The sequence below is a fragment of the Salvelinus namaycush genome, chromosome 36 (assembly GCF_016432855.1).
Source record: "Salvelinus namaycush isolate Seneca chromosome 36, SaNama_1.0, whole genome shotgun sequence".
In the NCBI taxonomy this organism is placed as follows: domain Eukaryota; kingdom Metazoa; phylum Chordata; class Actinopteri; order Salmoniformes; family Salmonidae; genus Salvelinus; species Salvelinus namaycush.
The window spans coordinates 20,213,688-20,274,635 of record NC_052342.1 but is presented as its reverse complement, the minus strand read 5'-3'; the positions used below and the strand labels follow the sequence as shown (position 1 = coordinate 20,274,635).

The 60,948-nt window shown below is 42.6% G+C and overlaps 2 protein-coding genes across 3 annotated transcripts; one reads left to right on the top strand and one right to left on the bottom strand.

Annotated features, from left to right (window-relative positions):
* Positions 1-3,511: 3,511 nt before the first annotated feature.
* Positions 3,512-37,218, bottom strand: gba2 (glucosidase, beta (bile acid) 2). 2 transcript variants are annotated; one of them, XM_038975752.1, is made up of 18 exons: positions 36,440-37,218; positions 35,709-35,997; positions 29,838-29,929; positions 29,594-29,709; positions 28,999-29,217; positions 28,322-28,561; positions 28,036-28,138; positions 27,038-27,191; positions 19,102-19,227; positions 17,483-17,667; positions 12,910-13,014; positions 12,701-12,808; positions 9,183-9,334; positions 8,987-9,093; positions 8,496-8,638; positions 7,875-7,990; positions 7,298-7,489; positions 3,512-4,703 (listed from the first exon to the last, which is right to left on the bottom strand). In XM_038975752.1, the coding sequence occupies exons 2-18, from the start codon at positions 35,897-35,899 to the stop codon at positions 4,395-4,397; spliced, it is 2,658 nt and encodes an 885-aa protein (XP_038831680.1). In that variant the 5' UTR covers positions 35,900-35,997; positions 36,440-37,218; the 3' UTR covers positions 3,512-4,394. The 2 variants fall into 2 exon arrangements, with proteins under 2 accessions (XP_038831680.1, XP_038831681.1); XM_038975753.1 differs by lacking the exon at positions 12,701-12,808.
* Positions 37,219-37,487: 269 nt separating this feature from the next.
* On the top strand, positions 37,488-55,063 carry rgp1 (GP1 homolog, RAB6A GEF complex partner 1). The gene is made up of 9 exons (XM_038975734.1): positions 37,488-37,652; positions 38,075-38,190; positions 38,344-38,477; positions 40,738-40,821; positions 41,080-41,229; positions 52,995-53,138; positions 53,480-53,607; positions 53,689-53,866; positions 54,475-55,063. The coding sequence occupies exons 2-9, from the start codon at positions 38,075-38,077 to the stop codon at positions 54,696-54,698; spliced, it is 1,158 nt and encodes a 385-aa protein (XP_038831662.1). The 5' UTR covers positions 37,488-37,652; the 3' UTR covers positions 54,699-55,063.
* The last annotated feature ends 5,885 nt before the right edge of the window (positions 55,064-60,948 follow it).

The window sequence follows — 60,948 nt, the reverse complement described above, 5'->3', positions numbered from 1 at the left end:
TTCGACAGTTTTCCAGAATTTAGGCGGGATCACCAGCAGACTGTCATAGCATCAAGAAAATACCTAGATTTTGCCTTTTTTATTCCTCCGGTCCATTTATTTCTCAATTACCTAAAAAGCAGCCAATCAGCTGTTTCACCAGTTTTCCTCGCCAAGGCCCATGCTTGATTCTTTAGCAGAAAAGGGATTTTCAAATCCAGGAGAACCAAGGATTAGTTCGATTTTTTACCCTAAATCGCTTTAACGGGGCGTGTTTATCAGCCATGAAGGTAAAAATAGATGAAAAGAAAGAGAACCCTAAAACTGGGTCAATTATGCAGTTTACGGATAAAAGCTCTGAATAATAAAGGTCATGGATAAAGGCTTGCTCTGAGAAGTGTTTATAATTTCTCTTTAGAATTATACGTGGGTCAGGGTTTTTTAGCCTAGTATCTCTGATATATGCAATAGGGCACTGGTCACTGATGTCATTAGCAAATAACCCACTAGCTATATATTTGTGAGGTGTATTTGTTAAGATAAGGTCTATTAATGTAGATTTTTGGGGGTATTTTGGATTAGGACAGGTAGGTATAGTTGTTAGTTGAGTAAGATTTAGTTCGTTACAAATATCTTTTAATTTAAACGATGCTGGCATCAGCCAGTCCAGATTGAGATCTCCGATAATCAATAATTCAGAGTTTACATAATTAGACATTAACTCAAACAATTTGCTTAGTGCAGATACCGGAGCTGAGGGTGGGCGATAAACTCCCGCTAGCGTTAATAGTGCATTATGACCAAGGACCACATTTAGAACTAAGCATTCATACTGTTTCGGAACAGAAGTTGAAATGGACACAGTGACATCTAGGTTGCATTTAACATATATGACAATACCTCCTCCTTTACCCACTCTGTCTGCTCTGTAGATATTGTAACCAGCTAACAGAACATCTGAGTCTTGAACAGAGACACAGAGCCAGGATTCAGATATAATCATTATGTCAGCATGTGATTGTGAGACCAGTATTTCAATCAAATCTAGCTTTTGGATCAAGCTTCTAGCATTCAAATGAATAATTCCTAGGCCACTATTTCGAGAGCTCATATCAGATGGAGCATTCAAGGTAATATTAGGTAATATTATTCAGATGGGATAGGGCAGTGTGCAGTGCGATGGCGATTGCATCGTCTGTGGATCTATTGGGGCGGTAAGCAAATCAAAGTGGGTCCAGGGTGACTGGTAAGGTAGAGGTGATATGATCCTTGACTAGTCTCTCAAAGCACTTCATGATGACAGAAGTGAGTGCTATGGGGCGATAGGCATTTAGTTCAGTTACCTTTGCTTTTTTGGATATTTAATTTTTTATTTATTTCACCTTTATTTAACCAGGTAGGCTAGTTGAGAACAAGTTCTCATTTGCAACTGCGACCTGGCCAAGATAAAGCATAGCAGTGTGAACAGACAACAACACAGAGTTACACATGGAGTAAACAATAAACAAGTCAATAACATAGTAGGAAAAAAAAGAGAATCTATATACAATGTGTGAAAAAGGCATGAGGAGGTAGGCAATAAATAGGCCATAGGAGCGAATAATTACAATTTAGCAGATTAACACTGGGGTGATAAATCATCAGATGATCATGTGCAAGTAGAGATACTGGTGTGCAAAAGAGCAGAAAAGTAAATAAATAAAAACAGTATGGGGATGAGGTAGGTAAATTGGGTGGGCTATATACCGATGGACTATGTACAGCTGCAGCGATCGGTTAGCTGCTCAGATAGCAGATGTTTAAAGTTGTTGAGGGAGATAAAAGTCTCCAATTTCAGAGATTTTTGCAATTCGTTCCAGTCGCAGGCAGCAGAGAACTGGAAGGAAAGGCGGCCAAATGAGGTTTTGGCTTTAGGGATGATCAGTGAGATACACCTGCTGGAGCGCGTGCTACGGGTGGGTGTTGCCATCGTGACCAGTGAACTGAGATAAGGCGGCGCTTTACCTAGCATAGCCTTGTAGATGACCTGGAGCCAGTGGGTCTGACGACGAACATGTAGCGAGGGCCAGCCGACTAGAGCATACAGGTCGCAGTGGTGGGTGGTATAAGGTGCTTTAGTAACAAAACGGATGGCACTGTGATAAACTGCATCCAGTTTGCTGAGTAGAGTATTGGAAGCTATTTTGTGGATGACATCGCCGAAGTCGAGGATCGGTAGGATAGTCAGTTTTACTAGGGTAAGTTTGGCGGCGTGAGGGAAGGAGGCTTTGTTGCGAAATAGAAAGCCGACTCTAGATTTGATTTTGGATTGGAGATGTTTGATATGAGTCTGGAAGGAGAGTTTGCAGTCTAGCCAGACACCTAGGTACTTATAGATGTCCACATATTCTAGGTCGGAACCATCCAGGGTGGTGATGCTAGTCGGGCGTGCGGGTGCAGGCAGCGACCGGTTGAAAAGCATGCATTTGGTTTTACTAGCGTTTAAGAGCAGTTGGAGGCCACGGAAGGAGTGTTGTATGGCATTGAAGCTCGTTTGGAGGTTAGATAGCACAGTGTCCAAGGAAGGGCCAGAAGTATACAGAATGGTGTCGTCTGCGTAGAGGTGGATCAGGGAATCGCCCGCAGCAAGAGCAACATCATTGATATATACAGAGAATACAGGAACAATGGTAGCTTGAAGCATGTGGGGACCGCAGACTGGGATAGGGAGAGATTGAATATGTACGTAAACACTCCAGCCAGCTGGTCTGCGCATGCTCTGAGGACACGGCTAGGTATGCCGTCTGGGCCATCAGCCTTGTGAGGGTTAACACGCTTAAATGTCTTACTCACGTCGGCTACGGAGAAGGAGAGTCCACAGTCCTTGGTAGCGGGCCACATCAGTGGCACTCTGTTATCCTCAAAGCGGTTGAAGAAGCTGTTTAGTTTGACCGGAAGCAAGACACCAGTGTCCGCCACGTGACTGGTTTTCTTTTTGTAGTCCATGATTGTCTGTAGTCCCTGCCACATACGTCTCGTGGCTGAGCCGTTGAATTGCAACTCCACTTTGTCTCTATACTGACATTTTGCTTGTTTGATTGCCTTGCGGAGGGAATAACTACACTGTTTGTATTCAAACATAATCCCAGTCACCTTTCCATGGTTAAATGCTGTGGTTTGCGCTTTGTTTGCGCGAATGCCGTCAATAATTTCAATTGTCATGGTATATCCCTGTATGTAATGTCTCAATGATAATATAATTTAGAAAAAAACTTGAATAAACTCAAATAACCATGACAGTCCCTAGAGTGTTTACTTATATGGACAACCAGTGGAACGGGATGCTGTTGTGTGATTAACTGATGCACATTGGTAGAATTCCAGTACACGCTCAGTCCTCCTTAGTAGTGGGCAGTATCCCCTCCTTGAACTGTATGGATTTTCCCCCCATCACTACAAAACTCAGTAAAAAAGATTCAGACAACTTTTGCTTTTTTCAACACTTTATACAGCATTCAAACATATAGAAATAAAGAATAACAATCTTCAAATACCGATTTTTATCAAGTCTTTATTCTAAGTCTTCTAGACTTCTGGACTCAGTCTCCCATTGGTTAAACCTACCAGTAGAAGTCTGAAATAATAAACATATTCTCATTCAAATTCAGACTAATTTGATTATAGCTGCTACAGTGATATACAGAGTCATTGTCACACTTTGTATATGAGCTTGTTTTGTTCTGTAGATGCAAGCTTGAGTATTTATGGTTGTGTGTGTGTGTGTGTGTGTGTGTGTGTGTGTGTGTGTGTCTACAGAGACAACCAGTGGAACAGGAAGTTGCGTTGTAAACTCCATGTAGAATGAGATGACAGACAGCCAGACGGAAAGTTTCAGTCATTAGATTCTGGAACTTGAAATCTTTAGAGAATCAAATGTTGTAGTTCTTCAGTTCGACTGCCTCAGTTCTGGGACAACCCCTTTTTTTCGGTCTCTCCTCATCCACACCAGTCTGGTCCAGGGACGTGTTCAGCAGGGCACAACGTTGTGGCATTTTCTGATAAAAATATGTTACGTAGAACTAACACCCCTCTCTGACAGAATAATTCATCTCGGGTCCATTCATAACAGTTCTATATGCATCTTTCAACAACATTTAGGCTTCTGAACATGGTCCTAGTCCAGACTCTCCTCCTCTCATTGGGAAGATCTCAATTGTATACTCATGTCCTCCCATCCCCTCCTTCTCAAAACCCATTGGGAGAAGGTAAGAGGGAAGGGACCTCTGGCTTTCTCATCCAATGGGTTTTGAGAAAAAGACAATTGTATACTCCTCATGTCCTCTCTCGCCTTGAGATCTTCCTTTGGTATCCCCTCTGTCCCTGTCCCAGCAACTCAGTCTCTGTGGTGCAATCAGCTACCTTCGATAACGTTTAGATTACTGAATGTGACCCTGGTCCTGACTCTCCTTCTGTCCTGGTTCTCCCTCAGTCTCAGTTGGTATAGTGGTGGTGGTCTGGGGGGCCTGGTCAGTAGGTGTGGTGGTGGTCTGGGGGGCCTGGTCTCGTGGTTGTGAGGTATCCAGGGCTAGCTGCATGGCCCAGATGCTGAGAGGCCTCATGTAGGCCAGGGAGCGGTAGATGCCCTTCTCACAGTAGGCCTCCGGGGTCTGAAAGGCCATGCCCAGACGCTCCCACACCGTCCGGTAGCAGCCCTCTGCTGTACGTAGACCCTCCTCCAACATACCCTGACACAGAGAGAGAGGGGTTCAGAGGTGAGATATTGGTTTTCCATGATTGGTAAATTGATAAATCGATTGGATTGACATAGTACATAGAGGTGGGTTTAGAGGTAAGATATTTTGGTTTGAAAATGTGGAAGATGGGAGAGGATTGGATGTCATATCTGAAAATGTTACATTGAATTATTTGTTGAATTTCCTGAAATGACAGACTGACCGAAAAAAAAAAGTTTGTAGTAACATGAACTAAATCACTTTTGTATATCGCGCTGGTCCGTACAATTGACATTATTTTAGCACCCAAAAAACATAATACTTCCAGATCAACTGTAATATCAATACCATTGTAAAGAACAATTTCTCCCCTTTCCAACAAAATCAATGACGAGACCTCCATGGAGGTCGACCGATTAATCGGAAATGGACGATTAATGAGGGCCGATTTCAAGTTTTCATAACAATCGGTAATCGGCATTTTTAGACACCGATTATAGCCGATTACATTGCACTCCACGAGGAGACTGCGTGGCAGGCTGACCACCTGTTATGCGAGTGCAGCAAGGAGCCAAGGTAAGGTGCTAGCTAGCATTAAACGTATCTTATAAAAAACAATCAATCTTAACATAATCACTAGTTAACTACACATGGTTGATGATATTACTAGTTATCTAGCTTGTCCTGCGTTGCATATAATCAATGCGGTGCCCGTTAATTTATCATTGAATCACAGCCTACCTCGCCAAACGGGTGATGATTTAACAAGCGCAGTTGTGAAAAAAAAGCACTGTCGTTGCACCAATGTGTACCTAACCATAAACATCAATGCCTTTCTTAAAATCAATACACAAGTATATATTTTTAAACCTGCATATTTAGTTAATATTGCCTGCTAACATGAATTTCTTTTAACAAGGGAAATTCCGTCACTTCTCTTGCGTTCTGTGCAACAGAGTCAGGGTATATGCAGCAGTTTGGGCCGCCTGGCTCGTTGCGAACTGTGTGAAGACCATTTCTTCCTAACAAAGATCGTAATTAATTTGCCAGAATTGTACATATTTATGACATAACATTGATGGTTGTGCAATGTAACAGCAATATTTAGACTTAGGGATGCCACCCGTTAGATAAAATACGGAACAGTTCCGTATTTTACTGAAAGAATAAACGTTTTGTTTTCGAAATGATAGTTTCCGGATTTGACCATATTAATGACCTAAGGCTCGTATTTCTGTGTGTTATTATGTTATAACTAAGTCTATGATTTGATAGAGCAGTCTGACTGAGCGGTGGTAGTCAGCAGCAGACTCGCAAGCATTCATTCAAACAGCACTTTTCTGCATTTGCCAGGAGCTCTTCCCTGTGCTTCAAGCATTGCGCTGTTTATGACTTCAAACCTATCAACTCCCGAGATTAGGCTGGCAATACTAAAGTACCTATTAGAACATCCAATAGTCAAAGGTATATGAAATACAAATGTTAGAGAGAAATAGTCCTATAATAACTACAACCTAAAACTTCTTACCTGGGAATATTGAAGACTCATGTTAAAAGGAACCACCAGCTTTCATATGTTCTGAGCAAGGAACTTAAACGTAAATTTTTTTACATGGCACATATTGCACTTTTACTTTCTTCTCCAACACTTTGTTTTTGCATTATTTAAACCAAATTGAACACGTTTCATTATTTGAGACTAAATTGATTTTATTGATGTATTATATTAAGTTAAAATAAAAGTGTTCATCATTCATTATTGTTGTAATTGTCATTATTAGAAATATATATATACAAATCAGCATCAGCTTTTTTTGGTCCTCCAATAATCGGTATCGGCGTTGAAAAATCATAAAATCGGTCGACCTCTACTCCATGATGCCCATCTCTGCATGATTCAAGAAGACAATGAGCTCCGTCGGGTCTTTTTAAACATGGCGGGTAGGGAAGCAAAACTATTGCGTGATAGTGAGAAGGAGAGATGTCGTGTGGGGAAACGGCTTTTTTCACTCGATCTGTCCAACTTATCACCTTATAGCCTCTAAAATGTAAATACAACATTATAAAGAGTTTATAGAATTTGTCATTACATACCTATTTGAAGGTTTGTGTCGAATTGGGTTTTTAGGGTGGTGCTAAAGTGATCTTCAGAAACTAACAGCGGCTTTTGAGAGTCATGATAGCTTGCAGTGATGATGCAAAAATTACTAGGTATCCCCCCTTACCCTGTCCCCTTCTTGTTTTTAAACGGTGAGAGAAGTGCTACACCTAGTGGAGAGAGGCTGTAAGACAGAATTAGTTGCTTTTATGTGTGCTGTACGTTACGCCATGACACGTCACAATGTAACGTACAGCATCGGAGGGGTCAGTTTTTTCAACTTTTCTGCAATACTATAGAGCCATTACTATGTCAATCAACGCTTGAATAGTTCACACACCAGATTTTAATGTCAACACAGTCGCTACAGTCCCATTAGTTTTCATTTCAGCCTCGTTTGAATGTCGCGGTTGCCATGGAATGGGGTTAGTCACCGTTACTTAAAAAAGGTTTGTTCAAAAGGTCAGGAGGCTTCCCGCCCCTCATACTGACTTTCTCACTCACTCACCTCATGGATCATAATAGCAGCCAGTCCGTACACCACCCCGATCCACACCTCGTCTGACTGGACACTGGAGTGGTCAGGTACCCCCTCCGGCCTCATACCGTTGACCGCACCCATCTGACCCCCAGCGAAACTCATCACGTTCAGGTCAAACACAGACTTCAGTGCACTGCAAATCTTCTCCTTAGGAAAGGCCTGGGGGAGGGGTAGTGCTTTGTTTGTGTAGTTAGATTCAATCAGTGTGGTCAGAATGCTATGTTGAGTCAGGATGTCATTAACAGTAATAACATTACAAGTCATTTTAAGCACTTAAGGCCTTGTCACTTTACATAGTCAGCAAGATAAAAAAGGAATACACGAGAATATAAGCAACAAAGTCACATTCCAATCAGTAAGAAATAAGATAAAAATCATAGTACAATCATTACTAGACCAGTGGAGGTTGAAACATCAGTCTGATCAGGATCAAAATGTTCCTCTGTTTGCCCAGTTTGTGGCGCGTGTTTGGTCAATCGTTTTTTATTAGGGTTTTAGTAGTCAACAATAGTATTACTATTTATGTCTTGGCTTTGTGTCTGACCTGAAACTGGCCATCTCCCAATCCAGATGCCCGTAGGAACCACTGGCCGGCACACTGGTCTGACATCACACTGTTGGAGAACTCCTGCCCACTACTGTCGTAGTTGTAGTACTGGCCTGAAGAGACAGAGATATAGTCAGCTTTTAGTCTTAATTATACAGCTAAATTAAAGCCAGGCTCTGAATGGGGTTTTTACTATGAGGCTTATCTCAAAGACAGAAACAAAAACAAAAAATCCAACCCGTCAGGGAATTGAAGCCCGGTCTCCCTGGCTCGCATGACCACTATACTAAACGAGGACTGAAGTCATTTATTAAGAATACTAACTATAACATATCTGACACAGATCCCACACCATCACTAGCATATGAAACTCTGGTATAATGACAATAAATGTATGCTTGTCTATGATTCATGTACAATAGAATTAATTAGTTTTCCAGAAGTTTAGTTGCTAGTTGTTTACTACAGAATTGTGGCTTAAATTCAAACTCTAAAAACACATAACATCACAAGAAATGTGTGACATTGCTGAAGAATGTGTAACAAAACAATAATTGCAGCATTACTCCCTATTCATTACTGAACGTGCGCCCTCTACAGGCTCTATAAGGTACTGACCATTCCACAGCAGCTTGTCGAAGGCGGCGCTCCCCCGGTCTAGTATGTCTCTGAAGCGCTGGAAGACAGCCTCATTGTTCACCAGCCTGGCCATCTTACACATCACACACACAGAGGCCAGCCACAGACCCCCACAGTACGCACTGGGAGAGGGAGAGAGCAGATTATAATTCCTATAAACTAACACTAAAAAAGTAACACATGGAAATCTTTAAATTACAACTGGAACTCAGGTGTGACCTCGCCTCATACATTAAAACATGCATGCAGTATAATTCCTGGTCGAAAACAGGAAGTTGAATTCTTTGATGTGACCTTAGAACACAGTCTCACCTCCCTGGGGTGGGGCAGGGAAGCAGCTAAAAATACAACTCCGTCAACGGACTTAGTCTTTTCCTGTTCGCCATTAGTGGGAACCTCTACTACAATGAGTCTTGTTACAAGTTATGTCACGCCATTTACCAGCTCCCTCCCTTTTCCTCAGCTCTCACCTAGGTCCTGTTGCGGTCCATCCGTCGTAGGTCTGGTCGGCGTAGCCTGAGTTCTCTATCAGACCGTCTCCGTCCGTATCAAACTTCATCTCTGACTCCATCACGGCCTGAAGGGGATATAATAACATTTATTAAATAACACAATCCTTAATGTAACTGATCCTATCAGCACTCATCCTCTGAGACTCCTTCCTACCTGGCAGATGGGCCACATGTCCTGGAGGTACTGTGTGTCCTGGGTCAGGTGGAAGTCTCTGTAGACCTGCAGGACAAACTTCAGGTTCAGGTCCTTCCAGTCGGCCGTGTCGTGGATCAGGTAGGCGTTGACACGCTGCCACGGCTCGTCATCTAGATCAAATCAAACTTTATTTATATAGCACATTTCTGATAAAATAATTGTTTGAATAACCTTATTTACTATTATGTATTGATTTTTATTCTCTATGCGATGTGCACTGCAGAGAACACAGGAAGAAAACTTATCAGTGAATTATTGTAATGTTTGTTTATGTGTCAATTAATCCCATAAGGGATGGGTTGTCAACTGGCGATTTGACACAAATTCATTCATGCAGTTCAAAGTGCTTCACATACATATACAATAAGTGAGAAAGAAAAACAATATTATATAAATATAAAATAAAGGTTAGATAAATAGACAAGATACATAAATCTCCCTAGATAACACAACTGATGCACTCATTCTTATCTGATGGCTACCTCTGTACAGAACGCAGACATGTTATTTAACGTAAGACAATGCAGATTCACTAAGACACAAATCACAAAAGCAGAAAGGGTCCAATTCTTAAATAACATGAAATCTGAACTCATAACTCGCTGTGGTCATAACTCAATGCATGTCTCAAAATCCAAGTTAGATGCACATATCTGAATTCAGTGCCAGTATTAAACCCAATGTCTAATTGAACAAACAAATTCAACATGTAAAGTGTTGGTCCCATGTTTCATGAGCTGAAATAAAATATCCCAGAAAAGCTTATTTCTCTCAAGTTTTGCAAACAAATTTCATTACAACCCTGTTAGTGAGCTCCTTAGCCAAGATAATCCATCTACCTGTCAGGTGTGGCATATCAAGAAGCTGATTTAACAGCATGATCATTACACAGGTGCACCTTGTGATGGTGAAAATAAAAGGCCACTCTAAAATGTGCAGTTTTGTCACAACACAAAGCCACAGATGTCTCATGTTTTGAGGGGGCGTGGAATTGGCCTGCTGACTGCAGGAATGTCCAAGAGCTGCTGCCAGAGAATGTAATGTTAATTTCTCTACCATAAGCTGCCTCCAATGTTCTTTTAAAGAATTTGGCACTACGTCCAACCAGCCTCACGGTGGTGGTGGGGTTATGGTATGGGCAGGCATAAGCTATGGACAACAAACACAATTGCATTTTATGGATGGCAATTGAATGCACAGATATACCGTGACGAGATCCTTAGGCACATTGTTGTGCCATTCATCCTCCGCCATCATGTTTCAGCATGATGATACATGGCCCCATGTCGCAAGGATCTCTACCCAATTCCTGAAAGCTGAAAATGTCCCCGTTCTTCCATGGCCTGCAAACTCAGACAAATCACCCATTGAGCATGTGTGGGATGCTCTGCAAGGTTTTACCCGTGGTCGTGGAGCAGGGTGGAAGTGCAACTAAAATGTAGTTTAAATAACCATCTGCATTTTTAATGTCTTTCAAAAAAAGAAAAATTAACAAAAGCATAAAGAAAAACTATACCACTGTTTTGAGTTATAAATGTAACACTTCAGAGTACTTAAGCATCGAATACATTGCAGGTAGGGGGATGTTCACACCTACAGTAGCCGGGCTATAAAGAGTCGATTGTCCTGATAATCAGGCTACAAGTGTTTGAAAACCTGTTTTCAAACTGTCACCAGGTGTCCGTCACTAATGTAAATAAAAACACAGTATCTTGTTTACATTCTTTATTGTAACCACAATGTCACAAATTTGTATCTACCTTTCCAATTACTTTTAGAGAGTTTGGGATTAATTTGATCAATATTATGGTGTTTATATTCCAAGAAAAAAAAAACTCTGGGTTTCCATTAGGATGGAACAGAAAATATGGCGCTGTACAACATGACGGTCGGGAGTAGGCTCCACAGTACTGGGCTATTTAGCTAAAGAATCCCTGTGTCGTGCGCAGACACGCAGGAGACCGGGGCTCAATTCCTCAACTGGGAGGAAGGAGTTGGCTATGCTTGTAAATAAGAATTTGTTCTTAACTGACTTGCCTAGTTAAATAAAAGGTTACACACTAAGAGGATAACATTTCTACGCCATAATTTTAGTCTAACCAATACCCAAACAGAGACTGAGTCAAAATAAAAATCTAATTGATTTATCAAGACCAGTCCACATGCTTGTCTCTGAGCAGTGCGAAACGGTGGTAAAATAGTTGTTGGCTAATGCTTCAAATCCTATTGCTTCTAACTTCAATATGCTCTTTAAATAAGACCTACACCACTTAACAGCACATTACTCAACACTAGTGAGACTCATACTGTAGGCGATATATCGGAAAAATATGACCTGACTCTCCACCAATAATTACATATAGAGGATTGGAGGATTCTAAATTAAAACCAAAAGCCGCTTCATGAGTCTCCCGGTGGAGGCCGGCACGGGTATCTGTAGCAAACCATTTTGCATTGCAGTGACTTAGACAGCTTATATGAATCTGTCTGGAGAGGCCCCATCCACAAAGTATCAAAATACAGAGAGGTGTTGGTAAAGGTATATTGTCCTGCAAACAGCCCATAATGGGCTATTATAATACAGTACATGGTGTCCAGGTAAGGATAACCAAAACATTTATTTATTAAAGACTATCAGAAAGAATGTTGGTACTTATTTATTTTGATGAATGAATGAGTGAGTCACTCAGCTTTATGTAGGTGCCAGCTATATGACTGTGCCATCAACTTGATAATATATATATAACAATATTTGGGAGGTTATTTAGTTTTCAAATAAACAAAAAGCGATTGTAATCTGAAAGGCCAAAATAATATTTGTAAAGTCCAAAACATTTATTTCTGTTTTTATTTGTTTTTAGAGGGAGAGAGATACCTGCTAGAACAGCGGGAATGTTTCCCTAGTCAGAGCCATTATTAGTGCAATGCCCCTTAAAGTATTGCTCTGTGCTACCCAGTGAACCAGCATCTGTAGCAACACAGCTTGCACTGCAATGCAGAGTCTTAGACCGTTGCGCCACTCAGGCACTGTACAACATGACCGGTCGGGAGTGGCCTACAGTACTACAGTAAGAGCAAAATAAAAATAAACAAAAACCTTAGTGTAACAACAGTTTTAGTAAGTAATACTGAAGTCGTGCACAATTATCAGTTTCTATTTAGGTTTATGTCCCCCATTCATTTTCAGTTAGAGATACAGTAGGACCCAAAAGCATAATCAGTGCTTTAAGTCCCCCCTGCGCTGGTCTGGAGCAATGAAGTGGTGACACAGTACCGTACTAAACCACAAATTACCTCTAAGTACCGCAGCATAAATCGCAAAAAATTGAGTGGAGCAACCACTGTATGGGATAATATAACTTATATGAATCTGTCTTGAAGGATCACAATTTATGAATATGAATCCGGTTCGAAGGACCATATCTTTATGAATTGTTGGTAAATATTGGTACAGTACGTGTGTGTTTCCCCTATACCTGGGTCTCCTATGTCGTGAGGGACTACGTTCTTAACCTTCACAGGAGAATTTCTGCCACTCATCAGATGGAGTCTTTCAGTCGGGTCACACGAAACAACACTGCCAGCTGAAAAAGAATACATAAATAGTGAACACGCACAAACACATATGCTCCAGGACAGGAGCGATCTACCACACACAATAACATTCAGACCCTGCTTTACTCACCAATGTCATATTGCAAGCTGAGGGCTAGTTTGGGCCATAGCATGATAAGTGCAAAGGAAGCGTAGAAGTGCACGTCGTACGTGTTATACATCCTGTACTCCTGACCTACGAGAAGAAAAGAGAACATTCAAAATTATTGAACTCACACACTTCAGAGAGGAGTAAAGACAAGTGTACTTTACAATGAGCCTTCTAACAGACAAGTGTTTCCTTCCAGTCAGGGAATTGAACCCCGGTCTCATAGCCCCCTGTCATAGGCGGGGGATATTGACCACTATACTAAACAAGGACAGTGTCATTTTGGAATCTACCTATTTTTAAAGACCTCCATCCAGCCACCAGGCCACCTCATTGATTACATGATTTGCCTAACAAAAAAAAAAGTCCAATTAAATAGGCGGTGCAGTCATCTACATTACATGGCACAAGTGTGTGTGTGTGTGTGTGTGTGTGTTTTTGTTGGGCTGTTCTCTATTGTCTACCACAGTATGAGTCATAATACCCATAAAACCTAGCGGTCAAACACGGAAATGGTTCCAATCATTTTTTCACCATTCATTTTATCCATTGTGGATTTTAAAAACACTTCAAATAAGAGCTGTGTTTCATGTGGGCTTACCCTGGTGTGACGTTTCGATAACTGTATCTGACAAGGTGACAATTCAATATATCCGCCTGTATTTATCCCCCAAAAAATAAATGCTAATTAGCAATAATACAGAACTACAAATGCCTGTCTTAAGCTTTACATCACTCACCAGGGCCATGATTATCTGGATGAGACTGCTTAAAATTGAGGCAAAGGTAAGAATCTCTGGATTAACTATATTGACTAATTAATAAATTGGCTAAAGTTATTTAAATGAACAATTTAGTGAACGGTCTTGGGAATGTTTAATTGAAAATGCCTGTTATCTAGCAACATTAGGAATTTGTCTAGCCATTTAAATACTTGAGAAAATCCTAAAAACTAGTTTAGCTTTAATAAGTTTAATAGCTTTAACTAGCTAGCTAACTTATATGGTGAAGCCAGGGCTAGGCGTTCTTGATAGTTTGTTTGCGTCTGTGGGTGAGGTGTGGGTAGCCTACTTCAAGTACTACTTAACTTGTAGCTACCCTCGCTAACTGTATTATTTTAGTATGGCTTTTTGAGAGGTCTCAGATGGACTGATTAGCATCCTCGAGTCACTGTACTTACTTTATATACTGATACTATACTGTATAAAACACATGCTCCACTCAAGTTGAAGTTGTTGACTGATGCCATGGCGGCGGCTGCTAAGGCGAGAGTAGCTGCGAACTAAGACTGCAGCCAAGGCAGCACTGGTCCACACCAGCCCGTCGGGTGAGTATTATTGGTTGGTACTGGATGTGCCTTCAGGTTCCTCTCCATGTGGTCTGTACCACACAGGCCAGTGCAATAGTCTTTCATATGTGTCAGGACCCGGTTACGAACTCGGGTCTCCGGTGTGAGAAACAGTCACTTAGCAAACTGAGCCACTAATAGTCGGCAGAACCCAGAAGATGAGGCAGACACAGCAGTACTTGAGACGGTGTTTTAATAAAGGAAAAAGGAAAGTTCTTCAGGCAAAAATATAAATCCACAACGTCAAAAGTAATTCCAAGAGAAAAAAAGGTAATCCTCCAAGTCAAAAGGTAAATCCACAAGGTGGTACGTACAGCAGGAAAAAGCCTCAAAAGATAATCAAAAATAAATAAACGAGAACAAAAACAGAGTACCACAAGAGAGTCCAACTGGAGCAACAAATGTTCACAGCATCGCTAGGGCTGGGTGCTAACATTCAAACACAGAGCAAAGAACTGAGGAAAACTAAGGGTTTAAATACATTCAAGGGAAACGAGGCACAGGTGCAAATAATAACTGGAACAAGGGAAAACAAAAGGGTCCAAAAAGCACAATGGGGGCATCTAGTGGCCAAAACCAGAACAATCCTGTCCAAATCCTGACAATATGTGTAGTAGTGTGTTGCATCATATTGCTTAGTTTATCATTTGTGTCAACTTTGAATTCAATCTAAGCCACAGATTGTTAACTCCGCCATTTTGTACTTGACCTTTATCGATGCAGACTCAAGACTCAAAGACATTCAAGCAGCACTTTGAGAGCAAGCATCCCAAGTCTCCACTGGTCCCAGTACTGGTAGATGTGCAGGCCTAAGTGACCCCACACACTCAAATGGACCTACAGCCTAGGTAAGATTCTTCTATCATTCGCACCCAGTAGACATGGGGTAAACCACCCAGTCAACCAAATGCTATCCTCAATGCTTAAGTTGTATTGCTCATGGTCAATGTGATCACTCAGTCTCTAATGTTGTGATTCACAGACACGATGACCACGATTTGAATGCTGCAACTGACAAAATGATGTTGGGGGACCCACACTGAGAACCCAGGCCATGACTGGACATGGGCCAGATGTGACAATTACCTAAAAAAAGGGGTGAATAAGCACACCATTTTATGTTTATTCCATGGCCAACCATCCCTCTAGCTACCGCTTATTCCACACTGTCTTTTATGCCCCCATGGTCCCTCAACTTCAGACACTTTGGAACTCCCCATCTTATCTCGTCTATAACCCCACTTACCCTATGCTGCTTCCTTCACTTGTTTTTCTCCTGATTTGATAACATCTAGAGACTCAGAAACACGTTCAAGTGTTTTACTGTTTTTGCTACCTTTTTTCCCCACCGGTGTAATGCTCTCCTCCTGCTTATTCTGGGGTTCAAACTGAATGCAGTAGTAAATGTGCTGCTCACAATTGACAGCAGCAACACGGACCAGAAGAGTGTTGATATAGCTGTGTTTAGGCATGGCTTCCTTGTTTAGTGTCTGTTTATCATTCTGCTCACCTAGTATTTTTATATAAAACCTACCTTACACAACCAGTTTTTCCATTTGTAACTCACCCACCAAAATTACAATATGATGTTAACATTTAGTTTTATTTCTGCTGGTCTAATTCCTAAAGTGGAAAAGCAGAAGATCTGTGTGCTCTCTGATAATAACAGTGAATGTAGTGCTCATCAATGTCCCAGATTTGTGGCATTGATTAATAAATCATTTAAATCTTTACTTCAAAGTCAGATGTTTACATGTTATGTATAAAAAGGTATATGTATGCATTGTTACCTATTTTGACTTTTTCATAACAATGTAATTATTGGAGTTCAGGTGTTTGACATGATTGATGGGTGACTAGGCGCATTCTTGTCAAATAAATATGCTTACTCATTCATGATAGATACATTCTGCAATGAATTTATCTGGTCTCTGAATCTGCAACAGAACATGTCAACAAGTTCGCTCTGAATTGCTTTAATACAGCAGTGCATTCGGACATTATGTATTGAAGTAGATTTCACCTTGTTCATATATACTGAACGAAAATATAAACGCAACATGTAGTGTTGGTCCCATGTTTCATGAGCTGAAATAAAAGATCACAGAAAAGTTCCATATGCACAAAAAGCTTATTTCTCAAAAATGTGCAAAAAAACTCCTACTTTAAAAATAAATGTAGGTATCTGTGACCAACAAATACACCTATGTATGCCCAGTCATGTGAAATCCATAGTTTAGTGTCAAATGTATTTATTTCAATTGACTGATTTCCTTATATGAACTGTAACCCAGTAAAAACTTTGAAATTGTTGCATGTTGCATTTATATTTTTGTTCAGTGTAGTTGGCAGAAATAAGGGATTAAATAGACTACCGGTTGATGGAGAAGATGATCTGCTAAAATAAGTATATGTTGGTAATTTCATCTAGGTAGGTAGCTAGCAATATGACTTCTTTGCAAAATACTAGCCTAGTATTCATGGCACATTATAAATATCTGACTGCTACTGGGATAGTATTCTGTACATGACAAGACCAAATGCATAAATAATACAACAAATATTAGTTAAATAAAATACAAATTTTTCAATATATCTTTAGTTTTGGATCAAGGTAGCTAGCTAGCTGATGGCAAAAGTGTCAGCTAAAGATGTGCAGGAACTTGCAGCGATTTGTAGTCTTTCACTCTGTCTACTTTTATGTTAATTAGGATTTTTAGAATCAGAGTAAATAGAGATGAATATTTTGATAAGTCTCCTAGTCTAAGAGAGATCTTCACGGTTATCAAAATGTCACGCCAGGGTAAGCCTACAGGAAACACAGCCCCCATTTCTAAAAATCCACAATTGATAAAATGAATGGTGTAAAAAAAACAATTGGAACCATTTCCATGTTTGACCGTTAGGTTTTATGGGTATTATGACGCGTCCACTGTGGGGCTCAATTATTCTCACAAACATGCAGGGGGATGCAGAGTGCCAACTGCTTGAACTTCAGTTCAAAAAAAGCACTTTTGCTCAAATGCCTTAAGTGGGTGTGTGTGTGTGTGTGTACACAATACTGTATTTATTCCTTTGTGTATCATTTCTCAACAGGAAAAGTTAACAAAATAGCTGGAGGGGGACTTTAAAATTTGTCCCAAAACCCACAACTTCACCAGCAGTAACACACACACTATTACTGTCAGTTAAAGTATTACCCCTTACCCTCTAAGTAGGCAAAGCGACCGTACTCCTTGATGATGGCAGGCTGGGCGGGTAGCCCCCCGTCCTCACTCCGCAGCCCCCCACTGACATCGCTGTCCTCAGGCAGCTCCGTCCACACCGTCCCCCCATCCACCACGAAGTATAGCTCGTTGAACAGAGCCGATTTGTACCAGGATGGGAGAGAGCTACCACACAGACAGAAAGTTGACTACCATTGCAGATGTTGCGACTTTTCACATGAACAATGAATGTGTGTTTTTACAAGTTGAACATGTGAAGAAAGCCATATGTTTGTTATTGAACATGTATTACAAGGTCTTCAGAAAATGTACAGTTCCTTCAGAAAGTATTCATACACCCTGGACTTAATCCACATTTTGTTAAGTTACAGCCTGAATTCAAATTGGATAAAAAAATTAAAAAAATCTCACCATATATACAATGACAAAGTGAAAACATGAAATATTTGCTAATTTACTGCAAATGAAATACAAAAATCTCTCATTTACATAAGTTCTCACACCCCGAGGCAAAACATATTAGAATCCCCTTTGGCAGCGATTAAAGCTGCGAGTCTTTCTGGGTAAGTCTCTACGTGCTTTGCACACCTGGATTATACAATTTTGCACATTATTATTTTTTTAATTCTTCAAGCTCTATCAAGTTGGTTCTTAATCATTGCTAGACAGCCATTTTCAAGCCGATTTAAGTCCAAACTGTAACTAGGCCACTCGAACATTCAATGTCGTCTTGGTAAGCAACTCCAATTTATGGTTGGCCTTGTGTTTTAGGTTATTGTCCTGCTGAAAGGTGAATTTGTCTCCCAGTGAAAGCAGACAACCAGGTTTTCCTCTAGGATTTTGCGTGTGCTTAGCTCTATTTGTCCCCCAAAAACTCCATTGTCCTTGCCAATGACAAGCATAACATGATGCAGCCACCACAATGCTTGAAAATATGAAGAGCGGTACTCAGGGATGTGTTGGATTTGCCCCAAACATAATGCTTTGTGTTCAGGACAAAGTTAAATCTGGCAAAGACATTTTTGCTGTTTTAACTGAATGCATGTTTTGGAATATTTTTAATTCTGTACAGGCTTCCTTCTATTCACTTGTCATTAAGGTTAGTATTGTGGAGTAACTACAATGTTTCTTCCATCCTCAGTGTTCTCCTATCACAGCCATTAAACTAAATGTTTTAAAGTCACCATTGGCCTGCCTCATGTTCAAATCCCTGAGCGGTTTCCTTCCTCTCCAGCAACTGAGTTTGGAAGGACACCTGTAACTTTGAAGTCACTGGGTGTATTAATACACCATCCAAAGTGTAATTAATAACTTCCTCATGCTCAAAGAGATATTCAATGTCTGCTTTTTTTTTTACCCATCTACCAATAGGTTCCCTTCTTTGCAAGGCACTGGAAATCCTCTCTGGTCTTTGTGGTTGAATCTGTTTGAAATTCACTACTCAAAAACATTTTCTAAACATAATTACAGTTCGACATTATGGGGTATTGTATGTAGGCAGTTGACACAAAATCTCAACTTAATACATTTTAAATTCAGGCTGTAACAACAAAATGTGGAAACAGTCAAGAGGTGTGAATACTTTCTGAAGGTAGGTACCTGTCCTGCAGTATGGGTCTCTGCCACTCCTCGATACTCCTCTCCCACAGTCTGTAGTGTGTCAGTGCGTAGTGGCTGAGAGAGGGAGCCGCGTCCGCCTTGGTACCAAAGAAACGCGTGTACCTCCTAGAACACATACACAAAAGACATTGGCTGCGTGAAAAATGGTCCCCTATTCTCTCTATTATAGTGCACTACTTTTAACCAGGACCCATGGGCAGCGATCAAATATATTACATTACTTATCCAGAGCAGACTTAAAATAACTGCATTCAAATAAGGAATGTGAGACAACCTTCCATGACCACTCATTCAAAAATAGCTGTTACCAAGTAGCAGGCGAATACAGTAGTCTACAAGGCCCGTGATAACACATTGTCAACAAACTGGTTCATGATTAAGTGCACGCAGAAGTAGTCTTCGTAGGGAGTAACAGTAAGAGGTAGTGAACATAAGATATGCATGTATCCTCATGATGTTCTCTTATTCTTTAAAGACCCCAGGTTCAAATGTACCTAGACTGACGTACACAAGACCCAGTATATATAGTTGAAGTGGGAAGTTTACATACACTTAGGTTGGAGTCATTAAAACTTGTTTTTCAACCACTCCATACATTTCTTGTTAACAAACTATAGTTCTGGCAAGTCTACTTTGTGCATGACAACTTTTCCAACAATTGTTTACAGAGATTATTTCACTGTATCACAATTCCAGTGGGTCAGAAGTTTATATACAATAAGTTGACTGTGCCTTTAAACAGCTTGGAAAATTCCAGAAAATGATGTCATGGCTTTAGAAGCTTCTGATAAATGATGTCAATTATAGTGAGTCAATTGTGGATGCATTTCAAGGCCTACCTTCAAACTCAGTGCCTCTGCTTGACATCATGGGAAAATCAAAAGAAATCAGCCAAGACATCCACAAGTCTGGTTCATCCTTGGGAGCAATTGCCAAACACCTGAAGGTACCACGTTCAGCTGTACAAACAATAGTACGCAAGTATAAACACCATGGGACCACGCAGCCGTCATACCGCTCAGGAAGGAGATGCTTTCCTAGAGATGAACATACTTTGGTGCGAAAAGTGCTAATCAATCCCAGAACAACAGCAAAGGACCTTGTGAAGATGCTGGAGGAAACAGGTACGAATGTATCTTTATCCACAGTAAAACGAGTCCTATATCGACATAACCTGAAAGGCCGCTCAGCAACGAAGAAGCCACTGCTCCAAAACCACCATAAAAAAGCCAGACTATGGTTTGCAACTGCACATGGGGACAAAGATCGTACTTTTTGGAGAAATGTCCTCTGGTCTGATGAAACAAAAATAGAACCGTTTGACCATAATGACCATCGTTATGTTCGGAGGAAAAAGGGGGATGCTTGCAAGCCGAAGAACACATCCCAACCGTGAAGCACGGGGGTGGCAGCATCAGGTTGTGGGGGTGCTTTGCGGCAGGAGGGACTGGTGCACTTCACAAAATAGATGGCAGCATGAGGAAGGAAAATTATGTGGATATATTAAAACAACATCTCAAGACATCAGTCAGGAAGTTAAAGCTTGGTCGCAAATGGGTCTTCCAAATGGACAATGACCCCAAGAATACTTCCAAAGTTGTGGCAAAATGGCTTAAGGACAACAAATTCATGGTATTGGAGTGGCCATCACAAAGCCCTGACCTCAATCCTACAGAAAATTTGTGGGCAGAACTGAAAAAGTGTGTGCGAGCAAGGAGGCCTACAAAAAAAGAAAAACTGAGTTTAAATGTATTTGGCTAAGGTGTATGTAAACTTCTGACTTTATCTGTAATTATACCCCACAGCAAGAGCTGAAGAGCAGGTAGAACAACTTCCAGTGAATGTCTTCATCCATTAAATATCTTGGCGTAAATCTACTGAAAGACACACCCAAACTTTAAATACTTTCCCATCAAAATATGATGACCTGGACAGGTGGAATTCATAGTAGTAGAATTGAAACAATCAAAATATATATGCTGCCGAGGTTAATGTATTTGTTCCAATCACTGCCCATAGAAATCCCACCTAAACAGTTGGGGCGGGGGGGGGGTGTATGGCCTTACCAAGCCTAAAATATTAATTTTGTGTCAGCCCAATTGAGACCTTTGGTGTGTTGGATTCGTATTCTGAATTGCACCAAGTGGAAAGCCATCGAGACTACTTTGACAGAGATGCCTATACAGTCAGTTTTGGGTAATAGAAATATACAATATACAAAGTCAGTGGATACATTTGTTTTAAGATATGGTTTAGGATAGTAAAACAACTTCATTTAGACAGAGGTCAAAACTGCTGAGTTGGTTCGCATACGACCCCTGCAACTCAGGATAACAGATTTAAACAGTGGACGCAGAGGGGGATCACATCATTTAGGACAATTATAAGGAATGGGGATCTAGAGCTTCCATGACCTAAGTAAAAAAAATATGGCTTGGATACACTAGATTTTTTACAGGTACCTGCAGGTTCAACACCTTTGCTTTTTTTTCCCTTCCCAATTTCGTGATATCCAATTATAATCTTGTCTCATCGCTACAACTCCGACAGGCTCGGGAGAGGTGACGGTCAAGTCATGCGTCCTCTTAACACCCGCTCGTTTAACCCGGAAGCCAGCCGCATCAATGTGTTGGAGGAAACACCGTTGGAGGAAACACGCGATGAGCCAAGTAAAGCCCCTGTGGCCAAACCCTCCCCTAACCCGGACGACGCTGGGCCAATTGTGCGCCGCCCTATGGGACTCGCAGTCACAGCCGGTTGTGACACAGCCTGGCTGTAGTGACGCCGCAAGACTACGATCCAGTGCCTTAGACCGCTGTGCCACTCGGGAGGCACCTTCGACTACTTTTTTAAATAAATAGTGATTGCCACTTGGGCACCTCAGAAATGTATCTAAGTATTAACTAACGCATAACTTGGGGAGTATATTTTTTTTTTAAATTTTTTATAAAAAATAATCTAATCTTTACCTGGGTATTCTATCCTCAAAGAAACACTCTAGAAACTATATTAAACAGAAATGGAAGCAGGAACGTAACACTGAAATAACTGGGCAGATCAGTCTCATATCTTTTGGTCTTGCCCCGCAATTGAAACTTACTATAATAATGGGTTTTGACATTAATTTCTTTCTATTTGGATGAAATACCTGATAACTTACACAATAGACAAGTACCTGTTGAAGGTCCTACTGGCAGCCCCCCCCCTGTGACGCAATGGGTAGATATTGATAAAACAAATACACTATCTGGAGCATATGCCCTTTACTTTAAGAACATATGAGGAGAGAGGCCAGGAATACTTGGGGAAATGGGTTTCATACTCAAAGATAATCTAATTCAAAGATGTTACTGTAACTAATCTGATATACACTGTACCTGCCAGACCGTTTTTATTGGTTTGTGTGTTCAATAATAATATACACTGCTCAAAAAAATGAAGGGAACACTTAAACAACACAATGTAACTCCAAGTCAATCACACTTCTGTGAAATCAAACTGTCCACTTAGGAAGCAACACTGATTGACAATAAATTTCACATGCTGTTGTGCAAATGGAATAGACAAAAGGTGGAAATTATAGGCAATTAGTAAGACACCCCCAAAAAAGGAATGGTTCTGCAGGTGGTGACCACACACCACTTCTCAGTTCCTATGCTTCCTGGCTGATGTTTTGGTCACTTTTGAATGCTGGCGGTGCTCTCACTCTAGTGGTAGCATGAGACGGAGTCTACAACCCACACAAGTGGCTCAGGTAGTGCAGTTCATCCAGGATGGCACATCAATGCGAGCTGTGGCAAAAAGGTTTGTTGTGTCTGTCAGCGTAGTGTCCAGAGCATGGAGGCGCTACCAGGAGACAGGCCAGTACATCAGGAGACGTGGAGGAGGCCGTAGGAGGGCAACAACCCAGCAGCAGGACCGCTACCTCCGCCTTTGTGCAAGGAGGTGCACTGCCAGAGCCCTGCAAAATGACCTCCAGCAGGCCACAAATGTGCATGTGTCAGCATATGGTCTCACAAGGGGTCTGAGGATCTCATCTCGGTACCTAATGGCAGTCAGGCTACCTCTGGCGAGCACATGGAGGGCTGTGCGGCCCCACAAAGAAATGCCACCCCACACCATGACTGACCCACCGCCAAACCGGTCATGCTGGAGGATGTTGCAGGCAGTAGAACGTTCTCCACGGCGTCTCCAGACTCTGTCACGTCTGTCACATGTGCTCATGTGCTCAGTGTGAACCTGCTTTCATCTGTGAAGAGCACAGGGCGCCAGTGGCGAATTTGCCAATCTTGGTGTTCTCTGGAAAATGCCAAACGTCCTACACGGTGCTGGGCTGTAAGCACAACCCCCACCTGTGGACGTCGGGCCCTCATACCACCCTCATGGAGTCTGTTTCTGACCGTTTGAGCAGACACATGCACATTTGTGGCCTGCTGGAGGTCATTTTGCAGGGCTCTGGCAGTGCACCTCCTTGCACAAAGGCGGAGGTAGCGGTCCTGCTGCTGGGTTGTTGCCCTCCTACGGCCTCCTCCACGTCTCCTGATGTACTGGCCTGTCTCCTGGTAGCGCCTCCATGCTCTGGACACTACGCTGACAGACACAACAAACCTTTTTGCCACAGCTCGCATTGATGTGCCATCCTGGATGAACTGCACTACCTGAGCCACTTGTGTGGGTTGTAGACTCCGTCTCATGCTACCACTAGAGTGAAAGCACCGCCAGCATTCAAAAGTGACCAAAACATCAGCCAGGAAGCATAGGAACTGAGAAGTGGTGTGTGGTCACCACCTGCAGAACCATTCCTTTTTTGGGGGTGTCTTACTAATTGCCTATAATTTCCACCTTTTGTCTATTCCATTTGCACAACAGCATGTGAAATTTATTGTCAATCAGTGTTGCTTCCTAAGTGGACAGTTTGATTTCACAGAAGTGTGATTGACTTGGAGTTACATTGTGTTGTTTAAGTGTTCCCTTTATTTTTTTGAGCAGTGTATATACAAAAAAAGTATTGATTTACCCAGTCTGCCCTATGGTTACATGTCACTGAAAATGCTGTGCTCCAGTGGGTAGCAGTTACAAGGTTTACAGTAACAGACAGGAGTGCGTGTACACCTGAGGCAGTGTAACTGGAGCCTGTGATTGTGTGTTGCACATGTCATTGTCAGTTTGATCTATCCTCGTCATGACTCTCTCCTTGGTGAGGATGAAAAGGTGCCAGAAAGCCAGACTAATGATGAATAAGGGACTTATTGATGTAAGAGATATCTGTATATCTTTATAGTTTAAGTCGGGAGATGGTAACTCGTTAAACAACTTCTCGTTGTTCCCCAAATTCCTAATGAGTTAATTGTTACATGATTCATTTAAAATCAAGTAACAATTAAACATAGTTGATAAAATAAATGACAGTCATCAGATTAATGATAGTCACGACACTCTCTAGGACAGGTATTTCAAACTGGGGTAAAAAATTAAAATAATTCACATTTCCAAACATTCCATGTATATTTTACAAATGGGGATATACATTTGGGTGAGTTTCCCCCCCCCCCATTCGCCTGAGTAACCTCGTTTCATTGCCAAAAATAAAATTAAACCATCTAGTGTTCAGCGAAATAACAACAATGTCAAATAATTAACATCCAATCACATTAACCGTTACTCTCGCAGGAATTCCACTAACTGTCTGTATGTAGCCAAACATAGCTGCTGCTCATTCCGTTTGCTCGATTTAAAAAAAAACAATTGTATAAATTAAGGCCCGCGTCCATAGAGACACATATCAGCTCTACTGGTAGTACTGCTACTACCAGCAGAAGTACACCTGCACCTGTCGACAAGTTGTTCTGCTTTAACAAGCACATATAATGCTAGCATCAGTAATTCTACATTTGTTGTTAGCCCAGCTAGCATGGACACTGACAGTTGTGAATCTGATGCAGCCGAAGAGCTACTGCCCCCTTACCCGGGAAAGCACCGAACAGACAGGGACGTTGGACCATCGAAGAGGCGCAGATATGATAACTACATTGATTTGGGGTTCACTGATATTGGGAGTAGTGCCTTTCCTCAGCCACAGTGTGTTATATGTGCAAAAGTTCTATCTCACAACTCGATGAAACCTTCACTCTTGCGCAGACATTTAGAAAAAAAAACATGCCAATTTGAAAAATAAGTCACGGGAGTTTGAGTGAAATTTAAGATGACTTTCGAGTAGTAAGACATGTATAAAAGCAACAGATACCATTAATAAGAAGCGGCTAGAAGCATCTTATATGGGGAGCTTCCGAGTGGCTAGGACAGGCAAGCCCCATACTATTATGGAGGACTTCATTCTTCCTGCTGCCGCGGATATGGCTGGGACAATGCTGGGGGAAAAGGCCAAAAATACTATACAGACAATGTCTCCATCAAACAACACTGTTTCATGACGCATCAGTGACATGGCAGGAGATGTTTTTAAACAATTACTTCTTTGCATACAAACCAGCGAATTCTATGCGTTACAGCTGGATGAGTCAACGGACGTGGCGGGCCTGGCACAGCTCCTGGCATTTGTCCGTTACATTTATGGGGGGGGTCAATTAAGGAAGACATCCTCTTTTGCAAACCACTGGAAACCAGGACAACACGAGGACATTTTTAAAGTACTGGACAGCTTTGTGACATCAAATGGACTTTGGTGGTCAAGATGTGTTGGCGCAAAAGCCATGACAGGGAGACATAGTGGAGTGGTAATGCGCTTGCAAGCAGTTGCTCCCTACGCCACTTGGGAGACTAACAAAGTTAACCATTTTCACTGTAAAGCAATTCCCCTGAACTCTCGTGTATTTTCTGCACTGTGCAATATGGGCAGCGACCATGTAATGCTTTTACAACATACAGAAGTGTGCGCTGGTTATCAAGAAGCAAAGTATTGACATGTTTTTTTTTTTTTTAAATTGAGAGACGGGCTTAAAGTTCTCTTTACTGAGCATAATTTCTCACTTGTCTGACCGCTTGCATGATGACGAGTTTCACACAACTGGCCTATCTGGGTGATGTTTTTTTCCTCGCCTGAATGATCTGAATCTAGGATTAGTGACTCTCTGCAGTAGTAGCTGTGCCACTAGAGATTCTGGGTTCAAGTCCAGGCTGTAACAGCCGGCCACGACCGGGAGAGTCATGGGACGGCGCACAATTGGCCCAGCGTCGTCCGGGTTAGGGGAGGGTTTGGCCGGCAGGGATGTCCTTGTCCCATTGCACACTAGCGACTCCTGTGGCGGGCCGGGTGGCGGGCTGACACTGTCGCCAGGTGTACTGTGTTTCCTCCGTCACATTGGTGCGGCTGGCTTCTGGGTTAAGTGGGCATTGTGCTAAGAAGCAGTGCGGCTTGGTTGGGTCGTGTTTCGGAGGATGCACGGCTCTCGACCTTCTCCCGAGTCTGTACGGGAGTTGCAGCGATGAGACAAGACTAACTACCAATTGGATACCACAAAATTGGGGAGAAAAAGGGGTAAAAAAAAAGAAAAAAAAGACCTGACTAACTTGAGGTGTAGCATGCAGAGTACATTGTTGAAAACTGAGCTGAGACAGAGGAAAGTAGAACAGATTGAGAGAAATGGGGGAAAGCAACAGATGAGGAAATAAATTCAGTCCATTAGTCCAATTTACAATAAGGCTTATCTCATAGACACGTAATAAAAATAAAAGTTGTTCCTCCCCGTCGGTGAATTGAAACCCGGTCTCTGTCGTGACAGCTTTTAGTCATATTGCATAGAAAAAGAGAGAGCGGTAAATTCAAGATTAGAATATATGAAGCTTATTGAGAAAGTTTTTTTAAATTAAGTTGTTCTTCCCAGTCTGGAGATACTGACCACTATACTAAACGAGGACAGATTCTCAATTTGAATTCTACCTATTTTTAAAATGTTACCTGACGTGTTCCCTCTCCCTGGAGCCAAATGTGATGTTAGGCATGTCCCACGCCAAGCTAAACTCCAGATCGTTGTGGCCCTGAGCCGGCACTGAACAGCCCACTGCCAGGGCTGCTGCCACCTTCTCTCCCTTCTCGGTGGGAGGACTGGAACCTGGGGGGGACGAGGCAGAGGGGTGGGGAAGAAGGAGGAGAGTGAATGTCAAGGAAAATCCTTTACTATCCCACTTCACTCTTTCACCAATTACTAATTATATGGCGCTGTTAGGTTCTTATTTTTCAGAGTAAATAACCCACGGACACTAGAGAAGCTTTAACCAAGTGTACAGCTGAAAATCAGACAGCTAAAGATTTCAGACATCAGTTTAAATACATCCTACTTAAACTGTAAGGAAGAGGAGTGTCTTATGGCTCCACAGGAAAGAAGGTAACCAGATAGCAACCTGGATTACTCCCTTAAGGGGAACTGACCTCAACCCCCTCACCCACAGATACCCATCTGGCTTGCCTAGATCAACACATCGCTCTACTCTCCTCCATTAAACACATTCCAAAGGTTTCTGGCTTTTTACAAACTCTTTCTATTCAAGGCTTTGTCTCTCATTTATTTAATATCTCAATGTTCAAAGTTTAGCGATCCCAACAGTGTTCATAAAAGACTTGACTATGACCTGGAAAAGGAATCATGTGGGTGCTGTCATTCAAACCCTACGACCCTTAGAGGGTTGTCCAACAATTACTAATATATCCCTTCCTGTACCCAAGGATGTTACATTATATGACAATCTATAAGAATATTTGAACTGCGTACGTTTAGTAAAAAGTGCCTCATTTCTAGATTTCGCTGACTACAGCTCGTTGGTTCAACGCTCAGTCGGCTCCAGCTAGCCGTTTCAACAACAGAGCTGGGGGGGGATCCAATAAAAATATTTGTGGGGGGGGGGGGAATAATAAAAAAATAGTGATGTAATCAGTGATCGCCGGTTGATACCACTGACCAGTGGGGGAGTCCAGCCGTCCATCAGTGATGAGGTCACCCCACAGCGCCCCACAGGTTCCCTTTGGACTGAACGCTGTCTGGTGACTGATCTCCCTGTCAGACTTCTCACACACACACATTTCACACAGTTAACAAGGTGATAATGGTTATGCCATCTTCAAATGGCCAGTGTTTTTTTAATTGAAAGGAAAGTGTCAAGAGTAATGAAAACAAATGATAAATCGTAAACAGAAACATTAACAGTGCACAACTGTAAAACCATATTGTGAATTTATGACGTCTACCTGTTCTCGCGCTGCCACGCACAGAGTGTAGGGGTTCACTGTGGTGCAGTGATGAAGCAAAACTCCAGACACTGACTCCCCCTCCTTCTCCAGGTGGAATGGTTCGTTCCAGTGGCCCCCGCTCTTGTCGTCCTTGTGGCCTGACCCATTGACCATGGTGAGCATGATTGAGACGTCCAGCGGGTAGTCATTCTTGTTCTCTATGTCCCACACAAACACCGCCACTGGGAGACTGGAATCCTGGGGGATGGAGGGATGACAGAGAGGGAGGAGAGTCAGAGACCAAGACACATAAAACTCTTAGGTTATCAAATTTAATTTGTCACATGCGCCGAATACAACAGGTGTAGACCTTATAGTGAAATGCTTACTTACGAGCCCCTAACCAACAATGCAGTTTAAAAAAAATAAAGATAAGAATAAGAGATAGGTTAGGGTTAAAAGGTAAGTTTATGACAAGGCTGGAAGACTGTCTGGCGTAGGCATCATGCACCCTATTCCCTATATAGTGCACTACTTTTGGCCAGAGCCCTAGTCAAAAGTAGTGCACTACATTGAAAATAGGGTGCCATTTGGGGGGGACACCGTCTCTCACATTCAGCCACATTACATTTAGTGGAAACAATATGACTGAAACCCAATGCTAAGTCATGTCATTGGGGGACATTCCCAGTTACCTGGTAGTCGTGGGGGATGACGGGTGACACCTGTCTACAGGTGAGGGTGACATTCTGCCCAGGGAGGGGGTAGACTGTCCAGGCCCGGGGGTACAAGGCGTGGTAGAAGGCGTACTCTCCGCAGTAGCCCCAGTTCCAGCCCTGCAGCGTGGGGGGGCGCTCCACTGACAACACCTGCTGGTACACCGTCTGACCGCCCCGACGCAGGCACACCGTGAACTAGGAGACAGAGAGGAGGGATATGGGAAGACAAAAGGACTGGAAGAGATCTGAATATATAGTATAATACATGTGCCACAAAGTGAACTTCATACACACCATACTCCTACTAGACTAAATAGAGTGGCCTTTAAATATGAACTAGGAGCGGTAGAGGTGGAGTCCTCAACAGGTCCTGTCGACGCAGTGGATTGTGAAGGAGGCCGGTTATTGACCAACAGTTAAGAACTGGAGCTAAGAGGCTTTAAGCCTATTTGAAAATAGTATTTGGTAAAGGCATAACCCATTTAGAAAACTAAGATAATTAGTAGTCCATGTGTACAGGACTTATAAACTGGACTTCTGACAGTTAACTTATTACTTTTCCCAAGCATACCTGGTTAGCGATTACAGTTTTGTAGTGGTACATCCCAGGGTTGAGTTGCCACCTGCAGAACTCCCCCCGCCAGCCTCGCGTGATGGTACCTCCTCCAATACCGCCAAGAGGAGCACCTGCAAAGGAGGGTGTTTCAATACAGCAAATGTGTTTTCAAATGTTTCAATACTCATGAGTTTTAGTGATATTCATTAATATAGGCATTGATACTAGTTCATTGGAACATTATGGTGTGTCCACCTACCATAGATCTGTCTCAGGGGAATGGCTCGGAACATATCAATGAAAGGTGCCTTCTTCTCTATTTGAGTCTTCTTATACCACCACTTGAGATACCTGCACGGACACACACTCATGTTAATAATAAGCTAACATTGTTTGAGAATCCACATGAAAATGGGGACATTAACATGCACAAGCAGGTAGAGTAGGTCTAATCAGTGAACACAAACATTTTTAAAAAATACCTCATTCCAAAGAATCTTTCACAATCACTGAATTACATCCTGAGTGGGAGAGGGAGGGGGGTACATAGCAGAGAGGACATTCCATGAACGGTGTGTTCAAACACAAGTTCAAACCCTACATCAATTAACAGTGAGCACCTGGCTGTATTGTGTTTTATGGGACTGTTCAGGAACAGTCCTACAGTATGTAGAGGGTATGATTAAGAATGGTTCTGATTCTTATTGGTTAGGCCGAGATGAAGCGGGTCACTGTGCAGAGCGAGTGTCACTTCATTAATAAATACACAGCAACAGCAGACTGAGGAAAAATAACATTTCTCCTCGTCTCGATTTCGCTCCTTCTTACTCCCTCAGTGTACTTCTCTCACTCTCTTACTCACTCTCTCCCTCTGTCCATTTCCCTATTGATCTTTGTCCATATTCCTCCCTCTGTCTATTTCTCTCGTTCATGACCTGTTTTGAATACAGGCCCAGCTGTTTACAAGCATTCAGCACTCTGAACAAAGGCTGGGTCAAAACAGAACACACCCCACACACGGAATTGTGGGGGATTGGCCGGATAAATGGAGGAATTGTCTGTCGTGGGCTCAGACACTGGCAGGACTGAGAGTGGTGGGGTGTCAGATATTGTTGATGTTGGGGGGAGGCCGGATGGGGGTGCTCAATTCGGAAATGGGTTGCTCTTTTGACTCATACATGGAGCAGGCCTTTGCTCACAAGTTGCTGAAATACCAGCCCTTTGTGTCACACCTGAACAGCCTTGGTTATCAGTGAAAACTTGTAATGCTGGAGTCTCTACCGTGTATATAGGCTGACAGTAGGTGGCCTTCAGATTGCAGGCCTGCATAGGACAAAGGCAAAGCAGCTAGCGAGGTACTGCTCTGTGTCAGCTGTCATAGGCAGGCAGCCTTGCTGTATGGAGAATGTGCTTTCTGTATCCACATATCCATGACCTATGAAATGTTTGAATCTTTGCCGATAATGTAATTTGTTAATTTGTGGATTCAAATTCACACAGAGGCACGGTGTTGGTAATTGATTAGACTATCGACCTAAGCCCATTAAAAACCATGGGGCCCTAAGCCTAAACAAGCAATTAACGCTAAAGATGACAGGGTGCGCATGCTAGATTAGAACACACAGACTGCCACATAAATCAAATACAGAATAGCCTATTAGCTCAACATTATCTTAAAATCAGGGGTCAAAGAAAATAAGTTACCACCATAACGGCCTGGTTCAGAAATACTGACAACTTTACTGTAGACATTAGACAATGGCATTTGGCCTGCTGAATTTAGTCACAAAATGGATACAAATGGGCAGAGTTACAGAAGATCTGCTCGACTTCAAATAGGAACTGAATAGGACTTGTTGTAGTTGTGGAAAAATGTTGGCCACAGCCACAGGTAAACAAAGAGGAGACCCTCTTCAATGGATCCTTGTGAAAAATGTCAGTCAGTCCTGCTTTAACTCTATTGAGCGACAGACAGCCAGACCTCTGAATCAGGGCTGGGGTCAAATCGAATTGAAGGCAGTCAACTCAGGAAGTGATTTTAATTTTAGAATTCTAAAATGTAAAAACTTCTGAAATAACTTCTACTCCTCAATTTATTGAGAAGTCATTGAAAATAGATGGTGTTTTTTCAAATTTGGAATAGTTACTTCAGTTTACATCCTGAATACCTATCCTCAACTTGAATTGACCCCAGCTCTGCTCTGAATATAGGGCAGGTTTTTAGACTACCTGGTAGTAGCATTCTTCTTACTTGTGAACTGTATAAAAAAAAAAAAAAAAAAATTGGGCAAGAGTCAATTATTAACTGACGTTGTCATGGTGACCGACTGTGGGGGGACAATGTCAAATAGACTGGCGGCCCACACCTTTACGGATAACGCCCTCATTTTACTGTTGTTAGGCCTATAGGCTACGCAATCTTGTTTTGTTAAGACAGCTCAAGGAAGAGGCAAAGTCCATGAATGTGAGGTTGAGTAGAATTAATTTACCATTTCTTCACTGTTTGCCTAGCTCATTCTCTTTAGGCACCAGAAGACTGTTAAATGTGAAAGAGAGCTCAACAGCATTCAAACACACACCACACCAGTCAATGGCCAGCCTCCACCCAGTACCCTGACCCTTAGAGACTGCTGCCCTATGTACATTGTCATTAAACACTGGTCACTTTAATAATGTAATAAGGTACTGTAAGTAAACACAAGCATTTCACTGCACCTGCAGCAACATATGCAAATACACTACCGTTCAAAAGTTTGGGGTCACTTAGAAATGTCCTTGTTATTGAAAGAAAATCGCATTTTTTGTCCATTAAAATAACATAAAATTGATCAGAAATAGAGTGTAGACATTGTTAATGTTGTAAATGACTATTGTAGCTGGAAACTTCTGATTTTTAATGGAATATCTACATAGGCGTACAGAGGCCCATTATCAGCAACCATCACTCCTGTGTTCCAATGGCACATTGTGTTAGCTAATCCAAGTTGATCATTAGAAAACCCTTTTGCATTTATGTTAGCACAGCTGACAACTGTTGTTCTGGTTAAAGAAGCAATAAAACTGTCCTTCTTTAGACTAGTTGAGACTGGTGTTTTGCGGGTACTATCTAATGAAGCTGCCAGTTGAGTACTTGTGAGGCTTCTGTTTCTCAAACTAGACACCAATGTACTTGTCCTCTTGCTCAGTTGTGCACTGGGGCCTCCCACTCTTTCTATTATGGTTAAAGCCAGTTTGCGCTGTTCTGTGAAGGGAGTAGTACACAGCGATGTACGAGATCTTCAGTTTCTTGGCAATTTCTCACATGGAATAGCCTTCATTTCTCAGAACAATAATAGGCTGATGAGTTTCTGAAGAAAGGTCTTTATTTCTACTCATTTTGAGCCTGTAATCGAACACCCAAATGCTGATGCTCCAGATACTCAACTAGTCTAAAGAAGGACAGTTTTATTGCTTCTTTAACTAACACAACGTGCCATTGGAACACAGGAGTGATGGTTGCTGATAATGGGCCTCTGTACGCTTATGTAGATATTCCATTAAAAATCAGCAGTTTCCAGCTACAAGAGTCATTTACAACATTAACAATGTCTACAATGTATTTCTGATCAATTTGATGTTATTTTAAAAATGGACAACATTTTTTGATTTTCTTTCAAAAACAAGGAAATTTCTATGTGACCCCAAACTTTTGAACGGTAGTGTATATGTGTACGCGACCAATAAAATTTGATTGAATTTGACAAACACACTAATAACTACTAGGTCATAGTGTGTAGTGTCAAGCTGGTGGGTTGAATGATGAGCAGGCAAGATGTATGGAGGTGGTCACATTTACATATACAGTTGAAGTGGGAAGTTTACATACACTTAGGTTGGAGTCATTAAAACTCATTTTTCAACCACTCCACAAATTTCTTGTTAACAAACTATAGTTTTGGCAAGTCGGTTAGGAAATCTACTTTGTGCATGACAAGTCATTTTTCCAACAATTGTTTGCTGATTATTTCACTTCCAACTCACTGTGTCACAATTCCAGTGCCTCAGAAGTTTATATACACTAAGTTGACTGTGCCTTTAAACAGCTTGGAAAAATCCAGAAAATTATGTCATGGCTTTAGAAGCTTCTGATAGGCTAATTGACATCATTTGAGTCAATTGGAGGTGTCCCTGTCGATGTATGTCAAGGCCTACCTTCAAACGCAGTGCCTCTGCTTGACATCATGGGAAAATCAAAAGAAATCAGCCATGACCTCAGAAAATAAATTGTAGACCTCCACAAGTCTGGTTCATCCTTGGGAGCAATTTCCAAACGCCTGAAGGTACCACGTTCATCTGTACAAACAATAGTACGCAAGTATAAACACCATGGGAACACGCAGCCGTCATACCGCTCAGGAAGGAGACTCAGAGATGAACGTACTTTGGTGCGAAAAGTGCTAATCAATCCCAGAACAACAGCAAAGGGCCTTGTGAAGATGCTGGAGGAAACAGGTACAAAAGTATCTATATCCACAGTAAAACGAGTCCTATATCGACATAACCTGAAAGGCGGCTCAGCAAGGAAGAAGCCACTGCTCCAAAACCACCATATAAAAGCCGGATCACGGTTTGCAACTGCACATGGGGACAAAGATCATACTTATTGGAAAAATGTCCTCTGCTCTGATAAAACAACAATAGAAATGTTTGGCCATAATGACCATCGTTATGTTTGGAGGCAAAAGGGGGATGCTTGCAAGCCTGACTCAGTTACACCAGCTCTGTCAGGAGGAATGGGCCAAAATTCTCCCAACTTATTGTGGGAAGCTTGTGGAAGGCTACTCGGAACATTTGACCCAAGTTAAACAATTTAAAGGCAATGCTACCAAATACTAATTGAGTGCATGTAAACTTCTGACCCACTGGGAATGTGATGAAGAAATAAATGCTGAAATAAATCATTTTCTCTACTATTATTCTGACATTTCACATTCTTAAAATAAAGTGGTGATCCTAACTGACCTAAAACAGGGAATATTTACTAGGATTAAATGTCAGGAATTGTGAAAAACTGAGTTTAAAATGTATTTGGCTAAGGTGTATATAAACTTCCGAATTCAACTGTAGTGCCGTTGGCATATTATTTAAAGCATTATTGTATTACTTTGTTATTTAAAGCTAACAGTTCATTTACCTGTTGATCTAGTTGCAGTCGGTCTGCAGTAGTTGTCATGTTAATACACCCACCAGCCAGGTCAAACAGTGACATCACCTCTCTGTACCACCCTGAGGATATCTTCTCACACGTGATCCATCTAAAACACTCGTGTGTGTGTGTGTGTGTGTGTGTGTGTGTGTTCTCTCCGCATGATTCCCAACTCCAATAGCACAGCTGAAAACAACCCAGGTCCAACAGGCTGTTTTTATCTTCTGCTGGTAATCCTTACTTTCATTGTTTTGTTACCAGAAGCACTGCAGGCCTACAGTAGATCAATATCAGCTTTGTATCAAGCAAGCCACCCACACCTGATTAGCCTACTCTCAGGAATGCAGGATTCTGGGCTGGCAGCAGTACAAGGTCTAAGCTGGCATGACCTGAATGTAATATTATGAGTCTCAAATGGTTTCAGAGGGGGAGCAACAACAACCACCAATCAGTCCACAGATGTTAGAGAACCATGCTGGATAGAATTAGGCCTAGGTGTTAAACACAGACTGAGGCAAGTCATTGCCACAACAAAGCTAGCTTTTGTGTTTCTATGTCAAGTTAATGAAGGATTGAGGTGTGAGAGACCAGTGTGGAGAAGAAGCTGGGTTGTGTGTTTCTTTACCCACTACCAGTCACAGCACCTGCATATGTACATGTCTCACACACACCTTCCCTTTTGGACAAGCAAAGAAACATGAGACTACACCTGGCACCCAGGCTGCTCTGCAGCACCATAGGGACCCATGCCAGAGAAAAGTGATAGGCTACATACCCTTGCACTGAAAAATGCCTCTCCTTGCCACTATGTAGAATAAAGATAGGTTGTGCTCAACCATATAACACAAATCTCTCTCCTTTAACTGTAAATACTATGAATAACACAGTTTGGCTATATTAACTGGCTGGCTTGACACGATGAGAGGTGGTGTTCAGGGGGCTCACCTGACTCCAAGGCCAATGTGTTCAACGATGTTGGAGAGGGACACATCTTTGGCTTGAAATGGCTTCCTTTTCTCCTTGAACTCATGCGCCAAGCAGATCCGCCAGCCGTCCTTCGGTACCCCATAGCCGAGTTCCGAAGACACATACCGACTCATGAGCTCGGCTGTTGAGCTGTTGTCACCTGACTCCATGTTCAGCCGGTAGTCGGATAGAAACGAAAGGGAGCTCTTCTTGTGAACGGGAACCTGCCCGGTGTCTATTCCGCTGAGTTGGAACACCCCTGTTAAACCTGTTGGAAACAAGATAATTGTCTGGGTTGTGCAAGAAGAATCAATTTGTCAAGTGCCCTAGAGGCATTTGAGTGACAGTAAAACAAATACATTTCTCAACTGAACTTATTTTCATACAAGTGTGATGATTCCTAAATGACAACTTTAGATACCTGGGCAACAGGTCCATCAGGTGAGGACAGGTATGTAGTTCTCAGATAATTATTCCTCCATCTTCATCAAGTGGAGGACAACTTGCCATAATAATAATAATGAGATTAAATTTACCACACCTATGATCTGTTGAATACTGTATATGCCTTCAAGAGCGATAATTTATCAATTTATCTGAGATGGCATAAGGTCTCAAGCCAGCTCTCTAACTAAAAGTAATGTTTGGAAATGTCAAAGACAGGAGAGGAAATCTTACAGTAAGGAAGGTAAACTTCAACTTGTTCTCACCGTTGTTGACCCACGTATCTATCCGAGACCCTGATAGTCCAGTGTGGTAGAAGGGACACTGGCACCTACCGAGGCGTGTGTGCGCAGGTGGTTTAGCCAGTGGTGTCTGCTGTCGCCAGTTAATGTGTCCAAGTAAACAACAACGAGCTATTGAAATACCTGCATTATGCAGAGCATGCACAGGTAGCTAGCTACGCATGCAATTAATGAGAATGGATACCGGTCGTCTGGTTAGCTAGCTAGATGTTTTCAACGAATATTGAAGCTAACTAACGTTAGCATCTCAACAGACGTGGGTTTGTCGTCAGACAGTTAGCTTCTGCAGATCCGTAGACACCCGGTTTTGATTTCGGAGTCAGATTCTTGGTCACGTAGGCTGTATCATTCTGTTCAAAATACAGCAGCAATGTCAGATTAAAGCTTTCGCACGGCTACGCTATCTGGTAGATGTCCAAATGCAATTCTAAACGGACAGCCGACCTGAGTGACAAGTTGAAGTAGTGTTAGGAGAGCGCCCAATATGCAAAGTCTTACAGTAGGCTATACTATTGAAGTTCATTTTGTGAGACTGGGCCAACTCACCAGGAAAAGGGGGGGGGGGATTATTTATGCCCGTTCCTCCAATTTGTGCAAAACGAACTATATTTTTCCTCTATATGCAGTAAGGTTGATTGCATAAAGTATGTAAGTATCATATTATGGCTGTTATTAAATATATTAGCACTATGTTATGTCCAATAAATGTTCCCGAACACACTACAAACCCACACTGGCTACTTACAATATAAATAGCTCCTCCCATATGCCACGGAGCTTCTTTTGATGGCCAACAAAATGTTATTCCTGAAAAATGCACATTTGAGATAATGCTTGTAAAATTGGAATTGAACTGATCATTTGTAAAATTGGAATTGTACTGATCATTTGTAAGTATAACACACATTTTTTTATTCATTGGGTTCAATAATTGTGTCCAATACCGGGAAAATAGTACGTTGAATTCCTTTTCAATTTTACCCCGCGATACGGTATGTTCGTGCAGCTGCGAGATGGAACGCTTTATTAATGCTATGTTATTGTGTTGCTGAATTTGTCTCAAAGAATTTACAAATACTTACAGTGGGTATTTCATATCGATTTGACAGTTTGATTTGGCTGACCTGGGGCTTGAGTCGTAACTCATTGGCTAGCTGGTGCCACATCTGAGGCCAAGGTATGGTTTTCGAGACATTATTCCACTTCAATGGTTAGCCTAGCTTGGTAACTAGCTAATTGACTGATTTGGAGACAGCAGTCAGTAGATAACCCTAGCTAGTTAACATTCTTATCTCGCTGCAATTTAATTTAGCAAGGTCTCGGTCAAAATAACCAAACTACTGAGTTAACACAACACGTTTTTTTAAACGTAGCTAGCTGGCGTTCCAAATAACGTGTGTTATAACGTTACTGTTTACGTTTTTTCTACTGTATTATTGACTGTATGTTTGTTTATTCCATGTGTAACTGTGTTGTATGTGTCGAACTGCTTTGCTTTATCTTGGCCAGGTCGCAGTTGTAAATGAGAACTTTTTCTCAACTAGCCTACCTGGTTAAATAAAGGTTATATATATTTTTTTATGTGTTCCTCGAGGACAGATGATCGAGGTGGTGGCCTCAATGGCCCGAGGCCCGGTGTTCCTGGCCGGGGAGGTGATGGAGTGTCTCATCACCTTCACCAACCCCATATCCCATCTCTCCACCTCCGCCAGCAGGTATGCTATCTTTCTCTCACTCACACATCACCCATTCTTCAGTAGTGCTCAATTGTGATTTATATGCATGTACATTTTAGTTAGCTATACTGTATGTAAGGTTACATGGGGTGAAAAGTCTCAAACCATGACTAAAAAGTGTGTGTGTGTCAGTGAGATGCTGGCGTGGGCCAGTGCCCAGATCCACTGCCAGTTCCATGCCAGTGAGAGCAGAGTGGCGCTGCCAGCTCAGGGCACCAAGCAGGATGTCCAGGCAGAGAGCGACACTGTCCTCATCCCCAGCAGAGGTGAGTGGCTAGACATAATAAAGAATGCACACACACATGTTGAGGGAGGTGGAAAGTGTCAAAATGCAACTATAATATTTTTCTTTTAGATACAGTACCAGTCAAGTTTGGACACACATACTCATTCCAGGGTCTTACTTTATTTTTACTATTTTCTACATTGTATAATAGTGAAGACATCAAAACTATAAAATAACACATGGAATCATGTAGTAACCAAAAAAGTGTTAAAAAAAACTAAATATATTTGAGATTCTTCAAAGTAGCCACCCTTTGCCTTGATGACAGCTTTGCACACGCTTGGCATTCAGCTTTACCTGGAATGCTTTTCCAACATTCTTGAAGGAGTTCCCACATGCTGAGCACTTATTGGCTGCTTTTCTGTCACTCTGTGGTCCGACTCATCCCAAACCCTCTCAATTTGGTTGAGGTCAGGGGATTGTGGAGGCCAGGTCATCTGACGCAGCACTCCAACACTCTTCTTCTTGGTCAAATAGCCCTTACACAGCCTGGAGGTGTGTTGGGTCATTGTCCTGCTGAAAAACAAATGATACTCCCACTAAGTGCAAACCAGATGGGATGGCATATCGCTGCAGAATGCTGTGGAAGCCATGCTGGTTAAGTGTGCCTTTGCATTCTGAATAAATCACTGACCGTGTCACCAGCAAAGCACCATCATACCATCTCCTCCATGCTTCACGGTGGGAACTACACATGCGGTGATCATCCGTTCACCTACTTTGCGTCTCACAAAGACACAGCGGTTGGAACCAAAAACCTCAAATTTGGCCCCATCAGACCAAAGGACAGATTTCCACCAGTCTAATATCCATTGCTTGTGTTTCTTGGCCCAAGCAAGTCTCTTCTTCTTATTGGTGTCCTTTAGTAGTGGTTCCTTTGAAGCAATTTGACCATGAAAGCCTGATTCATAGTCTCTACTGAAGAGTTGATGTTGAGATGTGTCAGTTTAAGTAACAATGTGAAGCATTTATTTGGGCTGCAATGTCATGTGCATTTAACTGTAATGAACTTATCCTCTGCAGCATGGGTAACTCTGGGTCTTCCTTTCCTGTGGCGGTCCTCATGAGAGCCAGTTTCATCATAGCCCTTGATGGTTTTTGCGACTGCACTTGAAGAAACTTTCAAAGTTCTTGAAATGTTTCGTATTGACTGACCTTCATGTCTTAAAGTAATGATGGACTGTAGTTTCTCTTTACTTATTCGAGCTGTTCTTGCCATTAATATGGTCTTATACCAAATAGGGCTGTATTCTGTATACCACCCCTACCTTGTCACAACAACTGATTAGCTCAAACAAACAAATGAAGGAAAGAAATTCCACAAATGTACTTTTAACAAGACACCTGTCAATTTAAATGCATTCCAGGTGACTACTTCATGAAGCTGGTTGAGAGAATGCCAAGTGTGCAAAGCTGTCATCAAGGCAAAGGGTGGCTACTTTGAAGAATCTCAAATATAAATATGTTTTGATTTGTTAATACTTCATTTTGGTTACTAAATGACTCCATGTGTTTCATAGTTTTGATGTCTTCACTAAATAGTAAAAATAAAGAAAGCCTTGAATGAGTAGGTAGGTCCAAACTTTTGATTGGTATTGTATGTACTTACTGCCCCCCCACCTCAAATCTTACCCATCTGCTCCGTGTGAAGGGCCTCCCCTATGCCCTCCCCTTGTCTCTGTACAAATCCAATCTATCCCAAATGGCACCCTATTCCCTACATACTTTTGACCTGAGCCCTATCGCCCCTGATGAACTACATAGGGAACAGGGTGCCATTTTTACCCCCATTCTGTCTGAGCCACCATGACTGTAAATTACACTTTGTGATGGAGATTAGAGGACTAACCCTGGGACTGCTAGTATACTGTGAGGGTTTGGGTCTGTCAATTTAGGAAGTGATTTTAATTAAAAATTCCCCCTAAAAAGTGTAATGACTTTTGACATCAATAGCTTCTCATTTTCAGCTTACTGGGAAGTCATTGAAAATAGTTGCCCTTTTTCAATTATTGAATTGGAATTTCAGTTTACTGACTGAATTGACTGCCTTCGATTGATCCAAATTAACAATGCTGTATGTGTATGCTGGCTTGACACCCTTAAACCACTGCTGCCTGCTCAGTCAAATCGGCTTACTTTTCACTTTAAGTGCATGAAGTAGATTAGTTGTATATTTTGGGTGGGAAAAGTCTGATACAAAATGACCTCTATTCTTCCACTCTACCTGCTGTCTTCACCAGGAGAAGGAGGGCAGTGCATGTTGGACACGCCTCCCAAGATACTATTCTGTGACCTGCGCCTGGACCCCGGAGAGAGCAGAACTTGTAAGAGCACCACAACCGGACTCGGAGCATAGAAATAATCAGTTCAGAGGGGATTCACTCAATCTTTTTTTATATATGTGCTATTTAGCAGACGCATTTATCCACAGCAACTTAGTCAAGCATGCATGCATTTTATTCTATTTTTTTAATAATGGGTGGTCCCAGGAATGTAACCCACTTTCCTGGCTTTACAAGAGCCATGCTTTACCGTTTGAACTACAGTCTCTCTTGCTCTCTCACTTCTTCTTCCTCCCTCAGACTCGTACAGTGAGGTGGTTCCCAATGACGGGCCTCCAAGTTTTCGAGGCCAGTCAGTGAAGTATGTTTATAAGCTGACCATCGGCTGCCAGAGGGTCAGCTCTCCAATCAAACTACTGAGGGTCCCCTTCAGAGTCCTCGTCCTGCATGGTGAGCTGTCCTCCTGACCCTCTTACTCAGTCTAATCTAACAGAAGTACATCTCACATCAGAGTTGTGTTCAGAAAGGATATAAATATACATACACACCTTAGTCAAATGCATTTAAACTCAGTTTTTCACAATTCCTGACGTTTAATCCTAGTAAAAATTCCCTGTCTTAGGTCAGTTAGGATCATCACTTTATTTTAAGAATATGAAATGTCAGAATAATAGTAGAGAAAATGATTTATTTCAGCTTTTATTTCTTCCATCACATTCCCAGTGGGTCAGAAGTTTACATACACTCAATTAGTATTTGGTAGCATTGACTTTAAATTGTTTAACTTGGGTCAAATGTTTCAGATAGCCTTCCACAAGCTTACCACAATAAGTTGGGTGAATTTTGGCCCATTCCTCCTGACAGAGCTGATGTAACTGAGTCAGGTTTCTAGGCCTCCTTGCTCGCACATGCTTTTTCAGTTCTGCCCACAAATTTTCTATAGGATTGAGGTCAGGACTTTGTGATGGCGACTCCAATACCTCGACTTTGTTGTCCTTAAGCCATTTTGCCACAACTTTGGAAGTATGCTTGGGGTCATTGTCCATTTGGAAGACCCATTTACAACCAAGCTTTAACTTCCTGACTGATGTCTTGAGATGTTGCTTCAATATATCCACATAATTTTCCTTCCTCGTGATGCCATCTATTTCGTGAAGTGCACCAGTCCCTCCTGCAGCAAAGCACCCCCACAACATGATGCTGCCACCCCCGTGCTTCACGGTTGGGATGTTGTTCTTCGGCTTGCAAGCCCCCCCATTTTTCCTCCAAACATAACGATGGTCATTATGGCAAAACAGTTCTATTTTTGTTTCATCAGACCAGAGGACATTTTTCCAAAAAGTACGATCTTTGTCCCCATGTGCAGTTGCCAAACCATAGTCTGGCTTTTTTTATGGTGGTTTTGGAGCAGTGGCTTCTTCCTTGCTGAGCGGCCTTTCAGGTTATGTCGATATAGGGCTCGTTTTACTGTGGATATAGTTACTTTTGTACCTGCTTCCTCCAGCATCTTCACAAGGTCCTTTGCTGTTGTTCTGGGATTGATTAGCACTTTTTGCACCAAAGTATGTTCTGTCTCCTAGAGATGAATGTGTCTCCTTCCTGAGCGGTATGACAGCTGCGTAGTCCCATGATGTTTATACTAGCGTACTATTGTTTGTACAGATGAACGTGGTACCTTCAGGCGTTTAGAAATTGCTCCCAAGAATGAACCAGACTTGTGGTTTTCAACTTTTTTTTTTCTTCTGATGTCTTGGCTGATATTTATTTTGCTTTTCCCATGATGTCAAGCAAAGAGGCACTGAGTTTGAAGGTAGGCCTTGAAATTAGAGGTCGACCGATTATGATTTTTCAACGCCGATACTGAATGAACAATGAACACTTATTTTAACTTAATACAATACATCAATAAAATCAATTTGGTCTCAAATAAATAATGAAACATGTTCAATTTGGTTTAAATAATGCAAAAACAAAGTGTTGGAGAAGAAAGTAAAAGTGCAAGATGTGCCATGTAAAAAAGCTAACGTTTAAGTTCCTTGCTCAGAACATGAGAACATATGAAAGCTGGTGGTTCCTTTTAACACGAGTCTTCAATATTCCCAGGTAAGAAGTTTTCGGTTGTAGTTATTATAGGACTATTTCTCTCTATACCATTTGCATTTCATATACCTTTGACTATTGGATGTCCTAATAGGTACTTTAGTATTGCCAGCCTAATCTCGGGAGTTGATAGGCTTGAAGTCATTAGAAGAGCTGCTGGTAAACGCAGTAAGGTGCTGTTTAAATGAATGCTTGCGAGCATGCTGCTGACTACCACTGCTCAGTCAGACTGCTCTATCAAATCATAGACTTGATTATAACATAATAACACACAGAAATACGAGCCTTAAGTCAATAATATGGTCAAATCCAGAAACTATCATTTCGAAAACAAAATGTTTATTCTTTCAGTGAAATACGGAACCGTTCTCTATTTTATCTAACGGGTGGCATCCATAAGTCTAAATATTGCTGTTACATTGCACAACCTTCAATGTTACAATTACGTAAAATTCTGGCAAATTAGTTCGCAACGAGCCAGGCGGACCAAACTGTTGCATATACCCTGACTGCGTGCAATGAACGCAAGGGAAGTGACACAATTTCCCTACTTTAATATTGCCTGCTTGCTAACATGAATTTCTTCTAACTAAATATGCAGGTTTAAAAATATATACTTCTGTTTATTGATTTTAAGAAAGGCATTGATGTTTATGGTTTAGTACATTCGTGCAACGATTGTGCTTTTTTCGCAAATGCGCTTTTGTTACATCATCCCCGTTTGGCGAAGTTGGCTGTCTTCTTTCGGAAGAAATGGTCTTCACACAGTTCGCAACGAGCCAGGCGGCCCAAACTGCTGCATATTTATTTCACCTTTATTTAACCAGGTAGGCAAATTGAGAACACGTTCTCATTTACAATTGCGACCTGGCCAAGATAAAGCAAAGCAGTTCGACACATACAACAACACATAGTTACACATGGAGTAAAACAAACATACAGTCAATAATACAGTGAAAAATAAGTCTATATACAATGTGAGCAAGTGAGGTGAGATAAGGGAGGTGAAGGCAAATAAAATATATATATAAATAAAAATATAAAAAAAGGCCATGGTGGCGAAGTAAATACAATATAGCAAGTAAAAAAACACTGGAATGGTTGGTTTGCAGTGGAAGAAGGTGCAAAGTAGAGATAGAAATAAAGGGGTGATATGCATATACCCTGACTCTGTTGCACAGAACGCAAGAAGTGACACAATTTCCCTAGTTAAAAGAAATTCATGTTAGCAGGCAATATTAACTAAATATGCAGGTTCGAAAATATATACTTGTGTATTGATTTTAAGAAAGGCGTTGCTGTTTATTGGTGCAACGACAGTGCTTTTTTTCGTGAATGCGCTTGTTAAATCATCCGTTTGGCGTAGTAGGCTGTGATTCAATGATAAATTAACAGGCACTGCATCGATTATATGCAACGCAGGACAAGCTAGATAAACTAGTAATATCATCAACCATGTGTAATTAACTACTGATTATGTTAATGACATCATCATTATTATTACATTTTCTGGAATTTTCCAAGTTGTTTAAAGGCACAGTCAACTTAGTGTATGTAAACTTCTGACCCACTGGAATTGTGAGAAAGTGAAATAATCTCTGTAAACAATTGTTGGAAAAATGACTTGTGTCATGCACAAAGTAAATGTCCTAACAGACTTGCCAAAACTATAGTTTGTTAACAAGAAATGTGGAGTGGTTGAAAAACAAGTTTTAGTGACTCCAACCTAAGTGTATGTAAACTTCCGACTTCAACTGTATGTATATATTTACGGACAGATACTACCTGAATTTGTGAAATAAGAACACTTCTGTTGCAAAATGTTTTGGTCATATAGTGCATACGGAACACAAACGACAGTGCCTTGAGAAAGTATTCAAATCAAGTTTATTTTATATAGCCCTTCGTACATCAGCTAATATCTCGAAGTGCTGTACAGAAACCCAGCCTAAAACCCCAAACAGCAAGCAATGCAGGTGTAGAAGCACGGTGGCTAGGAAAAACTCCCTAGAAAGGCCAAAACCTAGGAAGAAACCTAGAGAGGAACCAGGCTATGAGGGGTGGCCAGTCCTCTTCTGGCTGTGCCGGGTGGAGATTATAACAGAACATGGCCAAGATGTTCAAAATGTTCATAAGTGACAAGCATGGTCAAATAATAATCAGGAATAAATGTCAGTTGGCTTTTCATAGCCGATCATTAAGAGTTGAAAACAGCAGGTCTGGGACAGGTAGGGGTTCCATAACCGCAGGCAGAACAGTTGAAACTGGAATAGCAGCACGGCCAGGTGGACTGGGGACAGCAAGGAGTCATCATGCCCGGTAGTCCTGACGTATGGTCCTAGGGCTCAGGTCCTCAGAGAGAGAAAGAAAGAGAGAAGGAGAGAATTAGAGAGAGCATACTTAAATTCACACAGGACACTGGATAAGACAGGAGAAGTACTCCAGATATAACCAACTGACCCTAGCCCCCCGACACATAAACTACTGCAGCATAAATACTGGAGGCTGAGACAGGAGGGGTCAGGAGACACTGTGGCCCCATCCGATGATACCCCCGGACAGGGCAAAACAGGAAGGATATAACCCCACCCACTTTGCCAAAGCACAGCCCCCGCACCACTAGAGGGATATCTTCAACCACCAACTTACAATCCTGAGACAAGGCCGAGTATAGCCCACAAAGATCTCCACCACAGCACAAACCAAGGGGGGCGCCAACCCAGACAGGAAGATCACGTCAGTAACTCAACCCACTCAAGTGACGCACCCCTCCTAGGGACGGCATGAAAGAGCACCAGTAAGCCAGTGACTCAGCCCCTGTAATAGGGTTAGAGGCAGAGAATCCCAGTGGAGAGAGGGGAACCGGCCAGGCAGAGACAGCAAGTGCGGTTCGTTGCTCCAGAGCCTTTCCGTTCACCTTCACACTCCTGGGCCAGACTACACTCAATCATATGACCTACTGAAGAGATAAGTCTTCAGTAAAGACTTAAAGGTTGAGACAGAGTCTGCGTCTCTCACATGGGTAGGCAGACCGTTCCATAAAAATGGAGATCCATAGGAGAAAGCCCTGCCTCCCGCTGTTTGCTTAGAAATTCTAGGGACAATTAGGAGGCCTGCGTCTTGTGACCGTAGCGTACGTATAGGTATGTACGGCAGGACCAACTCGGAAAGATAAGTAGGAGCAAGCCCATGTAACGCTTTATAGGTTAACAGTAAAACCTTGAAATCAGCCCTTGCCTTAACAGGAAGCCAGTGTAGGGAAGCTAGCACTGGAGTAATATGATCAAATTTCTTGGTTCTAGTCAGGATTCTAGCAGCCGTATTTAGCACTAACTGAAGTTTATTTAGTGCTTTATCCGGGTAGCCGGAAAGTAGAGCATTGCAGTAGTCTAACCTAGAAGTAACAAATGCATGGATTAATTTTTCTGCATCATTTTTGGACAGAAAATTTATAATTTTTGCAATGTTACGTAGATGGAAAAAAGCTGTCCTTGAAACAGTCTTGATATGTTCGTCAAAAGAGAGATCAGGGTCCAGAGTAACGCCGAGGTCCTTCACAGTTTTATTTGAGACGACTTTACAACCATCAAGATTAATTGTCAGATTTAACAGAAGATCTCTTTGTTTCTTGGGACCTAGAACAAGCATCTCTGTTTTGTCCGAGTTTAAAAGTAGAAAGTTTTCAGCCATCCACTTCCTTATGTCTGAAACACAGGCTTCTAGCGAGGGCAATTTTGGGGCTTCACCATGTTTCATTGAAATGTACAGCTGTGTGTCATCCGCATAGCAGTGAAAGTTAACATTATGTTTTCGAATAACATCCCCAAGAGGTAAAATATATAGTGAAAACAATAGTGGTCCTAAAACGGAACCTTGAGGAACACCGAAATGTACAGTTGATTTGTCAGAGGACAAACCATTCACAGAGACAAACTGATATCTTTCCGACAGATAAGATCTAAACCAGGCCAGAACTTGTCCGTGTAGACCAATTTGGGTTTCCAGTCTCTCCAAAAGAATGTGTTGATCGATGGTGTCAAAGGCAGCACTAAGGTCTAGTAGCACGAGGACAGATGCAGAGCCTCGGTCTGACGCCATTAAAAGGTAATTTACCACCTTCACAAGTGTAGTCTCAGTGCTATGATGGGGTCTAAAACCAGACTGAAGCATTTCGTTTACATTGTTTGTCTTCAGGAAGGCAGTGAGTTGCTGCGCAACAGCTTTTTCAAAAATTTTTGAGAGGAATGGAAGATTCGATATAGGCCGATAGTTTTTTATATTTTCCGGGTCAAGGTTTGGCTTTTTCAAGAGAGGCTTTATTACTGCCACTTTTAGTGAGTTTGGTACACATCCGGTGGATAGAGAGCCGTTTATTATGTTCAACATAGGAGGGCCAAGCACTTGAAGCAGCTCTTTAAGTAGTTTAGTTGGAATAGGATCCAGTATGCAGCTTGAAGGTTTAGAGGCCATGATTATTTTCATCATTGTGTCAAGAGATATAGTACTAAAACACTTAAGTGTCTCTCTTGATCCTAGGTCCTGGCAGAGTTGTGCAGACTCAGGACAGCTAAGCCCTGGAGGAATACGCAGATTTAAAGAGGAGTCCGTAATTTGCTTTCTAATGATCATGATCTTTTCCTCAAAGAAGTTCATGAATTTATTACTGCCGAAGTGAAAGCCATCCTCTCTTGGGGAATGCTGCTTTTTAGTTAGCTTTGCAACAGTATCAAAAATACATTTTGGATTGTTCTTATTTTCCTCAATTAAGTTGGAAAAGTAGGATGATCGAGCAGCAGTGAGGGCTCTTCGATACTGCACGGTACTGTCTTTCCAAGCTAGTCGGAAGACTTCCAGTTTGGTGTGGCGCCATTTCCGTTCCAATTTTCTGGAAGCTTGCTTCAGAGCTCGGGTATTTTCTGTGTACCAGGGAGCTAGTTTCTTATGACAAATGTTTTTCGTTTTTAGGGGTGCAACTGCATCTAGGGTATTGCGCAAGGTTAAATTGAGTTCCTCAGTTAGGTGTTTAACTCATTTTTGTCCTCTGACGTCCTTGGGTAGGCAGAGGGAGTCTGGAAGGGCATCAAGGAATCTTTGTGTTGTCTGAGAGTTTATAGCACGACTTTTGATGCTCCTTGGTTGGGGTCTGAGCGTTTGCGATTGCAAACGTAATAAAATGGTGGTCCGATAGTCCAGGATTATGAGGAAAAACATTAAGATCTACCTACAACATTTATTCCATGGGACAAAACTAGGTCCAGAGTATGACACTGGCAGTGAGTAGGTCCAGAGACATGTTGGACAAAACCCACTGAGTTGATGATGGCTCCGAAAGCCTTTTGGAATGGGTCTGTGGACTTTTCCATGTGAATATTAAAATCACCAAAAATTTGAATATGATCTGCTATGACTACAAGGTCCGATAGGAATTCAGGGAACTCAGTGAGGAACGCTGTATATGGCCCAGGAGGCCTGTAAACAGTAGCTATAAAAAGTGATTGAGTAGGCTGCATAGATTTCATGACTAGAAGCTCAAAAGACGAAAACGTCTTTTTTTTTTTGTTGTGTAAATTGAAATTTGCTATCGTAAATGTTAGCAACACCTTTGCGGGATGCACGGGGGATATGGTCACTAGTGTAACCAGGAGGTGAGGCCTCATTTAACACAGTAAATTCATCAGGCTTAAGCCATGTTTGTCAGGCCAATCACATCAAGATTATGATCAGTGATTAGTTCATTGACTATAATTGCCTTTGAAGTGAGGGATCTAACATTAAGTAACCCTATTTTGAGATGTGAGGTATCACGATCTCTTTCAATAATGGCAGGAATGGAGGAGGTCTTTATCCTAATGAGATTGCTAAGGCGAACACCGCCATGTTTAGTTTTGCCCAACCTAGGTCGAGGCACAGACACAGTCTCAATGGGGATGGCTGAGCTGACTACACTGACTATGCTAGTGGCAGACTCCACTAAGCTGGCAGGCTGCTGCCTGGCCTGCACCCTATTTCCTTGTGGAGCTAGAGGAGTTAGAGCCCTCTCTATGTTGGTAGATAAGATGAGAGCACCCCTCCAGCTAGGATGGAGTCCGTCACTCCTCAGCAGGTCAGGCTTGGTCCTGTTTGTGGGTGAGTCCCAGAAAGAGGGCCAATTATCTACAAATTCTATCTTTTGGGAGGGGCAGAAAACAGTTTTCAACCAGTGATTGAGTTGTGAGACTCTGCTGTAGAGCTCGTCACTCCCCCTAACTGGGAGGGGGCCAGAGACAATTACTCGATGCCGACACATCTTTCTAGCTGATTTACACGCTGAAGCTATGTTGCGCTTGGTGACCTCTGACTGTTTCATCCTAACATCGTTGGTGCCGACGTGGATAACAATATCTCTATACTCTCTACACTCGCCAGTTTTAGCTTTAGCCAGCACCATCTTCAGATTAGCCTTAACGTCGGTAGCCCTGCCCCCTGGTAAACAGTGTATGATCGCTGGGTGATTCGTTTTAAGTCTAATACTGCGGGTAATGGAGTCGCCAATGACTAGGGTTTTCAATTTGTCAGAGCTAATGGTGGGATCCTTTGGCGTCTCAGACCCCGTAACGGGAGGAGTAGAGACAAGAGAAGACTCGGCCTCAGACTCCGACTCGCTACTTAATGGGGAAAACCGGTTGAAAGTTTCTGTCGGCTGAATGAGCGACACCAGTTGAGCATTCCTACAGCATTTCCCTCCAGAAGCCATGAGAAAGTTGTCCGGCTGCGGGGACTGTGCGGGGGGAATACCCCTTGGCTTATTCCACATGTTACAACCTGAATTCAAAATGGATTTTAAAAAATGATATCACCATCTACGCACAATACCCCATAATTACAAAGTGAAAACATGTTTTTTGTTTTTCTAATTTATTGAAGATGAAATACAGAAACACCTAATTTACATACAGTACCAGTCAAGTTTGGACACGTACTCATTCCCGGGTCCCGTGTGGCTCAGTTGGTAGAGCATGGCGCTTGCAACGCCAGGGTTGTGGGTTCATTCCCCACGGGGGGACCAGGATGAATATGTATGAACTTTCCAATTTGTAAGTCGCTCTGGATAAGAGCGTCTGCTAAATGACTTAAATGTAAATTCCAGGGGTTTACATTATTTTGACTATTTTCTACATTGTAGAATAATAGTGAAGACATCAACACTATGAAATAACACATGAAATCATGTAGTAACAACAAAAGTGTTTAACAAATCAAAATGTTATATTTGAGATTCTTCAAATAGCCACCCTTTGCCTTGATGACCGCTTTGCACCCTCTTGGCATTCTCTCAACCAGCTTCATGATGCAGTCACCTGGAATGCATTTAAATTAACAGATGTGCCTTGTTAGAAGTTAATTTGTGGAATTTACTTCCTCAATGTGTTTGAGCCAATCAGTTCTGTTGCGACATGGTAGGGTTGTATACATAAGATGGCCCTATTTGGTAAAAAACCAAGTCCATATTATGGCAAGAACAGCTCAAATATGCAAAGAGAAACGACAGTCCATCATTACTTTAAGACATACTTTAAGACAAGCGTCACATCTGAAGGAAACTTGGCACCATCCCTACGGTGAAGTGTGGTGGTGGCAGCATCATGCTGTGGGGATGTTTTTCAGAGGTAGGGACTGTGAGACTAGTCAGGATTAAGGGAAAGATGATTGGAGCAAAGTACAGAGATCCTTGATGAACACCTGCTCCAGAGCACTCAAGACCTCAGACTGGGGTGACGGTTCAACTTCCAACGGGATAACAACCCTAAGCACACAGCCAAGACAACGCAGCATTGGCTTCGGGACAAGTCTCTGAATGTCCTCGAGTGGCCCGGACATAAAACCTGATCGAACATCTCTGGAGAGACCTGAAAATGGCTGTGCAGCAACGCTCCCCATCCAACCTGACAGAGCTTGAGAGGATCTGCAGAGAAGAATGGAAGAAACTCCTCAAATGCGGGCTAAGGCATTGCTAGAGGCGTCACTATAGACCCGGGTTTCATTCCAGGCTGTGTTGCCGGTCGCAACCCGGGAGACCCATAAGGAGGCACACAATTGGCCCAGCGTTGTCCAGGTTAGTTGAGGGTTTGGCTGGCCGGGATGGCCTTGTCCCATCGCGCTCTAGCGACTCCTTGTTGTACAGTGTTTCCTCTGCCACAGTGGTGCTGCTGGCTTCCGGGTTAAGCGAGCAGTGTGTCAAGCAGCAGTGAGGCTTAGCAGGGTTGTATTTTGGAGGACGCATGGCTCTCGACCTTCACTTCTACCGAGTCCGTACGGGAGTTGCAGCGACGGGACAAGACTAAGAACCAATTGGATATCATGAGAAAGGGTTAAAAAAAACGAACACAAAAATCTATATTGGCCTCATGGTGAAATCTCTGAGCATGTTCCTTCCTCTCCAGCAACTATGTTAGGAAGGGCACCTTTATCTTTGTAGTGACTGGGTGTATTGTTACACCATCCAAAGTGTAATAACTTCACCATGTTCAAAGGTAATGTTCCCTCTGCTGAGCGCAAACTTGAACGTTGTGAAAATTCTGTGCCACTTCCAGCATGTGCACCAATGTACCCACTTTAAGTTTCAGAAAGTGGAAACGTAGGTTACTGTGGATGATCATATTGTAGGCCTACCATCAAAAACAATGGTGTAAATGCATCTCAGAACATGGAAATAGCTGTTCTATCATTCAGCCTGCATTAGCAGCCAATGTGTGGTGTTCAATGTAGGCCTACATTCCATGAGACTTTTGATTAAAAACATGCAGGGCTTGACATTAACCCGTTTGTCCACAGTGTTGTGTGATGGAAGACACCACTTTACAAGATAAAATGCATTATTCCCCATACCATTATGCTACCCTCTGCCTATTGGCTACTTAGCTTATTCAACCTTGTCTCAAAATACAACACTTCCCCTGCACGTGGCTACATGCAGCTCTTGCTTTGATCTCAAAACAAGCGCATCTACTCATGACCGCTCATGCTGTAAACACAGTCAGTTCAAAGTGAATGGCAAAGTTGCATTTATGGCATCTATTTACATATAGGCCTACTGCAGCTCTGATTGGTTATGGCGCACCATTCTGTGTAGAGTACGGGCTGTCAATGCAATAGAATCCTACTTTGATGCGTTCTGCCTATAGCAAAATGTCTTGCATAATTAGTTTTGCATACTAAGTCTGCAAATCAAACTTTATTTGACACATCCGCCAAATACAACAAGTGTAGACTTTACCGTGAAATGCTTACTTACAAGCCCTTAACTAACAGTGCAGTTCAAGAAGAAAATATTTACCTAAAATAAAAATAAATAATAAAAGTAACACAATAATAACAATAATGAGGCTATATAAAGGGGGCACCGGTACTGAGTCAGTGTGAAGGGGTACAGGCTAGTTGAAGTCTTGCGTAGTTAATTTTTGTTTTCTGTGTGTTGCATGGAGTTGGCTAATATTGTATTTATTCGATCAGAATTGCCACAGTAAAGGGAAATGGTGATAACTAAGGGGGAAGTTCAATCTCGTGCTTCTCTCCACAGCTTGGAGGGATATTCTCTAAGCTGCGGAGATATTCAACATCTGTTTTTTTGTTTTTTTTACGCATCACCAATGGGTGCCCTTTGTGAGGCGTTGAAAAACCTCTCTGGTCTTTTGGTTGAATCTATACTTGAAATTCACTACTCGATTGAGGGACCTTACAGATAATTGTATTTGTGGGGTACAGAGATGCGGTAGTCATTCAAAAATCATGTTAACCACAATTAATAATATAGCATGGAACTGATTTATGTGACTTGTTAATCACATTTTTAGTTCTGAACTGATTTAGGCATGCCATAACAAAGGGGTTGAAATACTTATTAACTCAAAACATTTCAGCTTTACATATTTAAAAAAAAAAAAAAAAATCACTGACATTATAGAGTATTGTGTATAGATCAGTGACACACAATCTCAATTTAATCCCTTTGTAATTCAGGCTGCAACACAACAAAATGTAAAAGTGTGCACTGTATGTATGAAATGCCTGTTGTGGACATGTTTTTCTCCTATAAAATGACATTGTTCAAAATGAGTGACATGATGTCCCTGTCGTAGGCATGCCGGAGCCGCCGTTCCCCCAGGACGAGGAGGTGGCCCCCTCTAACCCCTTCCTGGAGGAGGAGGAGGGTGGCCGGAGAGACGATCGCCCCCTGGAGAGAGCCTTGGACATGCTGACGATCACCTCACGCCGCTGTCCCCGTGAGTCTCTTGTTCTCCTAGGCTAATTCTCCAATGACAACCTATTCCCTTTATAGTGCACTACTTTTGACCTGTGCTATGTGGCAGCTCTTCTTATGCGCCTCCTTCTGTAATGTGATTTGTGTTCCAAATCAGCTAGATGATGTACTGAGGGTTTTTTGCAGACTCCAATCCATTGATCTCTTATCTCAGTTTGTTTCTGATTAGATTTATTAGGGTCTCCATGGCGAAAGATAGTCTTACTGGGGTCCGACACACTGGGGTCCGACATACATTGCAGACGTGTGTGTGTTTAGCAGCAATGTGGAATGCATGTGACCTTTGACCCCTGTCTCCCACAGATCTGTTCAACATCACCAACATGCGGGGGAAGGTGGCCAAGTTCTGCATCTTCAAGACCGTCTACAGACTAGGGGAGGACATCATCGGCACCTTCGACTTCTCAGAAGGGGATATTCCCTGTATACAGGTGTGTGTGCGCATGTCTGTGTCAGGGCCTGTCGTATTTTTACTTGAATGAGGATATTAAAAGTGTGTGTTTGTGTGTCAGTACTCGGTCAGCCTGCAGAGTGAGGAGGAGATCCAGCAGGGGTACCAGCGGCGTCCTGGTCAGTCGATCAGTGTGATGGGTCACGGTCGTCACTTAGAGTCCTGCCTCCACACAGCTTCCACCCACTTCTCCCTCCCCGTCCCCCTCAACGTCACCCCCGGCTTCAGCACAGACATTGGTACGTAGCTAAGTCAAATTTCCATCAAATGTATCTCATTAAGCCATTTTTACGTCACAAGTGGCACGAAGTGCTATACAGATACCAGCCTAAAATCGCAAAGAGCTAGCAATGCAGGCAGGAGCACAGTGACCAGGAAACATAGGAAGATACCTAGAGAGGAACCAGGCTCAGAGGTGGCCAAGGGGCATGAAAATCAGGAGTTCACCACTCATCTCTCTGCCCTATGTTTATTAATAGCAAGTAGCCTGCCCTGCTTGAGTCTGTCAGTTAGTTTTTTGTTTATCTGGCTTAGCAGAGCGGGCACTTGACAAGAGAAACCATTGTTCTCATAGATGACTGAGGATGTTGGTCATGATCCGGGCTAGACATTGTACCGTCACAATAAAATGGTTTCCCCAGACACAGATTATACCAAGTCTTGGAAGCACTTTTGATGGTTAATCTCCATTTGAAAAAGCTTTTTAAATGTAGTCGAAGACTTGTTTTTAATCTATGCGATAAGACGCGCTTCTCAACCCTTTGTCTTTGTCTCCAAAGCTTCCCTGTGTATTTAACCCTCTGTCTACTCCTAGACAGCTTCATGACATTCTCAACTCATTCCTCAGTGACCCTGCGATGGCGTCTGCACTTTGAGTTCGTCACGTCCCGAGAGCCTATGGAATCACACAACGTGCTGCAAAACCAACCAGAGGTCACCGTGTGGACTGGGGCGGAGCATGTTGATGTGGATACCTTCAGTTGGGACCTGCCAATCAAAGTGCTCCCCACCAATCCAGCCCTGACGTCTTACGTCTCCCAGTTTACAGGGACCAACAGCATCAACATTTAACTGTGTGTGAGGAAGAATGTATTCCAGATATAAAGCAGGCAACTTCTTTTGCTGTTTTTAATATTTTAACATTATGCAGTGCATCCTATATTTTTCTTTGAATGCTCACCTTCCTGTTTTTCCAGCTGAAACATGATGATGATGACCAGTGTTTAATGCTACTATCTGTGGGGTCATTCACAGCATTTCATTTTTTACCCCTTTATTCAAAACCCCCAAAAGAGTCCATTGCTTTGTCACATGAATAGTGTGTTTTATTTTCAAGAGCTATATGCTCTACAACTGTATTCTATAGTATTTTTGAAATTGTTAATGAAACACTGTTCAATGTGAATCAGGAATTAAAATGTGGGATTTGAATTTGACATGAATCTGAAAGGAGTCTTTTATCCACGCATAATCAACAAATGACTTTCACGCAACAATAATTTTATTTAGAGGATAACTGCAAGACAGGACAGAAGACAGAATACAACAATTGTTATATATTACTATAAAAGCTTTACAGTAGTGCATTACAGGGTGGTAAATGAGGGATTCCATTATGTGGGCTCACCTCTGCTTTCCAACTGAGTATCATTTACTGCTTATGGTATTGTAATATTCATGCGGTTTAAATGTCAACTGATCACTGATCTGCAACTGAAGTGAGAATGGACCGTTAGATTACACTGACATGGTCGGTGGTGGAGGGAGTTGATCTTGCGACTTCAGTGGAGGCTGGTGCCACTTTAAATCGGAGGACAGGCTCATTGTAATGGCGACATTCATTCCAATGAGGCCGTCCCTCCACTGTCCGACCGGGGTCCCGGTCTACTCCACCATCTGCAGGTAGTTGTTGTCCCGTGAGCTGTGGCTGGGGCCCAGGTTGTGTCCATTCCCAGGGAGGCAGGGCAGGCGAGGGTCAGCGCTCTGCACCAGGGTCACTTTACAGGTTAAAACGTCCACCCGAGCCTCGCACCAAGCTGGGAAGTCTACCGGGCGATGCACCCTGTGCGGAGAGAGGGGTGTAGGTTTTCAAAGTCCATATGTACGTATGCGCTCTGAAAGAGCATGATGCTCCCTGTACGGAGAGAGGGGGAACGTAATTGACAGCCCAGCATGCGCACTGTCATATGTGTTCTGTAAGGACTTAATGACAATATCCTGATGGAACAATGCTATGTTGAAGTTGTCCCAATTCTACACATCAAATCCAGACCCAACCCTGGTTTCCTTACATTACTTGACTCTGGGCACAATGTACATGGCTGTGTTGAATGGCAAGCTCATCCCAACCATGGAAATGACATTCCTATTACCACCACTGCTAATGCTAACACAACTACCCAGAAAGGCACATTGATTACAGGTGTGTGTACTCACGTCTCACAGCAGCCGACGCCCATGGGGTGCAGACAGGTACACTGCAGACAGCCGTCCTCCATCCAGGACTCCCCCATGGAGTAGTGTCTCCCCTCGTACACACACAGGGCTGGGACAGACCACCAGGGGTGTTAACCCAAGTCCCACACATATTATACAAATCAACCTATATTCATCCACATGAACTTTGTACTCAACTTCAAGTGGATTCATCCATCCAAGATATTTAGAATTTTGAAAAGTATACTCTGGCCTAAATGTACAATGGATGAGTTTCGACAGGTCCCCAAAACGTTTCTGCTTTACCAAATACTCTCTGAACAGAATCGGAATCTTCAACCTAAAGAAATTTGTTGAATGAAAAACACCCTTCAGTTTGATATTCTCACCTTTAGAGTTGAAGTGACAGTGCATGGGAGCAGCTAGGCAGCAGGTGGTCCAGAGCAGAGTCCCGGCCAGGAAGGTCAGTGTCCAGTTTCTCCCAACAATGGAGTCCATCATCTTCATGTTCTTTAGTTCTAGTTCTGTAATTCTAGATCTGGTTCTTAGAGTTTTCTGATTCCTCTCCTCCACCTCGCACCTCCATTTATACCCCACAATCTTTACGACAGCAACGGACGGGGGGAGGTGGGGTTAGTTAGCCTCATCAGGAGGACCGGCCGGGGCAGGGGTGTGAGGCGCAGGGGGGGGCTTGTGGGGTGTCACAGGGTTGGGGTTGGGGGGGGCAAGGGGAAAAAGGCTGTGTCTTGGCACCACCTTGGCACTCCGGAGATCAGCTCCTCTTCGCTCCAGTGGGCATGACCTCTAAAATGATAGAAACATTGACACATCCTAAGATGACTAAGACAGGGAGGGAAAGAAAGAGGTGAGAGGAAGGAGAGAGAGAGAGGGAGAAGGGGAGAGAGGTGAGGGAGGAAAGAGAGTGAGAGGTGAGAGGGTGGAGAGCGAGGAAAATGAGAGCGAGGGAGAGGAGGGGTGAGAGGGAGGAGAGAGTGAGAGGTGAGAGGGGGAGGAGAGAGTGAGAGGTGAGAGGAAGAGGAGATGAGAGAGGGAGAAGGGGAGAGAGGTGAAAGGGGGGAGAAGGAGAGGGATAGAGGGAGGAGAGAGGGAGAGGGAGAAGGGGAGAGAGGTGAAAGGAAGGAGAGGGAGGAGAGAAAGAGAGGTAAGAGGGAGCAGAGAAAGCTGTGGGGTAGAAGAGAGAGAGAGAAAGGAGAAATGAATGGCTAACATGATTTAAATGCTGGTCGATCTATTGATTGAAATTTTAACTATTTCTGTATTCATTCACATATAGTTTCCGTATTGGGGATGAAGTAGATATCTTCAATCGTCATTACGGTCTCACTTAGGATTCCACCTGAGAAACAAAGTGACAGTGGCTGTGTCTCCTTTGATTTTTTTCCTACCAGATGTGTTACTATGTGGTTACTAAGACATTCTGACATGCAAACACAGATGCATATTGTATATGAAGTCAGCGGCCTATTGCCTCCACTGACCCCTGTCTGTCTTGTTGGGATGAGCTCATAGTGATGTCATGGCGTGCCTGCCGTGTCTCCAGTCTGTGACCTCATGCAGGACCTGTCCAGCAGCAGCAGTCAGTTGCCCCCCAGAGGAGACAGAGACAGAGAGGGAGATGGAGAGTGACCTGCTGGATTTGTGGGAAGGGGAAGCTCATAAAGGACAAGATTAGTTTTATGACTTTTATAGTGGCCGCTGCTATGGCTGCTGCAGGCCGGTGGCAGGCGTGTGTGTGTGTGGACCATAGAGATGAAAAAAGGTCTCAACTTTGTATCTGTGCAATTATAGTGTATTTGATAGCATGGGTGGCACCATTGAAGCTATCTACAAAAATATATATATATATTATTTTAATGTTTTAAAAAAGTGTAAAGCTAATAGTGGTATTTTACCGCCACCTGCAGTGCTGGAGATATAGCTCAAAGCCATTTACAAACTAGGCAAAACAATTTCAAGAAAAGACAATGATCCCAACCCGTAGGAATCTCCACACAGTTGACTACTTTAAAATGGTGGAAGCCCTCAATGGCAATGTCCATGCAAAACCGTTTATTACCAAGTAGAGATCGCTATACATCTCTATGGTGTGAACCAACAACCTGTTGTGAGAGGTAGGGACACAGCTTCCCCAGCCTTCAATGACCCACTAACAGAATAGACGTCTCAGATTGACATAATGTCTACAACGAACGAGAGATTGAAACATCATTCAAATGTACTTGCTCAGAGGGCCTCAAAAGAATTGTTGCCTACTGTATCAAAATGTATCTTAGCAAGTATTGCTCTCAGAGTTTGGTGTTTCGTGATATTCTGAATTTCAGAGAGGTAGAATTATCAACATTTCTCACATATGCATTTGTAGGCTTTTCTACATCCAAAATCCCATTTAGGAAGAAATGTGCAATGAAAAGTCAAATGGAAAAGGAGAGAGACAGTCTCACTGCTCGACCATGAAGGTATCAATGGGTGTGACACTAATTTATTTCTTTTTAAGAGGGCTATCCTACACAACACCTTGTCAATCAAAGAGTGTGAATCCGTCATAATATTGTATAGGATCCATAGGTTCTAGGAGGGAAGAATATTAGTGCCAATGACATGGACGTTGATTAAGGTAGCCCCCCGCACCTCTCTGATCCAGAGGGGTTGGGTTAAATGTGGAAGACACATTTTGGTTGAATGCATTTAGTTGTGCAACTGACTAGGTAAACCCTTTCCCCTTCCTTACTTTTGAGCAGGACCCATATTGCTCTGGTACAAAAGTAGTGCACTATATAGGGAATGTGGTGTGTTAGTAGTGACAAGGCCCCAGAGTCAGGACATGTTCCTCCTCAGACTGTGACAAGTTGAGCTGTGGATCTGTAGAGACCAGGGGCAACTCTGAGTCACACACACATACACACGCACACGCACACACACCAATACATGACCAAGGCACATCAAGGCCCTGTGGTCAGTGGCACCCCTGGCTGGCAAGGGAGAACCTATCAACACCCTCCAGACTTCTGTGGGGGTATGAGGGAACACGGGCGTAAAACACAAATTGTGAGGCCCCCGGGGTGCATTGTGAAAAACTTGTTCCTCATCGCAGGTTTTTCCTATGATCTCTGTCTGTCTGCAGACTTGATAGAGAAAGTGGAAGGAGATGAGCTAATGTTTTGTTCTGGCTCAGGGAGCGTTACCGCGCTACCTCGGATAGGACGACTCTACCCGACCAATCACATGTCCCGAACAAACCCTCCTTTTTTAGGATTGACACTGTGCGGACACAGAAGGAGCGGTTGAGTTGGGTATGAACTCTCTCTCTGACTCAAACACGTGCACGCACGCACGCACGCACGCACGCACGCACGCACGCACGCACGCACGCACGCACGCACGCACGCACGCACGCACGCACGCACACACACACACACACACACACACACACACAGAGAGGGCACCGGGGAGGCAATGGGCCTTGCCTTCTTAAACACCTCTTTAATTATAAGTGGAGCGTGTCGCTGCAGAGCAGAGGACACAGCTACCTCTACTCTGTGTCTCAAAAGGCACCATATTCCCTATAAAGTGCAGTACTTTTGACCAGACCTCTGTGGAACCTGGTCAAAAGTAGTGCACCATCAAGGGAATAGGGTTCCATTTGGGACGCAGTCCTGCTGTTGTGGAGACTGACTCATCAGCTTGGGTTATGTAACCAGGGGTGTGTTCATTAGGCCGTGCTGGGCAAGATACTCTGAAAATATAGTTTACCAAGCTACCAATTACTTCACACTGGAAGAAGTTAAGCTCCACTGAAGCTACCCTTAACTGCCGAAAACATTACCAATATTTGAATTTAGTTCAACTACCACCAAGCTACAACCAAATGTAATTAAATGATTAGTTAAACTACATTTTTCAATTTTTTTTATTTAACTAGGCAAGTCAGTTAAGAACAAATTCTTATTTACAATGACGGCCTACCCCAGCCAAACCCTAACCCGGATCAAATCAAATCAAATTTATTTATATAGCACTTCATACATCAGCTGATATCTCAAAGTGCTGTACAGAAACCCAGCCTAAAACCCCAAACAGCAAGCAATGCAGGTGTAGAAGCACGGTGGCTAGGAAAAACTCCCTAGAAAGGCCAAAACCTAGGAAGAAACCTAGAGAGGAACCAGGCTATGAGGGGTGGCCAGTCCTCTTCTGGCTGTGCCGGGTGGAGATTATTACAGAACATGGCCAAGATGTTCAAATGTTCATAAATGACCAGCATGGTCAAATAAGTATAATCATAGTAGTTGTCGAGGGTGCAGCAAGTCAGCACCTCAGGAGTAAATGTCAGTTGGCTTTTCATAGCCGATCATTAAGAGTATCTCTACCGCTCCTGTGGTCTCTAGAGAGTTGAACATAGCAGGTCTGGGACAGGTAGCATGTCCGGTGAACAGGTCAGGGTTCCATAGCCACAGGCAGAACAGTTGAAACTGGAGCAGCAGCACGGCCAGGTGGACTGGGGACAGCAAGGAGTCATCATGCCAGGTAGTCCTGACGCATGGTCCTAGGGCTCAGGTCCTCCGAGAGAGAGAAAGAAAGAGAGAAAGAGAGAATTAGAGAGAGCATACTTAAATTCACACAGGACACCGGATAAAACAGGAGAAGTACTCCAGATATAACCAACTGACCCTAGCCCCCCGACACATAAACTACTGCAGCATAAATACTGGAGGCTGAGACAGGAGGGGTCAGGAGACACTGTGGCCCCATCCGATGATACCCCCGGACAGGGCCAAACATGAAGGATATAACCCCACCCACTTTGCCAAAGCACAGCACCCACACCACTAGAGGGATATCTTCAACCACCAACTTACAATCCTGAGAC

Bases quoted from the DNA above. Each gene is read 5' to 3' on its own strand.
- gba2 (XM_038975752.1), bottom strand. From the start codon at position 35,899: ATGGAGTCAGGTGACAACAGCTCAACAGCCGAGCTCATGAGTCGGTAT. The intron at 28,139-28,321 runs GTAGACGTCATA...GTGTGTGAGAAG, and splicing joins GCGTGGCAGCGCGAGAACAG to TCTGACAGGGAGATCAGTCA. The intron at 7,490-7,874 runs GTCAGACACAAA...CCCCTCCCCCAG, and splicing joins TGGGAGATGGCCAGTTTCAG to GCCTTTCCTAAGGAGAAGAT.
- rgp1 (XM_038975734.1), top strand. From the start codon at position 38,075: ATGATCGAGGTGGTGGCCTCAATGGCCCGAGGCCCGGTGTTCCTGGCC. The intron at 38,191-38,343 runs GTATGCTATCTT...TGTGTGTGTCAG, and splicing joins CTCTCCACCTCCGCCAGCAG to TGAGATGCTGGCGTGGGCCA. The intron at 38,478-40,737 runs GTGAGTGGCTAG...TGTCTTCACCAG, and splicing joins TGTCCTCATCCCCAGCAGAG to GAGAAGGAGGGCAGTGCATG.